We start from the raw sequence: 63,001 nt of genomic DNA, 5'->3' as shown, positions 1-63,001 counted from the left end.
TTTTTGGGGGGGGGGGGGGGGGGATCATCCTTCTTTTCTTTAGAATTCATTTGCTCTGCAAGTTCAATGTGCACATCTATTTTAAACTGGTAAAGAACAGCAGTTGTCATTGTACAAAGTAGTATTAAATTTTATAATTAAACCAACTCAGTATATGCAAAGGTCTATGATCTATAAAAATGTCACTGAGTATGTATTGGATTTGCCAAAACAAATAGCATTTGATAGGAACAATGCTATTTGCACGGTTTGATCTTTGAGGTTTGGACATTGAAGTAGTATTAGTCAATTGAAGACAACAGCGAGAAAAGACGAAGTAGGCATCTTAGCAATTATTTACACAAAATTGAATAGTCATTTATTACTACTACTCCTTTTTTGTTGCTATGTCACCAAACAAGTTAAAATGCAATGAACATGTCTTCCTCCATATATTGTAGTTGCTAACGTGTTCTTATCGAAAAGAAGATGCGCCTCCCCCTTATCTCCTCNGTTATAAGGTATAGATATTGAAATTAACAATATTAATTTTACTATTTATTTTTTATTCATTAAAATAAATCATAAAATAGAATGGTGTATTTTCTATCAAACCAGAAATATGTGAATCATGACTGTAAAATATGTCTATGAATTCATGATAGAAAAATAATAATAAATGTATCTAATGCCTTTAATGAAATAACAAAGGCGTGATACAAACTTATTAGAAATATAATTTTCAATTACACATTTTGCATTTTCTATAAAGAACATAAACATCGAAGATTAAGGACAATACAATAAGATTGTCTTGAGAATGCAATTACTTGTGATAAGTCCATGGGTCTATATATGAGTATATTATATTGTATTTACATGAAATATAGCACTAGTTGTGTTAGTTTTTGATGATATGATGTTTCAGTATTCATGAAAAAATCATCACTCTATTCAAATAGTAAAAATAATTAATATCTTTTAGTTTTCAAATTTAATTTTTAATATAAACAGAAAATAAATTAACAAAATAAAAAAAAACAGACGAACCAATAATAACAATATAAACATGCTTGTGATGAGTCATATATTATTTGAAGGAAAAAATATTACAAATTCAAACTGGAGAGAAAATAATATCTAAGACATACTAAGATTAAAATATGTTCTCTAACTAAGATCTTAATCTTCAATCACCTAAAAATTAAATAGGAAAAGGAAAGACTCTTGTAAGAGAAATGATGATGTATACTATCTAAAAGACTATATGTGAAAATAAGAGAATAAATATATTGCATAAAAAATTATAGCTGCGAAAAATGTCATGTGTGATTCTTAAAGGTAAAATTATTTTACTATTACGTGTAAATTATATACTTTCATCATATTTATTGTTGAAATTTCACCTTTTAAAAAATGAAAAATAATCTAAGAAAAAAAAGTAAAAAGGGTAAAAAGGAACAAATAAAGACTAATAAAATAGAGAAAGGAAAAAAGCCAATGAATATTCTGATTGAAACTGTGTTATAGAAATACTCGGATAAATCAATATACCTTGAATTTCAAGAACACTTCAAATTGCATCACATATAAATCTAAGAAGAGGCATATTCTACAATAAGAAGGGGGGGGGGGGTTAGAAGAAAACAACAACAAAGAAATAGTGTTAAAAATTTGAAACCTTCCAGTTTCAAAAAAGAAAAATGATCAAGGGCAGGGGATTCTGGAGGACTATGAGATTTCTAGGAACACAAAATTAGTTTCTCACCGTTGTCGCTGTCGAGATATCGCTGCAGACACCACACTTCATATGTTCTTCATGATTGTTGTAAAGTCTTCGATTTCTTAATTAAAATAGTGTTCCTATATCTTCCATACCTTTTGAAATGTATATGAAAATGAAATGATTTACTTAAAGATAAACATAGTTTCTTTATTTACCTGAAGAAAGTCATTATTCACTTGGAAAAAAGATTCATTACTTTCAATTGCCTCTTCGTTTACCCTATTCATGGTTATTTAAATGTAAGTTTAACTGTTGTCTTTTCAATTATCCTAATTATTGTAATTGAAGTGTGAATTTATTTTTCAAGTCATTAAAAATGAAAATATTATGCTTTAATTTTCATATAAAGTTATATATATTCAAATAATGTTCAAGCAAAGGACAAATTCGTAATTCAACTTTGAGCTAAAAGACTCCCCACTTATAATATAATATGAATAATAAATTCAATGTTTTGGAATTGTGAATCATTTTAAGCGAATTACATATAATACAAAATTGTAACACTCAGAATATTTCATATCTAAAATCTGAAACTGTTTAGATGTGATTCGAGTAGATCTACTTATCCAAGGGAAATTCCTACTCATAATAGTAACTTGATAGCAATGAATGCTACAATATATACAGGGAATAATGCTATCCCCTTATTTTGTAATGAAACTTTAGCTTACTTGCTAATAATATTATCCAGTTAACCAAAAAATAAATATTGTACATCAAATAACTCATGCAAACCAGAGAATAATGGAACTGGATCTCAGCATATATGTATTGAAATTTAAATGATAGAATCATCCAAATTCAATTATAGATCCAGTCTATGATGCAGCATTTTATGGGAAATAAAGGATCAAATTATTGATGTAAATCATTTTAAGGGAAATCTTCAAACGATGATTCGATTGAGAGAGTAGTGAACATCTTCATTATACTGGCATCAAAGTCTGTCAGGTAAATAGAGTTGAAGAAAATACTATCGACATCAATCTACTCATCTCAATAATGCTAGCAGGAAGCTCTGGCTTCTCTAGCTTTCTCTATAGATTTTGAATCCAAAGACATTGCAGGCAATATACAGAATCTGCAATTAAATCTGAAGTGCAGCTGCTATGGGAGCGGCAAGGCTCAGAACCTCAAATGGTTTTTTGTCTTTCACCTCCTTCACAGTTTGAGGGCATGAATCTGTGATCCAGAAGTAAGTCATTCCATTCTCAGGACTACCTGAACAAGTTAAAAGGTAGATAGGAATGAAATCACCTGATGAAATTCAAACAAAACCCAAAACAGACATTCACAAAGTGGAACTGTGCAATTCATTGAGAAACAAAACTTTCAGATATGAGATATGGTAGTATAGTTTTAATATTGGTTTTCGAAACAACGAAAATTTCAACCATACAGAAGAAAGATCATGCTGCAGAAACACTTGGTGCCTAAATCTGTTGTATTGCTTGCACCAATATCTACTCTTTAAGTTGCCAAATAGCAAAATTTGATTAGTGCAATATTTGTCCAGTCTAAAATTTTATGAGGGAACTTTTCATTAAAATGCATAGCGTTTAAAAAAAAAAGAGCACTGTTCTGTCAAAGGAATAGTAGAGAATTTTTTTAAAAAGAAGCACATTAAAGCATGATAGTTCATTATTTAGGGAAAAACTTGTTAGAAGATTTATGAAAGTCTTAACAAATCAAAATAGTTCTCAAACACGATGCCAGACTAAGGCCTCATTTGTTTTCATTATTGATTAAAACGTCTGAATCTGATTATTAAAATGTTGTATTAAGATTTGATTACCAAATAATCAAGACTGTTCATTTCAGTAAAAGTATCCTTATTTAAAAATTAATAAATATAAATTCAATAAAATATTATGTTAATGTAATATTATTTCCATAAATATGCTTAAATAGTTGTATGGCACTTGGTGGTGGTGTGGGTGACGATTGGGAATAATGTTAGGCTAATGGTGGTGTTTGTGAGTTTAGTAGTCTAGTAGATATGGTGATGATTTCTGAAAATAGTGGTTTATGATGCTGACGACTTATAATTGCGGTTAATGATAGTAATAGCTAATGGTGTTTGTGAATGATGACGGCAGATGATGATAATATATAGTGGTGACTGATGGTGATTGTCAATAATAATATTGTTATTATAATGATGGTTGATGGTGACTGTAAATGGTTGTTAGGAGTGTTGGCGACGGATTGTAGCGACTGACAACGATGATGGTCATGACTGAAAATAGTATATATGAGTGGTGGGAGGAGGTAGTTGATAATTGTGGGCAGCAACAATGGGCGAAAAACAGCAGTGAATTGCCAACTTTATACAGAACCTTAAAAAGACATCATCTTAATGATATTAAGACTTTGTTACAGATCTTAATCATTTAAATCTATCAGACCCATTAAGCGGTAACAACAACACTATACTCGATGTTGTCCCACAGATGGAATTGGAGAGGGTTGTGTATGCAGCCTTATTCCTACCTTGTGAAGGTAGATATGTTGTTTTTTGATAGACCCATTAAGTGGTTGTAACATTTTAAAATAACACACTAAATAGTTAAGATCTGAATAATTAAGATCTAGTTCTAAAAAATAACCAAACGTAATGACTGACATCTAAATGATTAAAAGGGATCTTCAGACAATATTGTTATTTGCCACGACGAATCTTAAACAAGGAAATTTTTGCTTACTAATACAAGAATCAGAGAACAAACGCCTACCTCCTTTGTCATGACTAAAACGCTGCCATGATCTGTTTGGAAATATTCCGTGGGTTACATAAGCACTTATCTTTTGAGCTCCATGTTTAGCCAACACTTTCTGCAAAAAGCAGAGGCTAGTTTTGTTACATCAAATAAGAAAAGAGGGAAGAAGTGAATCAATTTTCAAGCATTGTTAATTCAATACAACATGGCCACATTTTCATATTTCTTCCCTGCATTAAAGAAATATGCATGCTACTATGATCCTCTCCACATTTCACTTTCTCAATGAGAAGACAATCCTCCAACACAGGAAAAGAAATCTAAACTACTACCTTTATGATAGATACTTCCTACAGCTTTAGGGCACACATTACTAACAACTATGAAGCACATTACCTTAAACTCAGGGATCCAAGAAATAGTCTGCAATTTGTCAATTCTTCTTTTCTTCATTCACTACTATCAACCTATGTTGCTTGGACTTGGATGTAGGTACCCAACATGGTTGTGGATCTAGAGACCAGATTCCTCATCAAATAAATTTTAGGATGGGGTGGTATGGATCTGAGTTCCGACATAATGCTGGGATACGACCAACAAATGTTATATTGAATTAGGTAGGACACTCGTCCTACTTCATAGATTAGAAAAAAGAACTAGTAAGTTCATTATTTGTGGTACTACTTTCCTCCTTTTATTGTTACTTAAGCCATCTTTTTCTAAAAAGGATTGTAGAAATAGTAAAAGGTTCTCATATATATATATATGTGTGTGTGTGTGTGTGTGTGTGTGTGTGTGTGTGTGTGTATGTATGTATATATATACTAGATTCTGAGAACGTGCCTTGCACGTTTGTCCCTTATTATTATTATTAAATTTTTATATACTAAAAAGGTTAAGTAATTAAAAAGATGCTTAAATTAAAAATAGTAGTTTAACCATTTATCTTTTATTCGCTAAATAATGACAAATATAATATGAAGAACATTAAATAGATGATATATCTAGTTATTTTTTTGTTATCCTTCTCTCGTTCTCTTTTCTTCTCATTTTGAATAGTGTAATTTCCTTCCTATGATAATATCAATCTTAGTAATTGGTTTGTAAAAAGCATATTAAAAATTTAATTCTCAAAGTGTTTTTACATAAATAGTGGAGAATGACTCTTCACATTGAGCTTTTAATTTTAAAAAATTATGTGTATGAGAAATAATTAACATTCAATAATTTGGCAGAAGAATATCACATTATCATAAATAAAATAATATCTCTAAGTCAAAAGTAGACATTCTAGTTTGGAAAATAATTACTACTAACTATTTATGGGTCCAGCTCCAATCAATAATCTATAGATGGGAGTTTGACAATTTTCCAACTATAGTTAAAATTTTACATCAACAATAAATAGCTTATTATCACAGTAGATAGACGTTTGATACATAAAATTTATAAATGCTAAAAGATTTCGTCAATGTAGTACATATGCAAACTTATGATAAAAACACTTGGTATATTACGAAACACACTTGAAGCAATTACCATGATTAATATGTCAATTATTTTTATCATTATTACACATATACGTCTTCTTTTTAACCTTAAAAAGTACTGTACACATGATTTATGAAGAGAAAAGAATAATACTCCTTTTTTCATAACATTACTCTTTGAATAATTAATATAAATTGAGCAATATAAACTTTTCAAAATGACTTATTCTAGATATATGATCAATTTGAGGAATGAATGTTCCAACAAACATATAATAGACTAATAAGATCAATAAATTATACATATAAACGAAAAGTTTAAATAAAAATACAACCTCAAAATCACATATATACTATATAGAGTATGATCCATTCTTTATCTCCAATTAGGTGGGCCATTTTATTTTAGTTCATATATATATATAATTTCTCATTTAGTCATTATTCTCACTACTCATAAATAATAATTTCAAAAATATATTTATACTAAAGTAGAACACTCTATCGAGAGCCAAATAAGCATGTCAAATAAACTGATTAATCTTTCATAAATATGAATTTCATCAGTAATTAAGATACATAGTAGAACATGAATTGTATATTACTATTTTCTTCTTGTAGGATACAAAATATTCTAATAAAAAAACAAAATCATAAGAAAGTACATCAACATATATAAAAAGGAAATATATAATACTTAGGACGGATAAAAAGGAGCGGATAAAAACAAAATATAATTACTGCACATACAAAATGATTTGCAAAGTTCATTTTAGCATGATAATCTCTCATCCTCTTCTTGTCATTTACATGAAGATCATGCTAGGTAATTTATAGAAGTAGCTATGATGACCTTTGAGTAGATAATTAATTTGCATTAAATTAGTTCAATGGTTTTAGTCCATATCAAATTTGTTTAATGGAAATACTTTTCAAATATTCCTGATTTTCACAATAGAATAATTAATTATTAATGTGAATTTGATTCATGCACCAATCTAAATGAGTTATTTATTAAATTTTTAATTATAGTTTATAATATTTGTTTAATTATTTTAATATAAGGGTAAAATGGTAATTCAACTTTGAGCTTTGAATCTTCCCACTTATAATATAATATGATATGATATGATGCTATATATACATATATATAGAGAGAGAGAGAGAGATGGCAAACCCTCATATCGAATCAAATACCCAACAAACAATATTTCATGTCATAGAAATGCATCAAGGATTGACAGATTCATGTATTCATTTCCTTGGGATGAATCAGACAGAGTTCCTTGCCTAGTTTGGGTTCTGACCATAATCCAATTTTGTTGTATGTGGGGATGAGGTCTTCAAGGATCACATTTTGAAGTTTGAGAAATGGTGGCTGAATGTGGAGGGGTGCAAATCCAAAGTACAAGACTGGTGGAATTCTTTTAATGTGACAGGAAGAGCAGACTTTATGTTAGAAACAAAATTGAGTCTTTTGAAAGTAAAACTCAAAGAATGGGGCAAGGAGGATAAAGGTAACTGGAGGGCTTGAAAGGATCAACTTCTGGAGCAAATTGGAAGTTCGGAAATCATACAAGAGGACAGACCTCTTACTGATAATGAGTTAATGATGGAAGTATAATGGGCCATGAAGTATGAAGTAACGGCTAGAAATGAAGAAATCCATTGGATACAGAGACCCAGACTTCAGTGGATTCAAAGAGGGTGACAAGAACACAAAGTATTTCCCCAGAATGGCCACTGCCCATAAGAGAATCAACACTATAGATTCTTTGATGATCGATGGGGTAATGTCCTCTGATTCTATGGAGATTAAGAGGTTCATTACTGATTTCTATTAAAATCTTTACAAAGAATCTGAAAGTTGCGCCAGATTTGAATATTTTTGATGTTCAAACTATTACTGTGGAGGAGCAACAATGGCTTACAAGAAGGCTTGAAGAGGAAGAGGTGTTAGAAGGGATCAAAATGTGTGCAGCTGGTCCGGATGGTTACACAATGATTTATTTTCAAACTTTCTGGGAAACTAGAAAGGAGGACTTAATGTTAACCTTCCACAATTTGCACACTCACCAGAAATTTGAATAAAGTTATAATGATACATTTGTAGCTTTGATTCCAACGAAGGTGGGGGCAAATGATCTGGGAGATTTTAGACCAATTAGTTTGATCACAGGGTTGTACAAAATCATAGCCAAGGTTCTAGCAGAAAGATTAAAGAGAGTGATAAGCAAGATTCTGAACAAACACCGGATGGCCTTCATTAAAGGCAGACAGATAATGGATGCCGCTTTAATTGCTAGTGAGTGTATTGAAACTAGAATTAGAGATGTACCGGGGGTTATGTGCAAGTTGGATATTGAGAAAGCCTATGACCATTTAAATTGTAAGTTCCTGATCAACACTCAAAGACAAATGGGGTTTGGAAATAGATGGCTCGGTTGGATACACTTTTGTATTAAAACCACCAGGTTCTCCATCCTTGCTAATGGAGAACCCTTAGGTTTTTTTCCAGCAGAAAGAGGACTTAGACAGGGGGGCCCTCTATCTCCATTCCTCCTTTTTCTTTGACGCTAGTAATATTTGTATTTCAGTCAGTACTACCTACTGAAAACCCATATTTACAAAAAGAAGAAAAAGATTAAAGTCTTTCCAATGCTAAACCAAGAACTAGATGGACCCTAAACCTCTATGATTGACTCAGTCTCATTGGAGTAGACATTTGTACACCAAAACAGAACAACAAAATACATTAACCTTGACTTCCTGCAGGTTGTTGTCCCTATTTTCAAAACATCTATCATTTCTCTCACTCCATATAGTCCACCATATACAAGCAGGGAACATCCTCCATCTTTCTCTGTTTGTAGCCCCAACTCCTCCAAACTAAAAAGAGTCTCATCAATCCTACTAGGCATACTCCAGGAAATGCCTATGAGATTAAGGAAAATATGCCACAGTTGGTCAGTGAAATTGCAATGTAGAAAAAGGTGTTCTACTCAAAAAGGTGTTTTAATGTCTCTGTATCCTTACCACGTAAGGAGCATCTGTTACATAGAGATATACCTCTCTTCGCCACATTGTCCAATGTCAGAACTGCTTCATTGGTTAGCAGTCAGGTGAAGCATTACACTTTTTGTGGCACTTTAGCTCTCAAGATTCTCTTCCAAGGCCATTTGAAGTCTTGATCTCCCTAAGACTTGTTTGTTTACATCCGTCCTTCACCCTGTAGATTCCTTTGTTGTGTCCATGCCACCATAAATAGTCTTTACCTGGTTGGATTCCTTGGAAACTCTCCAGTAATTTGAAAAGTTCAATCATTATGGGAATTTCCCAGTCAAACAAGATTCTTCTAAAGATCATATTCCATCCTTGTGGAGACCATATTTCAGCAACAGTTTTCTCTTGGTGAGCCAAAACAAAGATGTCAGGAAAGAGATCTTTAAGGATCACACTACCCACCCATTATCAAAAACTCGTTTTTCTACCATTTCGAACATTGACAGTTAATATTACTGAGAAACTGCCAGAATATTCTAATGATTTTCCAGAGGCTAATACCATAGGGGGTGTTGACCTCTGTAGTTACCCATGTATTCAGTTGCTCATACTTGCTCATGATTACCCTGTACCAAAGGGCTTGGTCGTCCTGATGGTACCTCCATAGCCACTTGACCTTGAGTGCTTTGCTTTGGTACTTGAGGTTCTTCATACCTAGTCCACCTTGTTCTTTACTTCCCATTATGTTCTTCCATTTGACCAAATGAAAACCCTTCCTTTCTTTATTGCCTTGCCACAAAAAGTTTCTCTTGATTTTATCCAACCTTTAAACTACTGACTAGGGTATATGGAAGAGAGATAACATATACGTAGGGAGGGCATCTAACACTGAGTTAATCAAAGTTAGTCTACCTCCCAATGATAGATATTGTGGTCTCCATCTGGTTAATTTATTTTCCCATTTCTCCAGAATTCAAATCCAAATATCTATGGACCTATACTGAGCCGCCAGAGTCATGCCCAAGTATATTGATGGCAAAGTGCCTATAGCATCTCCTAGGATTTGAGAAAAGTGATCCATTTCTAGAACTACATTAATTGGATACAAGTGGCTTTTGTTCCAATTTATATGGAGTCCAGAAATGGCTTCAAAGTACACAAATGTAAGACTTATTATCAAGAGTTGCTCCTCCTCAGCCCCACAAAGAATTATTGTATCATCAGTATACTGCAAATGTGTGATCACTAAAATGTTTCTTACCATCAACCTTACTAACTTCAAATCCCTGAATTCTTCTTGTTAACTTAGCTAGGGTGGCAATTTCAGCTCATATAAGTAAAATGAAACCATTTTATCCACATTAAATTAAATGGATCACTCATATTTTCTTTCCTTTTCTTAAATGGGTTAATATGGTCAACCTATTTAAGCTCATAAAATATGAACAAAATGGGTTAACATGAGAATCCATATTCATCCCATATAAGTGAGAAATGAAACAGTTTTTGTTCTGTTTTTGGAAAACTAAAAAATTAGGTGAGGGAGGGGGGGGTGCCCGGGGAGGAGGTAAATTTTTTTTTTTTTTTGAAAAACAAAAAAAAAAGGCGTAGGTTTGTGGAAGGTGGGAGAGGAGTAAATTTTATTTTATTTTTGAAAGCTTCTTTTTTTTGTTGGAAAACAAAAAAAAATTTAGGGGTTGGTTGGTGGAAGGGGGGAGCAGGGGGTTCCGAGGGGAGAGAGTAATATTTTTTTGAAAAAACATATTGGGTAGGTTGGTGGAAGGTGGGGGGTCGCTCTGGGTAGTGGGGGTGCCTGTGGGGAGGGGTAAATTTTTTTAAAAGAAAAAACAATTTTTTTAAAATGGGCTGGAACCATATTTGACCAAATCCATATTTTGCCCATATTATAATTGGATGTATTGTAATTCAAACCATCTTTTCTCAATCATATCCAATCCATCCAAATCCGATCCAATCCAATCATTTGTCCCCCTAATCATAGCTATATTCAGCATGTTGTTGAATCGCTCCATGGCTATGATGAACAGGAAAGGGAATCCCCCTGCTCGATCCCTCTATGTGCATTGAAGAATCCTTCAAGTGACCCATTAATGAGTATTGAGAACTTCACAGTTGCGATGCAGAACTTGATCCAGCTGGTCCACCTCCCACCAAAACCCATTTGACTCAACATACATAAATGAAATCCCAATTCGCATGCTCATATGCTTTCTCAATACTAAGTTTGCATAATGTTGTTTCTGGGTCACTCTGGAGTCAATTGCATCATTAGCTATGAGCACTGCTCTTTTATCTGTCTGCCTTTGATAAAAGCCATTTGTTACTTGTCCACCAATTTATACACAATTTTCTTGAGTCTCTCTGTCAGTACCTTGGAAATCATCTTGTAAAAGCTTACAAGTAAGTTGATGGGTCTGAATTCTTTAAGTTCCTTTGCCCCTGTTTTTTTAGGAAACAGTTCTATGTAAGTTGCATTATAGCTTTTTCCAGACATCCCAGTTGAGTGGAAATTATGGAATGCCCCCATAATGTCTTGTTTAATCCTATCATTTTAGATAAAACCCCATTGTGTAACCATTAGAGCCAGGGGCTTTGTCTACAGCACACATCTTTAGACACTCAAAAACTTCCTGCTCCTCAAAAGCAGCCTGTAATACTTCATTCTCATTCGTTGTAATGGTGTGGTGATTGCCAATATTTCCAGAAGGACTCCACTCTTTTGGTTCTGTATATAACTTCTTGTAGAAGGAAATGATTTCTTCCTTGGTTTTAGTTGGCTCAGATATGGTCTCTCCTGCACTATGAGCTGATCAATGTGGTTATATCTCTTGTGGGCATTCACAGTTTGATGAGAAAAACTTTGTATTCCTATCCCCTTACTTGAGCAATAGAGCTCTTGATCTCTGCCTCCATCCCTCCAGACCACTTCATCATTCTTTAAGCACCCCTCATTGTCCATGAAAAGTGTTGCTTTTTTTGCCTATTTCCTCCACTGCTCTACTGTTTTGATGTGAATCCAGCTCAGCCATCTGAATGAGAAGGTTGTTCTTTTGCAAATTCGGATTTCGGAATTCATTTCTGCTATATTCTTTCAATTTCCCTTTGAGAGTTGTGAGTTTACATGCTAAGATGTAATGCTTCCATAGAATTCAAAAGCATTCCACCAGTCTTTGATTCTTTCAACAAACCCTTCTTGGTTTAGCCACCAATTTTCAAACTTAAAATAGGATTTGGATGGCTCCGAGTGTCCACAGAATAGTGCTATAGGAACATGATCCGAAATCACACTTTGCAAAGTAGTCTACTTTAGGCTATTGAAAAGATTATTCCATTCTATGGAGACCAGAATGCTGTCAATTCTTGAATCAGTGGTATGGTTATCACCTTTGTACCAAGTATATCTTCCACCACCTAGTTGAGGATTAACGAGGTCCATGTCTTCAATGTAATCTGAGAACTCTCTCATTGCTGAATTTCTCTTGCTACAATCCCCTTTTTCGGAGGGAAATCTACAAATATTGAAGTCACCACAGATGCCCATGGTCCATCCATCAATCCTCTTACATCAGCCAATTCCTCACATACTAGCCTCCTCTCCATTTGACTGTTGGGAGCATATAAACTAGTAATATGACATTCAAAATTACTTAAACGAGCCCAGAACTTGCAAGACATAGTATATGCTCCAACTTGTAAAGTTACCCCTTCCCAAATTCTAGAGTCCCATAGTATTAGGATTCCACCTCTGGTTCCACTGGCCTCCAGACATGCATATTTAATCCATCACCCTGTCCAAATTTGTTTGATTAATTCTTGTACAGCGTCTTCATGTTTTTTCTCCTGGAGGCAGACATAGTCTGCTTTCCAATCCTGGATAATAGTTTGTACCACCATTCTCTTACCCTGATCCTTCAACCCCTTAACAATCCATGAGATTAATTTGATCTTCATGGAGTATTCTCTGAGCTCCCCTTCCCCTTCCCTCTGTCTCCATTGGTTTTGAATTTAACATCAAAGTATATCAGACTCTTTGATTCTTGTGCTCCTTTCTGTTTTGTTCTCTTAACTTCTATTGACCTCTCCATTTTTCTTACTTGCCTGCTTGCATCCACCTGCTTTAGGAGTTCAAGTGCTTCCTCTTCCATCCCCCTGGAAATCCACTCCAAACATCTTATGGAGTTTCAGTAAGTTTTGATGAATCCAGGTTGTGGCCTTCCTCTCCGTTTCAATAAGAGCTCCTTGATGTTGTGTACAAAAGGGTTCGATCTCCTGCACATCCCATAATTCCCCAGAATTTTACAACCCTTTTATCTCCTAACTTGTTTTAAAATCACCTGTAACAATTTTCCCATGTTCTTTATCTTCAGCTACTTCCTTGCGTGCTACGCACAGTCCATTTCTAGTTGTTCTTCAATGGTGAAAGTGCAGCTTCTTGTATTTCCTGTCTTCTCTGCATGTGGTGATTTGAAGAACAAGTCACCGTGGTTTCATCCACTATGACCTTCTGGAAGAGATTGTCCTTGGATTGTTGGTTAAAATTGTTAGCAATAATATTTGCATGGTCCAGCGCATTAGGTTTCAGGCCCATTAATTTTTTAAATTGTTCACATGCCCATCACGTGCTCTTTCAGTCAATTCAAAAAATTCTCCAGTTGTCCCCACGTGTTTCTCCCCTGTTCCATCACCATCATGTTCTGGATTCGCAGATATAGAGGATGAAGGCTCTATTATCCGCTGGATCTTCATTTGACACCCGTCATCTTCTCTGGCAATTGTTCCAATTCTCTCCGGCGGCAACTCAAATCGAGTTCTCCTTTCCACCCATATCGGGATGATGAAGTTAATTCCTTCTCTGGTAATGGTGACTTCCATCGTCATGCTTCGATCATCCCCTTGTGTCTCGATCCTATCCCATTTGAGGTGGTTTCTTAGCTTTGTTTCCTCCTCCGTCCCCAGCCACCCTCCACAGAGTTCTCCGATTTCGTGGAAAGTCTCTTCCGTCCAAAGATGCATTGGAATACCCATAGCCCTAATCCAAGTGGATTTGAGTTTGTAAGAGATAGGTACACATCCTGCAGTAGGGTTCCACCACTCTAACTAGAGTATGCTTCTCTTCTACATCATTCTCCCTGGAGAACTTGTTCTGACATGTATCTGTTTGGGAACTCGAAGAGATAACAATTGTCCAGCATCTCATAAATATTGATCCCAAAAGTCTTTTTCCATACCGTCGAAGACCAACGTCTAACCTCAGACAGGGTGGGATTTTCAGCTTTCTCCTTGTCAAAATACCCAAAGATACATCTTCCCAGTACTCCTTGATCGTTGATTTTGGCTTCAGTTGGTTCCAGTCGGCCTTTGGTTGTGACCATATCAGGGCTGTTACTTTGCCATTTACTGTTTGTAACTGCTTTGCATATGGCATCTTAGAGTCATGTGTCCTGCTTTGTGTCTTCTCCTTTTGTGGTGAGCATTTAATGAAACTTCGAATCTTAAATGCCACACTTTTCCATCCAGCATTTATGTCTGACTCAGGTACAATAATAACTGTTTTGCCCTCTCCTTGCAGTGAGAGAATACTCATATATCTCCCATGACAGTTATGGTTCCTCGTACCAAAGAATTCTGCCACCCGATCTTTGAATCTCCACCTTCTCACCTGGTTTTTTTGGTGTGATGATGCTTCTCTGAGAATGAAACAAATCCATTCTAGCACCTTTTCACTAAGCGTAACTCTCCTCATCATTTTTCTGCTTCTATCCACTCAGTCATACCATGCAACATTGTTTGAACTCCATCTGGTGATGTCATATGATTTAAAACCTTGGTTGAAATATATTGTATTATCCCCCATAATTTCTAAAGACGGGAGATGATTTTTGTAAAACAGTAATCACGGGATGTAAGAACTGAGTTGTTTGAATGGAAGGGGTCAATTTCCGGCTAGTCTACCGGAAAAGGGAGGTTCTGCAATCCTAGAAAGTAGGAGAGATAGTGTCATTGGTAAATGTGCCTGGGAGCATTTTTAAAAAATAGTTTTAATATTCAAAGATCTTTCTTTCCATTTCTTTTTATTATTATAGCTGTGGAGGAATTTGACATTTTAATGAGAAAAGCGTTGCAAAAATAATTGGATCAGAGGCTTCAATATAACAAACAGGGCAAATGAAAGTATGGAGTTGACACATTTATTGTACGCTGATGATACAATAGTGTTTTGTGAAACAAACCAGGAACAATTATGCTATTTAAGAGTGATCCTGGTAGTTTCTGGACTCAAGGTTAACTGGAGAAAAAACAGTATCCTTCCTGTAAAAGAAGTTCAATAGATTCAAACACTAGCAACATTTTGAGCTGCAAGGTAGAGGAGCTACCAACAGTTTATCTAGGCATGCCATTAGGAGCAAACCATAAAGCTATTACTATTTGCGATGGAATTATTGAGAAGACTGAGAGGAAGTTGGCACTTTGGAAGTCTCAATACCTTTCATTGGCAGGTAGAGTCGTGCTATATTCCTGACCAACTAATGTGATATCCCTTTTCCCTATACCTGGTGAGGTGGTCAAAATTCTAGATGCTTTGAGAACGAATTTCCTCCGGCAAGAAAATAAAATTGAGAACAGTTTCAATTTAGTAAAATGGGCAGAAGTTCAACTAGGGAGGAATTATGGGGTCTAGGAGTAAGGAAGCTCATGTTACATAACAAAAGTCTGCTAAGCAAGTAGCTATGGAGGTACAAGAAAGAGGAACATGAACTATGGAAAGAGGTTATACAACACAAATTCGGCCAAGAAGGGGAATTGTGTTCGGATGAAGTAACAACCACTTGTGGAGGGGGAGTTTGGAGGACTATCAGAAGCTTTTGGCCGACTCTAGAAGTTAATACAAAAGTTAAAGTTGGGAGGGGGATAAGGTTTTATTCTGTAAAGAAGACTGGTTTGGTCAAGGATCTCTTCAAAGTTTGTTTCCTGGACTTTATTCTATCAGTATGCATCCGGATAGCAAAATCAGTGAGATGTGGTCTCAACAAGGGTGGAAATTGGTATTTAGAAGGTTGTTAAATACTGGGAGATAGAAGGGGTAATTGAACTACCGAATATGATTAAAGGCTTTCCAGGCACATATTTGGAAACACGGTCTATATGGGGACAACACCCAAATGGAAGATTCTCTGTCAACAGATTGTACAAATGGGGTCTATCAGTAACTGTAGGAAGAAAACCAGGGCCATGGAGTGCTGTTTGGAAGAGTGTGGCTCCCGCTAAAGTGAAGTGTTTTGTCTGGATGGCAGCTAGGAGAGCCTGTTTGACGCATGAAGCATTAAAAAAAAGGGGCATCAACATAGCCTCTATGTAACACCCCGTAGCCAAAACAAACCAAAAATTAGTTTTTCAGAAAAATTTGCAGGTGCTACCAACGGTGGCATCGACAGACCGTAGCCTGAACAACGGTCAGTCCTGCACAAACGTCGATGGGATCAGAAACTTCCAAAAATTCAGCCGGGAAAAAATTGGCTAAGTCTTGATCGACGGACGGACCGACGGTCCATAGGCTATACGACGGTCCGTAGTCCGTGACAGTCGATCGAGACCCCCATTCACCCACACTCTGACAAGAGCTACGGATGACCAGCACGGTCCGTAGGTGGACCTACGGTCCGTAGATCTGACCGTAGGTGGAAAATTTGCAGACAGTTAAGGGGAAATGCAGTTGGGTCAACTTCAAATGGTCATAACTATTAGTCACTCCGTTTAAACCCTAAGTTACGTCGTTTTGACCCTAAATCATCATATTTTAGTCAGTTTAAGCCTAGAAACATAATTAGAACATATCTAAGTCAAATTATTAAATCAGAAGTTAGAAAACTAGAAGCAAGAAAAGAGAAAAAGCTCAAAAAAAACTAGTTCAAGAACGAAACAAGTGTCCAGCAGTTCCATCCACAAAACTTAAGTATTTTTCCGTGGATTTCATCATCATGTATGTGGGATTTCACTAGTGGGTTCCTTTCACCCATTGGGTCCCTAGTTTTCAGTCAGATTCTTAATTTTCTGATCATGATTAAACCTAGGGTTTCTAGAACTTTGATAGAACTTCATGATTTAGTTAAATATATGTTCCAAATCAAATTATTATGTTATTACTCAGATTATCGCATGAATTTCAGAACCCTACTATGTATTTCATTAAGTTCTTGAATTATACATGCTAGGTCAGATATTTCAGACACTTCAGGTATACATGCCTCAGTTATCTATGCATAATTACCAGATTAATTGTTGCATTCTCAGTTTGCATGTCCAATTTCGAGCTATCAATTATTTACAGAAACTCAGACATAACCAGTTAATTTACAAAGTTCTTTGGGAATACCATAATATCGAGTTGGACTAGGGTTTAGCGTACCCAATAGTCGCAGAACTACTAGCCAAGTAGGTTGTAAGTCTCCTCTGTGGGAAATCAGTTTAGTGATCACGACAACATGTCTTTATACCTTTGGCAGGGTATATTGGGTCCTTCGATGGGACGTATACATCGGATTCCACATTAGCTCATGTGGTTTTATTATCGGTTATTAGTAGCTCCCATAGATCAGTCAGACTCTCTGCATTGACCATTATCAGTATACTCAGTATTCAGTTTCAGCATGTTATAAATTAGTCATTGCATTCAGTTAGTTCAGAAATTCAGTATATCATGTGTCAGATTATTATTCTTGCTTTTATGCTTGTTCAGTTATGTTTTGTTTCAGTTTTACTCTATCCTACATGCTCAGTACCTTTCAAGTACTGACGCATACATGCGCTACATCTTCTCGTGATGTAGGTTCAGGTTCTCAGCATCCAGATCACGCATAGATCGATTTTCCGATCTCCAGTTAAGTAGATTCAGTGGTGAGTCCTCATTCTCCGAGGACAACAATTATGAGTTTCATTTCAGTCTTTAGTCACTTTAGTTTCAGTTTTTGCTAGATTTAGCTGGGGCTTGTCCCAGTATTTCTAGTCCAATTTAGAAGCTTATTTCAGACATAGTTAGATTCAACTTTGTATTGAGTTAATATTTCCTTTGTATTAAACTCATTGTTTCAAATATCTCAGTAATAAAATATGGGTATTCCCCATCTTTTCAGATTTAATTATGATTTAGCTTCCGCATCAGCTTATTATCTTTAGTATGCTCATGATCATGCCAGCAGGGTTAGCCTTGATCACTTGTGGTTCTAAGTTCCATGTCCCCGTCTCGGGGGTAGCTCGGGGCGTGACAAAACATGGTATCAGAGCACTAGATTTATGTGTCCGAGGATGTCTGAAAAGCCGCACTAAGTAGTCTTTTTCATGGGTTTGAAGTGCACCACATCTAATGAGAGGGAGGCTATGAAGTTTTCTAGGAAAAACTTCACCTTCTTGTTACTCTTATCGTGCGTAAGATATGATCTAATTCCATTCTAACTCGACGTTGAGTGCTTAAGATCATGCTTTCTTGTAGAGCTTAGGCATGGAATGCTAATGCACGCTATGCTTACGCAGTTCCTCGAATACCAAATTAGGAAGTTCAAATGCCGAGTTTCAGAACGCCAATTCAGCTTTTGGCTCAAAGTATGAGAACATGGAACAATCAGAAGGTTATAGTTCCTACTAATATGACTGATTAGTGGCAGCCAGAGTTTGTGATTTTGTTAGGATGAATCCGCATAAGTTTTTAGGGTCGCAAGTTGGTAAGGACCCACAGAAATTCATTGATGAGGTCAAATACATATTTGGTGTGATGTCAGTAACTGGTAGTGATAGGTGAGATTAGCATCCTACCAACTCAAGGATGTGACTCACATATGGTTCACTCGGTGGAAAGACAACAGACATGACTTTGTCTTTTGTAACTCTTTACCAGTGTTTTGGGAAGCGAGAAGCGGAAAAAAGCGACAAGGGGTTGCTTCATAGAAGCGTGAAGCGAAGCGGGCGCTTTTTTAAAAAAAACGACATTTAGTATAAAAATAAACAAAAATATTAAATAACCAAATAGAGGTAATATAGTCTTAGATTGAAAGAAATTACATAGTCAATGATACTCATAAGTCATAACATATAAAGCAAAAAATCAAAAACATAATTAAATCACAAAGATTCAAACTCCTATTCTTCAACAAGATCCTCAAACTCTTCAAGTGCCATAACCAAGGGTTCTACTTGGTCATCATCTTCTTCATTATCAGAAGGCTCATCAACAAGGTTTCGACTTGAAGTAGAACCTCCAACTTCTCTTTCCTTGCCCCTTACTGTACTCCCCCTAAAACTATAAATATTCTCCTCAATACCACTTGCCACAGAAACATCACCATAAGTGAGACTTTCTCCTTCGTACACTTCTTCATCTTGGTGATCTTGTGGTGCTCTAGTTAACCATTCATTTGCCTCATCAATACTATCCAACAAAATTGGATCAATGGTATTACGAGCCTTGTAACGACGCGCCAATGTTCTATTAGATGATTGAGGCGTGTCAACTCCAGCCTATTTCTCTTTTTACTATGAATCTGCACATAGTAGAAAGTAATTTATAGGAGGACTTGGGATGATTAAGATATCAATTAAATTAGTAATAATGTATTAATGTAATGTAGTTTCTCACATGTTCATACACGCTCCAATTTCTCTCACAACCGGATGCGCTACAAGTTAAACTCTGTACTCTTATAGCATATTGTTGCAAGTTTGGGACATTATGACCATATTGCATCCATCATTCAACTGTAGAAGAGTTATTTTAAAAGATGTGTAATAACTTAAAAGTTGAAGTTGTAAACAATTAAAAGATGAAATTCTCACCTGGTGATCTCAAGGTTCTAGCTCTAATGGCTGATTCAATTCTAAGTAGGCCATCTGCTTTCATGTACACACCAAGATCCTCCCCTATTTTGTCTTGCAAAGTTTTATCTGGGATCATCCTCTCAACACATTTATGATATCCCTGTCACACTTCTTCAGTTAAAGTTTTCATGTCATTATTTTTATAATAGAGCACTAGGTTCAAAATGTGTCCCGCTGCATGCTAAGGCTGATGAAGTTGATTTGTCCACCTTGCAACAATGATTTCAAAAACACTTTGGTGTATCCTAATTGAATGCCTTTTCAATACTTTCTTTGGCCCTATCCATGGCTTCATAAATGTAACCCGTTGGTGGTTTTTTCTCCCCATCTACCATACGAAGTACATGAATTAAAGGACCACCAACTCTGAGTGCTTGAACAACATCATTCCAAAAAAATGGACTAATGATATGTCTCGCAACTTCTTTACCAAGAGGTTCCTTTGAATAAATACTCTCATTCCATTCAGTTGACATAAACAAATTTCTCAAATTTTTTCTTTTGATTATAAAAACTATACAAAGTCAAAAAAGTTGTTGCGAATCTTGTCTTGCCAAATTTTACCAAATTTCTTTGCCCTTTGATTGATATAAGCATGTATCCTAACAGCCTTGCCAAAAACTGTCAAAAAAATGATAGTTAAAATGTAAAGAAATCTAACATGAAGTTTAAAAAGCAAATTAAATATCAAGACTCAAGTTCACTTGTAGAATACCGGGCTTGTTTGAAAATATCACCAAACATCAAGTTAATACAGTGAGCAGCACAAGGAGTCCAGAAAATATGTGGGAACTTTTCCCTTTAACATGTTACCTGCTTTTTTGTTCTCACTTGCACTATCAGTCACAACTTGCACCACATTTTCCTGCCCTACCTTCATGATAGTCTTCTCGGACAAATTAAACATCTTATTAGAGTCGGTAGAAGAGTTACTAGCATCATAAGATTCAAGAAATACACTCCCTCTTGGAGAATTCACCAAAACATTAATGACCATTTTTCCATTCCTTGTTGTCCATTTATCCATCATAATGGAACAACCATACGTTTCCCATTAAACCTTATGTTCTTCTACTATCTTGTTTGTCCTCTCCACCTCCTTTTTTAGAAAAGGAACTCTTACCTCATGATAGGTGGGAGGCTTCATTCCAGGGCCATATTGGCCGACTGTCTCAATGAATTCACCAAAACTATCTGTGTAGTTAACACAATTGAAAGGAAGTCCTACATCATACATCCACCTAGCAAAAGCAGATACAACACGATCCATCAAAATCTTTCTAGAAGATTAAGTCAAAAGGTTCAACTTTTCTCTTTTCGTTTGATTTTTGTGAGAAATAGAGATTAAAAGGACCCTTGACGGTGCTATTGATGGAAGACCCACTCCCACTACTGAAGGCATCCTTTGTTGCTTTGAGGGAGGCCTCATTGGCATTGGCATATTCACTTCAAATTCATCATCATCCATTTCATCATCATCAACAAGATTAACCATGGATGCTTCATGGTTTATCTGAGTTTTAAACTCATTTTTCTTCAACATATATTCTTTGATCTCTTCCCTCACTTTATTCAGGACTTCCGGACATACTTTTACATCTCTATAGCCACCCATGAGATGCCTTTTGTGATGAAAGATTCCGTCATTGTATGTCACATCACAAAAGATACATTTGACTTTTGTGTTACCCATAGGAGTTCCATATGCCCAAGCCGGATCCCTCTTTTGTGACATCTTGAATGAGAAATACAAGTTCACTAAATACAACAAACAAAAAGGAAGTGTCAAAAAATATTAAAAAAAAGTTGCTAGCATATATACTGATCACAAAATATAAACGAAAAAAACAAAAGAATTGAAAAAAAAAAACAGAGGAGGCAGCAGTCAGTAATCAGAAACTAAGCAGATTGCAGTAGATGAAGAAAAGAAGAGAAGAAGAAGAAAAAACTAGAGTAGTCGAAACTCAGAGAGAAGAAGAGATGAAGCACAGGCGAAGATTGTATATTTAAGGAGAAAAGAAACTCACAGAGATGAACTAATAAACATTGGCTAAAAAAGAAATGAACAAAAGGTTACCTACAGTCGCGGTCGAGGTTGAAGAGAGAGGCAGCCTCAATCGCGATCGTGAGGAGAGAAAGAAGGGAAAGAAGAGTCGTGAGGAGAGAAAGAAGGTTATACTGTATATTTCAGATTATTTTTTTAAAAAAAACCTAATTTTTTTTATAAAAAACTAATTTTTTATAAAAAAAAAAAAACTAATTGTCGCTTTTTTATAAAAAGCGCGTTTTATTGCGTTTTTGCCTTAGGGTCGCTTCTCGCTTCTTCATCTGAAGCGAGAGCTTTTTTCAGATGCCTCGCCTCAAGATAAAGAAACGCACAAGGGCCGCCTCGCTTTGAAGCGCGCTTTAAGCACGCTTTTCACAACAGTGCTCTTTACATAATAGTCCAATTCAATGTCAATCCAAAAACTCTCTCAGTACCTTTCTCAGTCTCTACTCGAGTCGGTGACCAAATAATAGCTTAGACGGGTATATAGAAAATTGCCCCGTCGCAGTCTCTCAGAAAGTCACCTCAGCAGATTTAGTAGAGTTAGAAATGGTAGACTACGATGTCATTCTAAGCATGGATTGGTTACACTCACGTTATACCTTAGTTGAATGCAGAATTAGGATTGTTTGTTTTCAGTTTCCAAACGAACCAATCTTAGAATGGAAGGGTAGTAGCTTAACGCTTATGGGTCGATTTTTCTTACCTTAAGGCCAGAAAGATGATATCTAAGGGTTATCTCTATCATCTAGTTCGGGTTAAGGATTTTAGCCTTGAAACCCCAATTCTTAAGTCAGTTTCAGTAGTATGTGAATTTCCAGAAGTATTTTCAGAAGATCTTCCCGAAGTCCCTCCCGAAAGGGCAATCAACTTTGGAATTGATCTTTTTCCAGATATCCAGCCTACTTCTATTCCTCCTTACAAATGACTCCAGCAGAGCTTAAGGAATTGAAAGAGCAGTTGAAAGACCTTCTAAATAAGGGTTTCATCAGACCTAGTATTTCACCATGGGGTGCACCAGTATTGTTCGTAAAGAAGAAAGATGGTTCTCTCAGAATGTGCATTGACTATAGACAGTTGAACAAGACAATCAAGAATAAATATCCCATCTGCAGAATTGATGACTAGTTTGACCAACTTCAGGGTGCTAGTCATTTCTCAAAGATAGACCTCAGATCGGGTTATCATCATCTAAGAGTCAGAGATAGTGACATTCAGAAAACAGCCTTCAGAACACGGTATGGTCATTATGAATTAGTAGTTATGTCATTTGGACTAACCAATGCTGCTGCAGCTTTCATGGATTTGATGAACAGAGTGTTCAAACAGTACTTGGACTTGTTCGTTATCGTCTTTATTGATGATATCCTCATTTACTCTAGAAGTGAGGAAGAACATGCATGTCATTTGAGAGTTGTTCTGCAGACTCTCAAGGATCGCCAGTTATTCTCTAAGTTCAGCAAATATGAGTTTTGGTTGCAATCCGTTGTTTTCCTTGGTCACATTGTATCTAGCGAAGGGATCCGAGTAGATTCACAGAAGATAGAAGCAGTGAAAAAATGCCCCAGACCTACCTCTGCTATAGATATCAGAAGTTTCTTAGGTCTAGCAGGTTATTACAGAAAGTTTATGGAAGGATTTTCATCCATAGCACCATTGACTAGGTTGACTCAGAAGATGGTCATGTTTCAATGGTCAGATGATTGTGAGAAAAACTTTGCAGAATTGAAAACATGATTGACTACAGCTCCTGTCTTGTGTCTACCAGAGGGTTCAAATAGTTATGTGATCTATTGTGATGCATCCAGAGTTGGCCTAGGTTGTGTGTTGATGCAGCAATGTAAGGTGATAGTTTTATGCCTATAGACAACTTAAGGTTCATGAGAAGAACTATCCAACTCATAACCTCGAGCTTGTAACAATGGTGTTTGCACTTAATATTTTAGACACTACTTGTATGGTGTTTACGTAGATGTGTTCACTAACCATAAGAGCCTTCTGTATGTGTTCACCCAGAAAGAGTTGAATCTTCGCCAGAAAAGATGGCTTGAATTCCTTAAGGATTATAATATGAGTGTGCATTATCATTCGGGTAAGGCGAATGTAGTAGAAGATGCTCTTAGTAGATTATATATGGGTAGTGTAGCCCATGTTGAGGAAGAAAGGAAGGAGCTAGTGAAGGATGTTCACAGGCTTGCTCTCTTGGGAGTTCGCCTTATGAGCATATTAGATAGTGGTGTAATAGTTCAGAATGGGGAAGAATCTTCTTTGGTAGTGGAGGTTAAGGAAAAGCAACACAGTGACCCAATTTTGCTTGAACTTAAGAATGCAGTCCATAATCAGAGAGTGGAGGTTTTCTCTCAAGGGGGAGATGGTGTACTTCGCTACCAGGGTAGATTGTGTGTTCCTGATGTGGGCAAGTTGAGACAGCATATTCTTGCAGAAGACCATAACTCTCAGTACTCTATTCATCCAGGTTCCACTAAGATGTACCGCGATCTGCGGGAAGTCTATTGGTGGAATGACATGAAGAGGGGGATATAGCATACTTTGTGAGTAAGTGCCCCAAATACTAGAAAGTCAAGGTAGAACATCAAAAACAAGGGGGTATGACTCAAGAGATCGATATTCCTACTTGGAAGTGGGATGTGATCAATATGGACTTCATCACAGGATTACCGCGTACTCGCAGACAGAATGACTCCATTTGCGTGATAGTTGATAGATGACTAAGTCTTCTAGCTTCTTGGCGGTCAAGAATACATATTCGACAGAAGACTATGCAAGGATTTACATTAATGAGATTGTGAGGTTACATGGGGTTCCTTTGTCTATCATCTCATATAGAAGTCCTCAGTTTACCTCCCATTTCTGGAAGTCATTTCAGAAAGGTCTTGGTAATCAATTTAACCTTAGTACAACATTTCATCCACATACGGATGGGCAGGCAGAGCGTACAATTCAGACCATAGAGGATATTTTGAGAGCTTGTGTGATCAATTTCAAAGGTAGTTGGGTTATCACCTTCTTCTTGTTGAGTTTGCCTACATAATAGCTACCATTCCAGCATTCAGATGGCCCCTTATGAGGCTTTATATGGGCGTAGATGTAGATCTCCTGTTTGTTAGTTTGAAGTAGGTGAAACAACTTTAATAGGGCCAGATTCAGTCCTTTATGCTATGGAGAGAGTGAGACTCATTAGAGATAGACTTAAGACGGCCCAAAGTCATCATAAATCTTATGCAGATGTAAGAAGAAGGAAACTAGAGTTCCAAGTTGATGATTGGGTTTTTCTGAAGGTCTCACCTATGAAAGGGGTGATGAGATTTGGAAAGAAAGGGAAGCTCAGTCCTAGATACGTAGGCCCTTACAAGATCTTAAAAAGGGTTGGCAAGGTGACATATGAGTTAGAGTTTCCACCAGAATTAGCAGCAGTGCATCCGGTCTTCCACATTTCACTCTTGAAGGAGTGTATGGGTGACCAAGCCTCTATAGTGCCATTAGAGAGTGTGGCGGTGAAGGATAGTCTTTCTTATGAGGATGTACCAGTTGAGATTCTTGACCGTCAGGTTAGAAGATTGAGAAATAAAGAAGTTACTTCAGTCAAGGTTTTGTGGAGGAGTCAGTCCGTAGAGGGAGCTACTTGGGAAGCAAAAGCAGCCATGAAAGCCAAGTATCCTAGCCTCTTTCCTTCCGATTCCACTCCAGCTTTAGGTAATAGTTCCTCTTCAGTTTTATAGTAATTCATGCGTAAATTAAGTTTTAGAATCATGTTCCCTCAGTTTGTACTTGCATTTTCAGCGTAATTGCATGTACTCAGAACTCAATTTAGTCAGAAACTCAGTTCTCAGTGCTTAGTAGTGGGGTTTGCAGCTCTCTCTCTCTCTATTTCAGCTAGTTTAGTCTTCATTCGAGGACGAATGTTCCCAAGGGGGAGATAATGTAACACCCCGTAGCCAAAACAGACCAAAAATTCGTTTATCAGAAAAATCTGTAGGTGCTACCAACGGTGGCATCTACGGACCGTATTCTGAACCACGATCCGTCCTGCACAAACATCGATGGGATCAGAAACTTCCAAAAATTCAGCCGGGAAAAAATTGGCTAAGTATTCATCGATGGACGGACCGACGCTCCATATTTTAGACGACGGTCCGTAGTCCGTGACCGTCGATCGAGACCCCCATTCACCCACTCTCTGACAAGAGCTACGGATGACCAGCACGGTCCGTAGACCGTAGGTGGAAAATTTGCAGACAGCTAAGGGGAAATGCAGTTGGGTCAACTTCAAATGGTCTAAACTCTTAGCACAAGATGCATTAGATGTCTCATGACCTACCCACATATAGATAATTGAATTAGCCTTCCATAGTTACAAACCTTGCTAAAATCAGACCTTCGAGTAAAAAGTTATGCCCATTTTAGTAAAGGCTTGTCGAAAAGGCCCCAACGACGGACCCAACGACGGGGCGTCGGGCAAACAACGGACCGTCAGGCCTGGCCTTCGTTTGGTCAGACAGCAACCTTCCCAGGGGTCTTTTGGACCTTTCCCACTCCGTTTAAACCCTAAGTTACGTCGTTTTGACCCTAAATCATCATATTTTAGTTAGTTTAAGCCTAGAAACATAATTAAAACATATCTAAGTATAAAATCAAAAGTTAGAAAACTAGAAGCAAGAAAGGAGAAAAAATTCGGGAACCCTACTTCAAGAACGAAACAAGTGTCCAGCAGTTCCAGCCACAAAACTTAAGTATTTTTCCATGGATTTCATCACCAGATATGTGAGATTTCACTAGTGGGTTCCTTTCACCCATTGGGTCCCTAGTTTTCAGTCAGATTCTTGATTCTCTTATTATTATTAAACCTAGGGTTTCTACAACTTTGATAGAACTTCATGATTTAGTTAAATATATGTTCCAAATCAGATTATCATGTTATTACTCGGATTATCGCATGAATTTCAGAACCCTAGCTATGTATTTCTATAAGTTCTTGAATTACACATGCTAGATCAGATATTTCAGAATTCAGACACTTCAGATATACATGCCTCAGTTATAAATGCATAATTACCGGATTAATTATGGCATTCTCAGTTTGCATGTTCAGTTTCGAGCTATCAAGTATTTACAGAAACTCAGACATAATCAGTTAATTTACAAAATTCATTGGGAATAGCATAATACCGAGTTGGACTAGGGTTTAGCGTACCCAATAGTCGCAGAACTACTAGCCAAGTAGGTTGTAAGTCCCCTCTGTGGGCAATCAGTTTAGTGATCACCCGCCAGCATGCCTTTATACCTTTGGCAGGGTATATTGGGTCCTCTCGATGGGGCGTATACATCGGACTCCACATTTAGCTCATGTGGTTTTATTATCGGTTATTAGCACATATCAGTCAGACTCTCTCCATTGACCATTTATCAGTATACTCAATATTCAGTTTCAGCATGTTATAAATTGGTCATTGCATTCAGTTAGCTCAGAAATTCAGTATATGAGGGTCAGATTATTATACTTACTTTTATGCTTGTTCAATTATGTTTTATTTCAGCTTTACTCTATCCTACATGCTTAGTACCTTTCAACTAGTGACGCATACGTGCGCTACATCATCTCGTGATGTAAGTTCAGGGTCTCAGCATCCAGATCACGCATAGATCGATTTTCCTTTCTCCAGTTCAGCAGATTCAGTGGTGAGTCCTCATTCTCCGAGGACAACAATTATGAGTTTCATTTCAGTCTTTAGTCACTTTAGTTTCAGTTTTTGCTAGATTTAGCTGGGGCTTGTCCCAGTATTTCTAATCCAATTTAGAGGTTTATTTTAAACATAGTTAGATTCAGCTTAGTATTGAGTTAATATTTCCTTTGTATTAAACTCATTGTTTCAAATATCTCAGTTATAGAATATGGGTATTCCCCATCTTTTTAGATTTAATTATGATTTAGCTTCTGCATCAGCTTATTATCTTTAGTATGCTCATGATCATGCCAGCAAGGTTAGCTTGGGATCACCTGTGGTTCTAAGTTTCGTGTCCGCGTCTCGGGGGTAGCTCGGGGCGTGATACTCTAGATGGTTACTATGCAAAGAGGCACTGGCATTGCAAAGTAACAACACAAGTATGGGCTTTATTCCTCAATTTAGCTAGCCTAAACTGGTGTATGCCTGAACACACAGCAGATTTATTGAGTTGTTGGATCAGCAAGAGTCAAAAGAAGTGGTGGAGGACACCTGCTTGTATCTAGTGGAATATTTGGAAGGAAAGGAATGAGAGGATTTTTGATGGAAAAGAATGCTCAATGCAGAAGATTAAATGGGAAGAATTACTTCCTTAGGTTTTTGGTATAAAGAACAAAATATAGAAGAGGAAATCCAATGAGTTGATTTCGTAGGTTCTTTGTAAGTATTGGTGTTTCTTTTTTCTTCTTTTTTTCCTCTCTACTTTGTTAACACTTTCAGGAGATGGCCAGCATAGCCCTTAATGTTGAGGAATACAAGTTACCCGTTTCAAAAAAATACATATATAGTCAAAGCACCCAAGGTAAGTCCACTAAATCATGCAAGGGAATCAGGAAGAATTTCCAGGAGTTACGAAGGAGGCTTCAAGCTCATATTGATTATGGGTTGAGAAGGGGGATTAAACCCTGTATGATTGGATCTCCTGGTTTTCCTTGGTATCTCAGTGGTAGAGTGGTTGGCTATTACGCGGTTATGCGTAGATTTGATTGATTCTAAATTCCTGAATTCAAAAAAGGGAGGCTCACTTTGCCCGTTAAGACAAGTAACCTATTTCTTGACTTAATTTCTCTTGCATTTTATCACGTCGTATCGCCATCAATACATTGGTCTAGTCTGAGATAAAATCCTTTGTTCCATAATCCTAGGGCTAGTTGATAAACTATTCAAAAGCAAGTTTACCAGATTGGGTGTTAATCCCACATCCAAATCGTATCAGAACGATTGACATGATTTTGAAGGGTCCAAAACAATATAGTTATCAACTTCCTAAATGAGGCAAGCTTTTCACTTATCAGAGATTATGTGCAAAACGAAATATCATACATAATAGTTTCTTCACCAATTTCTGACAAGTAATTCAAATTAGTCACAATGGATATGAGTTGCAAGAGTACCAGAACTTCTATTTTGGAGTATTAGACTATATGGAAAGTTAACACTTTTCCTTTTCTTTTTCCAGGACAGACTAGGTCATCAATTTATAGCTAAATGAGCAAATAATACTAATGTGAGATAAGTAGATTTGTCCAGATGTAGACTGTAGAGTAGCAGACAACGCTACTAGGGGCCTGTTTGGTTATAAATTGCGTCAGTTTTTCACTCCAAACTTGAGAAAAAGTTTTTCATGTAAAAAATTTCCCTTACAAAACTTCCACATTTTTCAAATAAATACATGTCCAAACATAACTTCAACTTTCAAAAACCTTTTTTTCAACTGAACTTCAAATATCACTTCTTCTTTTATCAGATATCACTCAGTTTATGTCCAAATGCTTTCTCACCTGGCATTCTGTTAGGGTGCCACCTGATTGTACAAGATCATCCACTATCACAACATGACGTCCTGCAGGGTCTCCCTCCTTAATCCGTACAATTCGTTGATCACCTTCCCTAACTTTAGCACAGACAATCTGATAATCAATATAAGCCATGTCAATGAGCATCACTAACATGGTTCCAGATATAAAGCAAATTGAAAAACAAGATGTAGACTTTTAATGAAATGATAAAAAAAATTCAGCAGTTTGATTATTTAAGGACTTAATTGTAAGGAAATAGACTTAATTCAACAAACAAGAAGATGACGGTGTCTCCCAGATCTGCCAAGTCTAGAAAACAAACACCCAAAATAGCATGGTGTTGTCGTCACTATCAATACAGACATGCACACCTCATGTGATGACATCTTAAATTAAGAAATGAACAGTTGCAACAATCATGTTCAAATTCTTTTGACGGTTTTAGATTGTGGTGCTTTGTAATCAAGAGAAAGAAGGAAGTATACTTCGTAAGCTCGGGCACTTTCAGAAGTTCATAACTTAGCATGATCCACTTCTCTCTTCTCTAAATCCTCACCAAACATAAAGCATTAAGCAATCATGCCTTAATCTCAGGATCAATAGCATGGTGTTGTTGCCAAAATCAATACAGACATGCCGTAATCAACTTGCCTCTCTACCTCCCAAGGTAGGGGTATGGTCTCCTTACATACTACTTGGGCCGTCTCAACGCGATTGGGGGCCAAAAGCCAAACTTTATAAAGAGCCGTTGATTTTTTTTCTTTCTAGACATGTATAAATTGGATAACAATAACATACATAGTGTAATCGATATAATCCTACAAGTGAGGTTTGCAGATGATAGGATGTACATAGACCTTATGAAGTAAGAATGTAAACAATGCAAATTAAAAGTAATAAGAATAATAAAACCTGACCAAAAATTTGATAAGTTGACATAAATATATCAAAATAGTATTATGCCGAATTTAATAAGTACATTTAATGATATCAAAATAGTGTTGTGTTGCTTCAGTAAAATGATACTTGTTGCAATGTTTGAATTTGAAGAAGACAACAAAAAACAAATTTGATCTTTTTGAAATGTTGCAACAATAGATTTTGCATTATGCAGAAGATTTAATCGTTTGGGAGACTTCTAAATATTCAGTAATTAGGTTGGGTGAGGAATGCAAATTCTGAAAGCCCTATAGTTAAGTCGGTCCCCGTTGTAAATGAGTTTACGGAAGTGTATCCAGATGACTTACCCGGTATTCCTCCCTAAAGGGAAATAAAGTTCGGTATTGACCTTCTCCCAGATACGCAACCTATTTGTATTCCTCCTTATAGAATAGCTCCAGCAGAATTGGCATTGGTCATGAGTTTGAGTCGCCAAGGGAACAAATATGGGTTCATGTGGCATCAGAATATAAATGAGGGAATAAAATAGGTAGCCACGTACGAAAGGATACTACAATTACCTAAGACTATTTCATTCCTCAATTATTACAACGACCCCTACGTTATATTTTCTACCCAATATATTCTTTTCAAATTTAATAGTACATTAGAAAAATATCCATGTACTATTCAATTTGAAAAGAATCTTTTCAATAGAAAATATAATTTCTCTCTCTCTCTCTCTCTCTCTCTCTATATATATATATATATATATATATATATATATATATATACACACAAATATATGCATATGTATATGTACACACACACACACACAGATATATATATATATATATATGTCTGTGTGTGTGTGTATACATATACATATATTTGTGTATATATATATACATATATATATATATGGGAAAAATCGGGGCCCCAAGTCATTGCTTTAGTGGTCTAATGGTTGAGTTGACCCTGCACACTAACCTCCCTAGACCCCTCTTGTGGGATTACATTGGGTATGTTGTAGTTGTTGCATCTTCTATTTATTTTGCTTTGTGAGGGGAAAGTGAGGGACCATTTTATAATGTTAGTCACTATGCACTTATTTATGTGGTTTATGGACTCCAACTTTAGGCACAGGTACTCCAGCACATATTTAAAAGACAATACTCCTATTTTCAATTTGTCCAATACAATTTGAACTTATTTTAAGTAGTTTAGGGCTTCCAGTTTTGGACATTAGTACCCCATTGCAATATAATGGTCAATAGTGCTACTTGCAATCAGTAAATTACAAGTGCAGCAGGAAAAAACTTAAAATATGAGATCATGGAAAGGTAAATATTATTTGATCCCTCATTAGAATGTGTAAGCGCATAAAAGCATGAATGCAAATGTCTAATAATCATGCTGACGGAGTTTTTTAGAGCACCAAATTAGTTTTGAAGGAATACCATAGGAAAATGCTGAAGCTGCTTGTGAAAACGTTTCCATGCACCATCATCAGGAAAAGCTATAGATATCTACAGAGAGAGAAAATACATTTCAATTTTTTTGATGAAGAGAAACAATAGAGGTTAATTATCAGCACAAAAATTATTTCACTATTGACCACTTCCATTAGTTCATCCATATAACCAGTAAGTGAAAGCACAGCTTCCTCCAATGTCATAAGCACATCTGTTATGTGTGAGAAAAAGAATATTGTTGAATTGTTGTTGGTACATTATTACATTTGAGATCCTATTTATAGACACTAGAATACAATCATTTACCAAGTAGGATACTATTTACTATTCCTATTCCTATTTGTATTCCTATTCCTATTCTAAATAGGAATGTATACAGCTATTTCTATTCTAATAGCATTGTATAAACTTATTCATATTCTAACGCTCCCCCTCAACCTAGTGCACACAATTCATGTACCTAGCTTGTTACATATTTAATCAATACGAGTACCAATGAGTGCCTTGGTGAGATATTTGCAATTTGATCAGTCGACTTCACAAAATTGACAATCAATCTCAATGTGCTTGTCTTCTTATTAAATACTGGATTCGATGCATAATGTCGGTAAACACAGAGATAAAATTCTAGTGCTGAACTTCCCAAACCAAACTTTCAAAGACTACTTCAGACCATAGAGTAACTCAAATAATCGACGTAAAAGGCTACTAAATTCCCTCGAGCAACAAGGTGCTCAAAATCTAATATAATGTATGTGGATCATGTTGGAATCAATAGATGAGTCGATATTAAACAAGTCACCGAAAAACTGGTTGGAACATGCTCATATATCGGAGTATTAGATTTAATGGCTAAAAGTGATCATAATCAAAGAAATAAATTTATATAGGTAGAGTCGGAATGATATCACCTCCCAACTAGAGAATAGAAATTATATAAGATAGTTCAAATTGATGGAACGATCCCATTGAAAAAGAGAAATGATATGGGTAGGGTCGGAATGATGGCACAACCTTAATAAAAAGGAGAAATTATATAGGTAGGATTGGAATGATGGCACACCCTACGCAAATCAAATTTGAAAAGTCACTGAAAGACGAATGGAACTACGCAAATCAAATCTAAGGAGTCACTAAAAAGACACACGGTGCTATGCAACTCAGATATGAGAAAGTAGTTCGGAAAAACAACCCATGGTACTACGCAAATTAAAGAGAAAATTGTCAAATGAGACCTACCTATTACCGAATTTCCAACTATACACTTTTACTTTACGGGAGTCCTATTACCCCTAAATTATTTAAAATTGAAATTATTACCTCCCTAAATGCTTATGTAGCAAAGTAAGTGTATTTCACTCCCTTTGAGAGAGTGAAGATCAAATATAAATATTAAAACTTTATTTTTAATATTCCTTTCATTTTTATTTTTTTCTTTATTTGTTTTATCTCATCTCTTTTCTTCTTTTTCTTAAGAACTTATTACAGCATCCATGGTAGCCATCAAATTTCACCATCATGATCAGGAAACATCATCAATTACAATATCTATTAACATATTATAATTCTAGATAGAAATCTCTTACCTACTCTCCACACAATAAAAAATTGTTAAGTAAATTTTTTTTGACGACAAGGGAAACCCGCAGCCGCTACCCTTTTGGGTGCGCACAGGGTAAAACCCCGCTCCAATGCAATAACTCGCAAACCACATAGGAGAGGTAACCCGCACTAGGCAAGCCTGGTGCGACGAGCTCGACCCAGAACGCAAACCCCTTGCTTTCGCTGGCAAGGGATTTCGAATTTGAGACCTCCAACATGGAAGTCCCAAGCTTAAACCACTGGGCCACCCCGAAGGGTAATTATTAAGTAAATTACTTTACCCCCATTTTCAAAATCAACTATTAGCCATTAAAACACCATTGAAATATCATTTTGAAGCTATTGTAACAGTTTTTTTCAGTTAACAAAATTCATTCAAACAACTTAATAATGTTAGGGATCTTCTTAAAAAATTCTCAAAACATTCACTTCCAAAAAGATTTTGACCAATAATTTTTTTTAGGTCATTCCTTTTATTGAACCCTTGCTCTTGCAAGGTTTGTCATTCATCTAATTACCACCATAATTTTTTTCACTTCTCAAGCTTTCTGCTTGTGGCTTTATGGTAAGATGGAATTGAAGGATGGAAGAGGAAGAACAAGAAGAGGAAGTGAAAGAAATAAAAGGAAAAAGAAAAAAGAATTAAATAATCAGTTAAAAAGGACAAAAAGATTTAAAAAAAAAAAAGTTACACGTGTCAAACGCGTGGATTGCACTTATCAACACAAATGTGGTTGTGACTTTTTAGGGAGGTAATAATTTATTTTTTAAATCAGTCAGGGTAATAGAACCCTCGTAAAGTATAAGTGTGTAATTGAAAATCCGGTAATAGATTAGGGGCTCATTTCATCATTTTATCCAAATTAAATAAGAAAAAGTAGTCCGGAGAGATGCACGGTGCTACGCAAATAAGATATGAAAAAAAAAAAATTAGTCACCAAAAGGATGGCATGGTGCTACACAAATTAAATATGAAAAAGTAGTCACCATAATGATGGCACGGTGACCCAACTTTTGCTAACATAATTGTTGGCCAGCCGGGTGGCATATATGAGTAAAAGCCGCCCGCCGGCAGCGGAAGCTCTTTTATTTTGTACGGAGAACGTTAAAATATAGGAAAAGAATATTGTTGAATTGTTGTTGGTGTCTATGTTATTACATTGAGATCCTATTTATAGACACTAGAATATAATCTTTTACCAAGTAGGATACTATTTACTATTCCTATTCCTATTTGTATTCCTATTCCTTTTCTAAATAGGATTGTATAAACCTATTCCTATTCTAATAGGATTGTATAAACCTATTCATATTCTAACATTATGTGAACTAAGAGCTTTAGGACCAAGATCATTATATTTCTTTTTGCGTCTTCATGAAAAAGGAAAAGCCTCGCAAAGGAATTTGTTACATTAACATCATATGATGGACTCATACTTCAAAAAAATTCATGCTTGAATACTGAACTGTTGAATCATAACATGATATCTGATTGAGAGCTAACAGTTTGAGAAATCTGAACTGGAAACCGAAACTAGAACAGTTCTTAAGAAGCCTAAAAAACCAATAGGTGTGTCCCAAAGGCAATCAAGCTCAAATGACAATGGGAGAGCAAGGTTGAAATCCCAAAAAAGGAACAACAGTAGGTATCATTCCATATGTCCTAAGATTTGATGGACAAAGATACCAGTATCTACACTAGAAGGAGGTAGTAGCAGGTTTCCGGTGGATTAGTTGAGTTGTGGCCAAACCGGCCCATACACCATCATTATCAAAAAGGAAAATAAACAGTTTTAAGCTTGAGCCTTGAGGTAGCCAACTCTGCCAGATTAGATGCTTTGATTCTAGTAACAATCATCTTTATCAAAGAATGCCGAGTTAAATCTACCCAGATTACCCATCAGAGTTTGAACTGAAGGGATAGAAGCATTTAGCTTAATGAGATGAGAAGGATATTTGTTTCAATATCCTCATGATCCCTTCAGCTTTTATATGTTATAATATTCATCAACATGTTAGTTTATTGGAGTTCCTCAATAGCAGATTATGTAAAGAAAACATGTTAGTTTATTGGAGTTCCTCAATAGCAGATTATATAAAGAAAACAAAGAAATCAAAATGCAAAAATGTCAAACATAAGATTAATCGTTTATGTTCTGCTTCATACCAGGATAAAAAGAGAGGAGAATAAATTCAGTGTTGTCAGAAGTGAAAAACTCAAAAGAGCGCTCCAGGTCTATTCTAGCTTTAAGCGCAAAGCACAATTTCAGTGTGGGATTTCCGAAAAAATAGGTGTAATGAAGGAAATACATATATATTTATATAATTCAAGAAAAACATAACAAATTCATTCATAGTAGTTTCCTAACAACTAATGCACTGATTTGCCGATTATATTTGTTGTTTAGCACTGCTCAATCAATATCCTCATGATCCCTTCAGCTTTTATATGTTATAATTTTTTATCAACATGTTAGTTTATTGGAGTTCCTCAATAGCAGATTATGTAAAGAAAACAAGGAAATTAAAATGCAAAATAATGTTATTCCCACAACAGACGTCAAACATAAGATTAATTCATTTATGTTCTGCTTCATACCAGGATAAAAAGAGAGGAGAAGAAATTCAGTGTTGTCAGAAGTGAAAAACTCAAAAAGCGCTCCAGGTCTATTCTAGCTTTAAGCGCAAAGCACAATTTAAGTGTGGGATTTCCAAAAAAATAGGTGTAATGAAGGAAATATATATATTTATATAATTCAAGAAAAACATAACAAATTCATTCATAGTAGTTTCCTAACAACTAATGCACTGATTTGCCAATTATATTTGTTGTTTAGCACTGCTCAATCAAGATAGAATTCATAGCAATGAGTGTGCATGCTTTAGTTCTTTGACCACATTGAAGCATAACTTAAGCAAGTCGAAGAGCCTCCCTGGTCATTTCTAAGCTTCAGGGATTAAGTGCGCCTTCAATTAGCCTTTGAGAACACAGAAGAAACTTACATTGTCAGAGTCAGGGAGTTGTTGTAGCCTATTTAGAAGCAATGGGATCCCGCTCTCAAAGCATGGTAGTATATTGTCTCCGAAGTAGAATCTCTCCTGTAATCAGAGAAGTCATATAAACAAGTGTCATCAGCTTAACAACAGGATGACATATAAGCTAGAAGATGACCAGCACGAAAAAACATCACTTTTTTTGCGGAGACTCGAATTTGGTGTACACCTGCAATGCATGGATATCAAATATAACTAAACTAGTTGGTCCTCCTCGAGGAACTGGGGTGTTCGACAAAATCCTGGCAAGTGTAAAAGCTGTGGCAACATCACCTTCATCCTCCATACGCTCAGATGTGCCCGTCGGGAAAAATGGAAGGACAAGTGTGAATGAGGAAACAAAGAGCTTTGGCAATGCATAAATGACGGATAATTGCTCAAAAATTACTCCAGGAGAATTAAAAGAAGCAAGGAAAGCTACATGCTGTCCACGGATGCCATGAGCGTTAGATATGAATAAGTTGGGGAATCCATCTTCAAAAGTCCTGAATTTTATTTTGGGATAAGGTAAAGATCAGAAGTCCTGAATTATTGAATACCAAATCAACTTTGCAGAAAAAACTCTACAACAGACAGTACTTGAGCTACTGCTACTGAAATAGTTTGTCTCCCCAACAATGCAGCGATAGAGATCAGAAAATCCAATTAATTCTACCCTCATTTTGATCTGTATCCATATATCCAATAGAACTTTTAGTTCAAAACTATGTTGACAAGCATATTAGTAAATTGCTAAGACTGAAACTCTAATATCATAATAAGCAGGCAAAATTCCATTTATCAAAAACTATCCTCACAGACATAGTAATCAGGACAAATTTTGTACTTCCTTTGCCCCCATTTAATGTGACACTAAAATTGACGCAATTGTATACTTTGTATTTGTATAGCATGCATTGGAACAACAAATTAGCCAAACAGTTAAAAGTTCTGGTCAAGTATAGATCCCTTAATAAATGCTGGTGAGATACCCCACCCACCACCACTTTTTATTTGATAATTGTGGCGTCTGGGCCAGCTTACACGCATCTCAACTAATTCAACGAGATTGTTTCCCTTTATTTATTCTAGGTCTTCAAGTGTTAGTCTCTCCATCCTAAACACTTTCTATTGTGAAACATCACATATGATCAATGCCATTAAATTTTATATTTTGATATGGTGTTCTATTTATGAAACTTTCATACATGGATCATTTTTATTTCTCAGCAAACGAATTGCATATTCAATGTATCTTCCACAATCACTAATTAATTATACAAGTCCAAATGTATGCTAAACTCAGCACTCAATCAAAATTGAATGAAAAAAACATGATATTACTACAAAAATTTGCTAAATGAAACTATATTTTAAATTCTACAAATTTGTAACATTATATAAAATAAGAATGTCAGATATTTGATAGGAAGGACAAATAATTGATTTCCAACAATTTCAAGCCTAAACATACTAAATTAAATTCCAAAGGAAAGTAGTTAGGGGAAAATCATACCTCCAAGTGATGTTACGAAGCTCAATGGCGTCGGATTGGGAAGCGATTCTCTCCGCAAGGTCCTTCATTTCATTGCAATAGAATAAGCAAACTCTCTTAGAATTCTTCCCAGATGAACCTAAAACAGCAGCTGAAGTCATTGGAATGGAAGGAGGTTTTAGAATAATATGAATTGGATCAGTGCCCGAAACACAACCAACCGTCCACCTTTGACTATTCTCGAATTCACATCGAATGGAAAAATCCTTACGGTTGAAGGATTGGATGGGTGTATAATTACGCAATTTGTTTGAGGTATGGCAAGGAAGTGCAGCCAGACGCTGTGGCGGTGACGGCGGTGTTGTGGTTGACATGTGTGCCACTCTTTTGGATGTGTAATGAGTAAGATGAGAAAATTAAGCCAAAGGTGTCAAATAAGCTCGTTTATGTTTTTGGCGAAAGATTGATCAATAAACGGTCAAATTCTATTTAAAATGTAATTAACTAATTTTTAATACCTTTTAATTTTTTATAAAATATAAAAAAATATATTTTTATAATTCAAATCAAATCATTTAAAAAGAAAAAAAATTTCATCTTCCCTCCTCTCTTTTTTCTCTTCTTTTCTTCATCTTCTTCTTTAGAAATTTAGAAATCCGTCGTTACTCTTCCTCTGCAGTCGTTACTCTTCCTCTCCAACCTCCATTACTCTCTCATCTTTCTGATTTATAATCGTGTTTGACTAGAAATGGATAAGTTATTTTTTGAAATACTTTATAATTTTTGAAGTATTTTTCTTGGATTAATGAACAACAAAATGTTTTGTAGGTGTAAAAACTGAATAATCGACATAATGGTGTAATATTTATCATTTTTGAAAGAAAATCAGTCAACTCAAAAAATCCTTATTTTGAGGAAATGTATCTGTAATGTTGTCATTCAGTGAAAAGTCATTTTCTTTTGTTGTTGTTATTCTTTTGTTTGGCCATTTTGTTGATATGATTTTAGAAATATAGTGTTGTTCAGGCGTCCAAGATATATATAGCGTATGTTGCCACATTTTTAGTGATATGTTGGTCATCTGTTGCCACATATGATTCAAATGTTGCAATAATCTGTACATATGTGTCAACATATGATGCATCAGTCGCTACATAAGATGTATATATTGCGCAACAGCAGGTACATATGTGCAACATAATGTTAATTTATTGCAACAGACTATCTATCGATTGCAACATACAACTATTATTATTTTATAATGAATTGTAAAATCTCAATATTTTTTTATTTACCTTGTAGATGAAATGATACAAGAATCTCATGAAATCCTCTTTTTGTCTATGCGAAGAATATGAGCAGCAACATGATTATTTTATTAGTCGTGTTAAAAAAACTCTCTGATATTTTTCAGGAAATGTCTCATAATATTGATGTGCAAAGATCCAAGAAGACTTCACAACCTTTGAGATGTAGAAGGTTGAAAAAATCTATTTCTCAAACAATTTTGATGATTATTGAGAAGAAAGAAAAGGAGAAGAAGGCAAAGGAGGAGAAGGAGGAGAAGGAAAAGAAGGCAAAGGAGGAGAAGGAGAGGGAGAAGAAGGCAAATGAAGAGAAGGAGAAGGAGAAGAAGGCAAAACAAGAGAAGGAGAAGGAGAAGGAGAAGAAGAAGAGAAGGAGAAGGAGAAGAAGGCAAAACAGGAGAAGGAGAAGAAAAAGAAGGCAAAGGATATGGAGAAGCAGAAAGAGAAGGAGAAGGAGAAGGTGAAGCAGAAAGAAAAAGTGAAAGGGAAAAAGAAAGGGAAGAAAGTCGAAGTTGTCAGTTGTGATGTGAAGCGACAATATCCATTTAAAGGTTTTAACATTGACAGCGAGGGTCCAACTGAACAAATGCCATCTTTCTCGCAATGGATAAACGAGGGTCTTTACAAGCATCATGCAAAAAAATAAGTAAAGTAAGGTCGTTCAACTATTATTAGAATTTCTTCTTGTTGTCCAATAGATAATGATTTATAATGATTACACAATTGCAAAGGAAACAAGGAGGATCACTACTTAACCAACTGCTCAAAACTTGAATTTGGCCAACTTGATTTAGTAGTTGCATTTCCAATGAATAAGGACTGGTTCTACGTAATGTCTCAACCCAATAGGTGCTGGAATGATGAGGTAAATTCATGTCCACTTTTATATGTATTGTTTAGTACATTAATATATACAATTAAATTGATACACTTATTTCATCTAAGTATGCAGTATGTTGATGTCATATTTTACTATTTGCGTAAGAAGTCGAAGCAACAGATTCATTCTAAATATCAATATACCACCACTAGTTGTTTGTTCAAAACAGACATTGACAATTCTAGTGAATATGAGGATAAAATCATTGGCATAATGAAAGGGTATGTTATACCTTCTGGAATGCCTTGGCACTTGACGGATGATGTTTATGTCCCTATAGATAATAATGCGAAATTCCATTGGATTTTGGCAGTCGTTGCATTGAAGGAACGGTGCATAAAAGTGTATGATTCCATGTACTCAAATAGGTCTAATAGAAAACTGTCCTCCGAGATTCAAAAGATGGCTACAATGTTGCCAAAGTACCTTGAGTTGAGTGAATTTTTTGAGGAAAATGAGCGAATCAACTGGTCTGTTCTTAAATGTTACCAAGAAAAGAACAAATCTCACTCATTCGAAGTCATTCATGTTACTGGTATTGCCCAACAAGAATGAAGTAGTCTTTAAGTATCACAATATTATTTTACATTCCGACTATCGAAATGTGATGTTATTATATTTTCTGATTGATGATATACCATGCAGAGATTGTGAAATTTTTGTTGCAGCATACACTGAGTATTTGAGTGATGGATTACAAGTACCATCATGTGGAATTAGTGCTGTCACCCTTCGCTTGAGATATTCTTCACTCCTATAGAATTATGGAATTGTAAAGGCTCAAAATGGTTATGTTAGTGACAATGAAGACGCAGAGATGCGTAGAACTAAAAAAAAGCTAAGATCGATGAAAATGCTGTGTTTACAACCATTGATTAGATAGGTGGTTATATATTAAAATATTTTTAATGATTATTTCGATTTTGTTTAAACAAATGTCAATTATGATGGAAAGGATCAAAATTATATGTGGCAACAGAGCGAATCATCTGTAGCAACAGATAGTATATGCGTCGCAACATATGTAATTCCTGTAGTAATAAACGCGACAAGATTATATGTGGCAACAGATCGTATATATGTAGCAACATATAATATGTATGTGGCAACATAAATCACAGTTTGAATTGTCCTAATTAAAAAAAAATAAACGACTTTAATTTTCATTTTCCTCTCCCCTCTCTCCTCCTCTCTCCTCTCTTCTATAAATGTGTCATTTCATATTCCAAGATTTATTTATTTATTATACTAATAATTAATTTCAGGTTTCTTCTCTCCTCTCCCTTTGCCAGTACAGTACACTTCTCGTTCTCTTACTTCTCTCACAGATTATTTTCTACAACAAAGTTGGTGTTGTGTTGTCCTCATAATTTCTACTTTATCCTTGATATATAACTTATCAGGTAATATTTAATTAGGGTTTGAAATACATTTCCTTGCTTATATCCTTATTACCCTGCTCTGACTTGTGGTTGCAGATACAAATATAATGACTCTTGTCAAAAGAAAACTTGATACTGATACATCTGACCAAACAAAGATCCAGAAGAAGGCTAGGTATAAAATTGGTAGGAAGAGGAATGAAAATACTACACTTTTAGAAAATCTTGAAACTAAAGTTGTTTCTTCTTCTCAAGCAGAAGTAGAATTTTGTCAAAAGGAATATGAACAAAGACAAGTAGTGGAGGAAGAAGATGGAAAACAAGAAGAGGTTGAGAAACAAGGGAAAATAAATAAAGCTCAGGAAGAAGAAGGGGAAAATACAGAAGTAGTAGTTGTGGCACAACAAGAAAAAATAAATGAAGTTCATGAAGAAGAACAAGAACTTCATGAAGAGTTCAATGCTAGTGGTGATGATGGGATTAAAATCATCAATGCAGACACTTTCCCTGTGCATCTGCAGCCTGATACTAATGGTGACAACATTATTAAGTCAGTCCTGGGAAGACCTTTCATCAAATTAAGAGATATCCTCAAGAGAAATCAATTGGAAGATTTTTTTCAGAAATAACTATTTTGGTCATTTTTTTGGTTTACCCATTGATCCACTTCCGCGTTTTCAAATGACCATCGTGTATGAACTTTTGAAAAGAAGGTTCATTTTTGAAAATCCCAATAAGAAGGATGAGATTCTAATTAATTATTGTGGCATGCCAGTTTTCTTTGGCATAAGAGAGTTTGCCGTAGTTACAGGGCTAAAATGTCATCCTCCTGTTGAGCCCATCCCTAAATACATTGTTAAAATAGAACCACAACGAAAGAAAGTAGTTTAAGAAGTAAAAGAAGCAGGACAATAGTCACTCCCAACTGAGGAACAGGACTTGATGTCCCTTGTTGGCAAAAGCTTTAAAAATTCTTACTTATTAAGTTCGTTGGAACGGGAGGATACACCAAGGAAGCACAAGGAGTCATTGTGCTTACTTTGATTTACACATAATATACTTTTTGCCGAAGAATCCGGGCAACAACATACTTTTAAAGTGTGTCAACTTCTGTCAGGATATTGAAACTTTCAAGAACTACCCATGGGGTCATGAGAGCTTTCATCTAACTGTCGACTACGTGTTGAGTCCTTTAGGAGAAAAGACCAGTAACTTGTTTGGGTTTCCATAGGCGTTCATGGTAAAGCTAAATGTTTTTAATCTTTTTATATTATATTAAGTAATAATTCAACATTTGATTATTGACAAGTTATACTTTTTTACAGGCCTGACATTTGAAGTCATTCCTTATTTGACCCATTAAGTAATTGCAGAAAAAGAGAGATTATCCCCAAGGATGATGAAATGGTTGATGGAAAGAACAAAAAATACCAAAGAAGGGCATATTCCAGAATCTTTTTAACCCTCCTTTTGATGCAGTAAGTTATCATTAGTATATAGGCATATGTTGCTATATTTGTGTCACGTGTTGCTACAGATGATTCATCTGTTGCTACATGTTACACAAATGTTGCTACAGACGAATCATGTGTTGCGACATGTGCCACAAATGTTGCTACAGATGACTCGCATGTTGCAACATGTGACACAAATGTTGCTACAGATGACTCGCATGTTGCGACATGTGACACAAATATTGCTACAAACGAGTGATGTGTTGCAACATGTGACACATGTTGCTATAGATGTATCATCTTTAGGAATATTTGTGACACATGTTGCGACAAACAATTCATCTGTAGCAACAGATATTTCTTACTGATGACTTATTTTTAGAATTTTAGGTTGTCTATCCATGGATTACCCCATTAAAAGAGAAATTGCAAATGTCATATCTAATAACTCTAGGGTTGGTTGAAACCAATTTTGTTCCTGTTGTGCATAGAGTTAAAATGGTGTTGGATGGAGCAACAACCATCAAAAGAGAGAGAGTTCTTAATAAAGTCATTAATGAATTAGTTGTTTTTTATGGTACTGTTGCTGATGATGGTGCTGGTGTTGGTGTTGATGATGGTGCTGGTGTTGGTGTTGCTGCTGCTACTGCTGCTGGTGCAGGACAACACGAAGGGTCTACCTCTTGTAGACGATGTTGTGGCTTTCTCTGTGAGAAGTGTAAGAAACATGATGAAGAATCTATCATGTATCTACCAAAATTGAGTGAAACTGTTAATGAATTAAAAAATAAGAGGGGTGTGAAGGGCATTGTATCAAAGAATGTGCGACGTGCATACACTGCAAAGGCCAAGCGGAGAAAAGAATCATTTGTCAAGGAAATGCAAAATTTGAAGAGGAAGATGTTTGGAGAAATTCCAAGGGCCGTAATGGAGGAAGTGGTGACGGAGTATAAAAAGTTGAATATCTATAGGCGTTTATCTGTAGCTGAAAAAGAATCAGTAATTAAGGTGACCGGTGTAAAGGATATCCACATGGAATACGACATGCATGTTTTTACCTGTCAAGATTTCAGAAACATGACAAGCCTAACAGTTTGGTGGGAAGACTGGGTAATCCTACTTTTTATATTTATTAACTTTTTTTTATGTCTTTTCAGTGACTACTCTTCCTAACTATTTAGTATTATTTTTTATTTTAGTATATTGACGAAATCCTTAACCTCATGCGTCAGAGGCATTGGAAATACCCGGACTACTATGATCCAAGAGATAGAATCTTTGATCTCAACTTCTATACAAACTTCCTACATAGATATAATCAAATGAGCGATGAGGCAACAATGTCAGGTGGCAAAAGCAAGAGTCAGTTACTAGATGACTTTGTATGGGATGATGATATGATTGACTATGTCAGGGGTATTAGGCCAACTCCTGGAGGCATGGATTGGATTGATGCAAAAAGGATTTTGACAGTCATGAACACGTCGGGTAACCATTTCATGACTCTCGAGATTCTCTTGCACGAGGGATTGATCAATGTTTATGACTGCAACCTGGTGGTTACGGAACATGACAAGTTTTTCACACTCATACAAGCTGTCTTCAAATTGCTGCCTAAATTGCTGAAGTAAAGATGAATAATGAATCATTTGCCAAAGAAGTTGCTCACTCAACCATGGTAATTTAACGGTCGAATAGAACCAATGGTACAAAATGCAAGTGGATCGGCGTGCGGGTCATATTCCATTGCATTCATTGAGCATTTGATTAGTCGAACAGAATTGCATCCACCCAGTTCACTGTTATGTGACAATCTAATTGAACTGATGCAATATATTTGGGCTTATGCGATAATATCTCAGAGCTTAAAGCCTTGGAATTATGCTTGTAATTAAAGACAATATTTAATTTATCAATCTTATTTTATTTTATCTTAAAGACAATGTTATTAAAGACAATGTTTATTTTATCAATTTGTCTGTCACAACATTTGGCATATGTCGCTACAGATGATTCGCCTGTAGCAACATTGGTTACATATGTTGGTATAGTTGATGCGTATATCGCAACATTCATCCGTTACAACATGTGGCATATGTTGCTACATATGATTATCTGTAGCAACATTTGACTCATATGTTTCTACAGATGATTTTCTGTAGCAACATTTGAGTTATATGTTGCTACAACTGATTATATTTAGCAACATATGAGTCACATGTTTCTACAGCTGATTATATGTAGCAACATTCATCCGTCAAAACATGTGGCATATGTTGCTACATATGATTATCTGTAGCAACATTTGACTCATATGTTTCTACAGATAATTTTATGTAGCAACAGTTGAGTCATATGTTGCTACAGATGATTATATATAGCAACATTTGTGTCATATGTTTCTACATATGATTTTATGTAGCAACATTTGTGTCATATGTTTCTACAGATGATTTTATGTACCAATATTTGAGTCATATGTTGCTACAACTGATTATATGTAGCAACATTCGTCCGTCACAACATGTGACACGTGTTGCTACATATGATTATATGTAGCAACATTTGACTCATATGTTTCTACAGATGATTTTATGTAGCAACATTTGAGTCATATGTTTCTATAGATGATTTTATGTAGCAACATTTGAGTCATATGTTGCTATAGCTGATTATATGTAGCAACATTTGAATCATATAAAACTATTTATAATACCTAATATACCCCTAGGAAACCTCCTAACATCTATTTGGATGTGGAGTGAATTAGTACACTTTACAGTGAAGCTGGCAAAATTGCAGAGTCACCTACGCTTGCCTATCGACGGGGTGTCACCCAACCAACGGACCGTCTTGCTGGTCCGTGGTTTGGGTCAGAGGCTGGACTTTGGAAGGCCAAGATCCCACACCTAAGTCCCCATCGACGCCCTCCAACTACAGGGCGTCGATTGCCTTTGTAGGTGGGACTGCCTTAGGTAGTTTTAGCCACCAAGATGGGTCCTTTCTCAAGGACCCATGGTTGGTCCTTGGGAATTTTGTCCGGAAGTTTCCTAATTGAATATGCTCGTATGAGAGTTTAGGACCTCTCAAATCAATTTCATCCAAAACAAACACGTAAGACTCAAAGAAACATACTAAGACACACAAGGTCGTCCCAAGGCAAACCTTTCGAACGTCATGGACGTTCTTGGACGTTTGACTTCCAAACTTCATGAAACTTTACCCACTGCCTCCTAACCTCATTATAACCCATTTTAGGACTTCAAAACATTAATACACAAGTTTTAGGATCTAGTTTCACCTATGTTTTTTCATAGGTGTTACAATCTCCCCCACTAGGACACCATTCGTCCTCGAATGCCATTTGCTTCTTTTAACACTTTCAAGAGATAACAAACTGAAGACTAGCACGATATAACCATAATGCACCCTACACAACACAAAATAATGAAGAACACCAATTTTTCACATACTTTTAGAGACTCAAAACACATAATGAGGATAGAAACAAATCTATGACTCATTATGCAATAAGACTCACATTCTTCATTTCAAATAGCAAGAAATCCTTATTTATTCATTATAATGCTCATATACATCAATTATATACATAATACAACAATTTTGAACAAAAGAACAATTTAGTCAAATTTTCAAAAATCTTACAGTAAGCAGTCAAGCATTAGGGTGAACATCCTTCAAAATTTTTAAACTGCAACTCTTAAACAATTAATGATGAAAGAATGATAATATAAGGGATATAACCATAAAAAATAATTGTACCACATTATAATAACTTCATGAAATTCACAATGCAAGAAATCAATGAAATTGAATTCCAATAAGACTCCTAAACACAATGCAACAATGTAACATGCAACTATGACTTTTTATCTCTAAAGCTTGAGTTGAATAGAAGAAATGAGAAAATCAATCAATACTCACCTACTTAAAAGAAACTCATAAATACTAAAATAAAAATGCTATATCTTTTTAACATCATCTTCATCGTCCGGCTTTGATCCTCTAGCCCGGAGTGCATAAAAGTGATTCTTCCTTGGGACATCATCATGCGGAACAGTTGGAGGAACTTGTTTGCCCTTCTTTCCACTAGACGCAATCATAGGACTATCTCTCACCATATGTACATCCTCACCACAACCAAAGCAATTCCTGGTACCAACTAGACATTTATCATAGTGCTTCTTCCCACAAGTAGCACAAGTAGGCTTACCATTTTGAGAACCACTACCCTTCTCAAGTTTGGCCTTAGGATCTATAGGTTAATATTGAATTTCATCCCTCTTCTTGAACCTAGGTTTTTTTTTGCTCACTTGGTTCACTTCTCTTCAAGTTTATAGCAATCCTGCTAAGTGTCGACTCCTCCATGGGTTGAGCATACACCATGAGTCTAGCCAAGTTCATGTCACCATGGATAGGCCGTACGACACTCTTCTTCCACAAGGTCGGCAACACCGGTCACAAATCTACTCATCTCATCCCAAGGGTTAGACACCAAGGATGAAGCATACCTAGACAATATAGTGAACTTCAAGTAATACTTATCAACACTCATATTACCTTGCTTGAGATTAATGAACTCTTTAACCTTCACCTCCCTCCTCTCATGGGAAAAGTACTTTCCTAATAAAGACTCCGCAAACTCTTTTCAGTCTATAGGACCCGACTAACCTGACCTATTATCTTTTGATTGAGTGTACCACATTTCAGCAACCTCCCCAATTGGTACGAAGCTAACTCTTCCTTCTCCCTGTAAGTCACCCCCATGACACTCAACACCTTATACACACCATCTAGAAATTATTTGGGATCCTCTCCCACATTAGAGCCAAGAAAAATAGGAGGATTCATCCTTACAAAATCTTTCAATATAGATGTCATAGTACTCTCTACAACATTCACTCTAGGTTCAATACCCCTATTCACATGAGTAGTCATGGCTTGGGTTAAATCAAGTAAAGCCTCTCTAACCTCCCCATTAGTCATTTTCGGATGAACCACCGGAACCTAATTACATTGACCTCCAATAGGGACTTGAACACCATTAGAACCTTGATCCCCTTGAGCACCTTGAAGAACTTGGTAAACATGAGAAGGAATTTCCTCATTCACCCGTCCTTCTTCCAACCTTTTAGAGGCCATCCTTCTGGTATTTATCTTCTTAAAAACACAAGAGAAGAGAAACTTACAACCTCAACTCTATAGGCACAACACAATATTGATGAAGAAAGTGAAACTCTATCGTCCTATAGCCTTTCGCTCATAAATGTGTTGCGACACACATTGATGATCAACACTCTACTAGACGTGGCTTTATGAGACTTTTTGATTCCTATGACTACTTTCTAACATATTCTCTAATACCAACTTTTTCACACCCCGAGAGCACACCCTAGAAGATATGGCACTCCCGGAGTGTGAAATGGCGTTCTATATCTAGTTCACAACCTAACAAGAGCTACTTCCAATGTTACGGAACATGAAGGGTTTCTTTGTACTCTAGCCTCATCCTTAACAAGAGATACTTCCAAACCATATTCACTGGGTGCTAGCCTTTGTTGTCATAGAATATTTCAATAAAGGAGAATATGAAGAGGTTCCATATCTAGTTCACAACCCAATCACATTACACCTTACCAAAGAGGGTAAACTAAGGTTACCTAAAATGGTCTAGAGGATAGCTCAATGACTTTAAAGGATGATTTCATACCGTTCCAACCAATCAACCCTAAGTCCGCCATTCACACAAGTAAGATACCATTACGACTTTCAACTTCAAGGATATCATAACCTTCTAACTAGGTTGAAGGTTCCACATAAGGACCATGTTAACAATGTTCAAGGTCACATGTCAATCACACATATAAGAATAAGGAGGAGCTTTAGCATACCAATTCAATAGCTCATATTTACATCGTACATATATCAAGTAAGGGACACAAGTCTACCAAAACAAGACACACACATATTTCACATATAACATATCATTCTACGAGCACATAGGCATAACCAACATCATCTATAGGCCACCCTACTATTCACTACTATAATATTATCAATTTAATTATTACAAGTATCATATAGTCTATCAAGAAACATCATACTTCAGCATTAAGCAATCCACATAATGACTACACCATAATCTACTAGATACATACATCATCAACTATAAGAAATCATGCATTGACTCCACATAAACACATAAGTTATCATGCCATTAATAATATCCACATAATCAAGTCATAACATGATAAGGACATAATACTTGAAGTAATATTGACGAGGTCACATTAGTCACAAGTATATTACATAAGCACCGCCACCATAAGTGGACTATACCAACCATCATCACTATCTAAAGCCTATACTACATAATTTAGATATAGTTATATAAACATACCATAAATCCAACATCACAACTTCAATCCGTAGCCAATTCATCCAACAAATTATACCAAGGCCCTTATCAGTGGCCATAGTTGACAACTCCACCCAATAATCAAAAAACATAATTAATCAAGGATAATACAACCTGAATTTATGAAATTAGGTCATCAAACTAAAAATTCTAGCATGATTCTATCATAATACAATAGGCCTAATCAAACTACATAAGAATTCAATAGCATTAAGACATAATCAATTCACTCACAAAGTAGTCAAATCTAGTGTTTCATGAATTACATGGGTTCATAGAGTTTTTAGGTCAAAATAATCTAATTAACAACAATTCAATCAATATACATGATTGAAAACATTTTATGTAAGAACCCATGGATAAATTACAAAATTGGACAAGTTCATCTTTGAAAGACTTTGAAGTTTGGATCCTTGAGGAAAAGAGATTCAAGGATGTAGGTCATACCTCAATTGATGCTAGAGTACGAATTTGATGAAGAATTGATGAATAATCACTAACCAATCTTCAATTCAAGCTCTATCTTGAGTTGTGACTCCAATAGTGTTCTAGAGAATTTCTTAGAGAATTTTGATTTTGATTTGGAATAATGAATTCATCTATCTGTTTAAGACATACAAAACTATTTTTAATACCCAAAATACCCCTAGGAAACCTCCTAAACATTTATTTGGACGTGGGGTTCCTTTACTTTACAGTGAAGCAGGCGAAATTGCAGACTCACCTATACTTGCCCATCGACGGGGCGTCACCCAACCAACAGACCATCCTGCTGGTCCGTGGTTTGGGTCAGATGCTGGCCTTTGGAAGGACAAGCTACCATGCCGAATTCCCCATAGACGCCCTCCACCTACGGGGTGTCGACCAACCTACTGGGCGTCGATTGCCTCCGTAGGTGGACTGCCTTAGGCAGTTTTGGCAACAAAGATGGGTCCTTTCTCAAGGACCCTTGGTTGGTCCTTGGGGAATTTTACCTGGACGTTTCCAACTTGAATATGCTCGTATACGAGTTTAGGGCATCTCACATCAATATCATCGAAAATGAACAAGTAAGACTCGACAAAACATACTAAGACACACAAGGTCATTTCAAGGCAAACGTTTCGAACGTCAGGGACGCTTGACCTCCAAACACATAGAACATTTACCATTACCTCCTAAACTCGTTATAACCCATTTTAGAACTTCAAAACATTATGACAGAAGCGTTAGACTCTAGTTTCACCTAAGTTGTTTTGGAGGTGTTACAAACGGTACTGGCGAGGCAGAATCTGAGTTTACAAGAAATTCTTATTTTTTCATATTTCTAAAATAACCTAATAAGTCGTAAATTACCGTAGAAACTCCAAACAAGTTATTTCAATTTTTTAAAGAAAGAGAGGGAGCTTTCTAGCATGGGTATGATAGAAACTTGCAAAATCATGACAAGATTCACCATAGCAAATCCGTAAAGCTGGAAACAACATCAATACTCCGTACAAATTATTTGGCGCCCAAGTAGGTTAGGTTTTTATGTTGTGTAGATATAAATCCATACTTACCATGTAATATTTGAATTTAATAGTATGAGGTATGAATTTAATAGTATGAGGTATGTTTAAACCTTTGTGCGCCGTGTAATTCCACTGAAATTTGCTGTAATTAAATGCTTATGTGGTTAGTGTTGTGTTGAGATAGTGATTGGTCGAGGTTCTTATTCGTGTTCTTCAATGGTTTTTTGATTAAGATATGGTATAATTGTGATTGTCACATTTGAGTAGAACCTCCTAGATGTAACCAGCTTTATCGTCCTTGAAGAGAGCTTAGACTAGCCCTTAGCATTCATCATTACATGTCATAGGTAAAAAATGCGGAAAAATTAAAACATTTACATATACATAGTGAGGTTTACATAGACCTCTCACATACTACTTATATGAAGTTTAGATAGGCTCCTCAGATAGGAAGTTCACTTAGGATTCTCTTTGACACAACATAACCAATACACATAAGATAGTCTAATAATATCGTGTCAAATAAACCTATCTAAAGGAGTACAATATCTGGACTTAGCCAATACACCTTCAATGTGCCATATAGGCTTACAACAATGTATGAAACAATAAAGGAAAGAACAATGTCACTAGACAATACAACTACAACGCTAGAAAAGGCATAATCCTAGAACATGAGGACCTACCAACATTTGGAAGAAAAAGATTCCAAGTCTTCTTCAATCGGCCTCCTAGAATTCAACGGTTTGAACATACATATTTGTAAAAAAAATAGAAATATGGGTTAGTACAACCACTTGTACTAAGTATGGGTAAATGCACATAAAAATTTGAAAGCATGCATAAAATGGACTATTACTTTAGAAAACATGCTAAGTCATTAGAAAGCATTAAATGCACAAACAAGATAGCAAATACAATATAAGGACCACAATAACATAAGACATGTTCAAACCCAAAGACAACATCAATATTTCATGTTCAATAGTTCATATCAACATAACATACAAAACCCTTACCAACAAACCCATCCCAATCCTACAAGTGCAATGCTCATGTGAAGCCCTATAACCTCACATAAAAAAGTAAACAAGCTAGGATATCATATGTAATGCTTTGCTTCATATAACATATATCATCGTAGGTAGTCATAACTACATATAACAATTTAGACCCACATCATGTTCATCAATATAGCCAACATCATATAAGTGTATCATCATATAAAGTCAACATCATACATTTCATGATATCATAATGCATAAGATCATCTCCTAGGACTCCCTTTAGAGTAAACTTGTGCAATGTCTAGGTAGAGTGCCATACCCCTACTATCCTAAGTAAACCCCTCAAGTCATCCTAATAAATGTCTATCGTCATTTACCTAAGTCATTCATTTTACTTTCGGGAATAATTTCCTTAACCGACATAGACGACATGAGCTAAAGGTGGAATCCGGTGTCATGAAACCCTACACCGAAAGAAGGTGGTCTAGTTGCAAAGGTAGAACCAAAACATAAACATAGCTTTCTAGGTGTATCCACTAGCTAGTATTCCTATGGGGAAATATAGTTCAACAACTAGGATAATTATTAGAGACCCTCTTTATGCTATTGGCATTGCAATCTCTATCTTATGAGAACATAGTGAACTCACCTTCCCTACTTGGGAAGGGTCACATATTGCTAGTAGTTCACTTGGTGCTAAGCTAAAGTCCCTTTTGAAATATCTTTGAGTCATCCATTAAGATCATAACTTAGTATAGGCCATTGGAGACTAACCCCTTGTATATTCATAGTCATTAGGTCATTAGGGATTACATGAGAATGTCCTTTCATAACAACCGTTCATTTGTGAGATCAACATAGAATAGTCATATCATGGTAAGACACATAAGTTATTCACAATCAATCATATATCATCATACCTTAATTATCATCTCACAATTCATATAGTCAAGACATTTTAATAATATTCATCATACCATCACCTACTTAATCTAATCAAATCTAATATTTCAGTTGAACTTCATCATCAAGTATAATCCATCACAATAGAAGTAAAGGATTCAAGATCACAATGTATTAAAAATTCACCTTCATAGGCCTTATTCAATGGTCTTACTATCAACAAACCATATTGACCCATCAATAGGCTTAATAACATCATATAATAGAAATCTATACAAGAACTAAGTCAATTGTATCATGACTATTCAAATAAACTTCAATTCATAACTAGGGTTAGGGAGAAGGGTTCGTCATGAATTATTCAAGAAATAGATCCAATACGAACAATACATGACCCTAGGGAGTCCATGAATGAATTAGAATAGTTATGAAAAGTCTAACAATCAATACATTCTTCAATTTTCATTAGTTCACATGCAAAATCCAAGATTTTGTGGAATTTGGGAGAGGACATGAATCAAACAAATTTACCATTAATCAACATAAATTACTCAACAATATATACTTAATTAGATATAGGTAATCACAATTTTTCATAATCAATCATTAATTTCAATTTTAGAAGAGAACCCATTTGTATAGAAAATCCCTATTGGTGACTTAGAAATCAACTTTGAAAGGACTTCTTGAAGAATGGAATTCCAATAGTGAAGAACCCATACCTTAATGAAACTTTATCCACAAAAATTGAGTATGAAACTTGAAGACTTTGTCTTCTTCTTCAAGCATCATTGTTCTTCAAAGAAGGATGAGTAAAGAGAGAAAGTAGAGAGAGGTGAGAGCTTTTGGGTTTTGATTTGGGGATTTGATTTGAGTGGGTAAATGTTAGGTAAAACTGATTGAAAATCAATATATAATCCTCCCATAAAATACCCATAAGACCCCTCACTTATATTGACCTTTTAATGAAGTCAAACTTGAATTTCAAATTTCAAATTTTCATCGGGAAACAAGTATGCATCGCGGAGCTGTTCCTGCAAGATTTTATAAATCAAATTTCTAGAGGAGTCTTCTACGTGTTCGCGACGCGGACCAAGAATTTTGGTCCTTAGGGGACCATGTCCGCAACGCGGACCTATTTCTAAGGCCAATTGGCTGCTCCTTGGGCAGCTTGCTTGGCCAAAGGTGGGGTCTCTTCGTTGACCCCTAATGCGATTCTAGAGGGGTTAGACCTGGACGTTTCGATCATATATAAATAATTTTACCTTTTTAAAGTCTTTTACAAGTTTTAGACTTCATATAACACTCCCAAACCTTCACAAGACCTAAGGACGTTTACCAAATCAACTTGCACCAGTTTCCGAACTTCATGGCTGTCCCTTGACGTTTATGCTCTAATACTCCCAAATAACCTTTATTACATTAGTATACTTATGGATATGTCATTTTAACCATTATCGAATAGGGGAGGCTCTAGTCTAAGTCATGGAACTTCCGAAGTGTTACATTATCCCCCCCTTAGGACATTAGCCCCCAAATGACATTACAATCTTTTTGAGAGGAAAAGGATAGACTCAATACTAGAAGACCAACCATTAACAACATATAATCATCATGAGTCACATCTCATAGGAGTATTTCACAACTCCATTTAACACATAAACATAACATTACATATAGCAACTTAATTCACAATTGCAATATATAAGAGACCAACATTTCATGACACGCAATGAGAAACTACCTTCTCATTATTAACATGAGATCAAAATACATAAAAGATTTACCATTCTATCATTCTTCACAACACAACAACAAAACAATTAAATCTCAAGAGGCAAAATATACTCACATTTCACATATAAGTGCAAGTTAACACAAAAAACTTTTTCATGAAAAGTCATTTTTGGTACAAACCTTTACCAAAACATGCACCTATTTAGAAGACAAGTCAAATGCACATTATTCTTTATTTTTATTATTAAGAGGAAATACTGACCTTATGTAGGAAAAAGATGAGGATAGTGGGACTTCATGTCGGCCTCGGCCTCCCATGTTGCACCCTCAACTCGGTGGTTCCTCCATAGAACTTTTAGGGAGGCCACCTCTTTGTTCCTCAACTTCATAACTTGACGATCAATGATTTCCACTGGTACCTCTTTATAGGAGAGACCCTCATCCAAACCTAGTCCTTCAATAGTAAGAATGGACTCGGGGTGTCATAGTCCTTCAGTACACTTTTGAAGCATGGATACATGAAATACTAAGTGAACCGAAGCTAGTTTAATAGGTAATTTCAACTCATATGCAACCTTGACAACCCGTTGCAATATTTCATAGGGATTCACATACCGGGACTAAGTTTTCTCTTCTTGCCGAATCTCATCACCCCTTTCATAGGTGATATCTTCAAATACACCTTATCACCCACTTCTATTTCAAGGTCTCTCCTCCTATTGTCGACATAAGATTTTTTCCAACTATGGGACATTTTCAATCTATTCCTTATCATATTAACTTTATCCAAAGATTCATAGATTAGTTCGGAACCAAGGAGTGAGGACTCACCGACCTCAAACCACCCTACCAGATATCTACATTTTCTACCATAGAGTTCCTTGAAATATCACAACCCACATGTATACCCTAGGAGTTAGGGTATTCTTAGGTCGTGGCACGGCGTACTTGACCTCTCGGAGGTCTTATACAAGCCCTTTGACATCATTCATTACATACATGTATTGAAAAGTAGTGCGGAATTAAAACTTTTCGCATGAAACATCTTAAAACGTCTTTCATATTAAAATCATGGAAAATATTAAGTTTCAACATATGCCAATATTAAATTCAAGAATACTTGGTACACGGCCCATACAATACAAATATATAAATACTTAGTCTATTACAATACTTTTTAAATAAAAGAAATCTGAAGATGATTATACCCTCGAGTCAAGTGAGGACATACTTCAACTTTGCTTGAACCATAATTATATTCCAAGCTTGCTTCACGATACCTCTCACCTTTCACCTACACCTTAAGATATAACAAGATGTATGGAATTAGTACAAACACATGTAACAAGTATGACTTAATGCATAAATCATGAGAATGAACATTTATGAGAAATATGCTCTTGTTGGTTAAAACATCACGGTACAAGCATAAGAGCAACATATAGCACCTTAGAAACATATAAGATATCACATAAGCATTTTATCAAACATTAAGAAATATTACAGTGAACTAAGCCCAACATTATAGTGAACCCATTTAGCATACAACCCTCTCACTAAAAGCTATCCTAAGACTCACTTAAGTAAGACAAAGAGAGACCGCCCATACACCCTATATAGGCACACCTAAATGATCCTTAAGACCACCTATAATTACATAAATACACTTACAATACACCAAACACATAAATATGAGATCCTATTACGAAAGGTGACTCTAAGGTTCACTTGAGTGAGTTTTGAAGCGACCACCCATACAATCCATTCACACACGCTTAAGAGATCCTCTAGAGTACCTAGGATAATATCATTGTCACTTTATACAATAACATACATACAATATTACATTCTTCTTCCCAAAGGTTATCAAAAGACTTACTTAAGTAACTCAAGAAGAGAACGCCCATACACCCTCTCCAAGATTACCTAAATAATGCTTAAGACTTCCTAAGTTTAGATCATGTCTAATTTACCAATTTACTTTCCCTATCTGGAGTCACTCTTAAGACATAGATAGGTAATATATGAAGTGACCATTCCTATGCCCCCTTCACACCTTAACTAGACAACCCTTAAACTACTCTAGGTAAGTACTTATTCATTTAACATGCTTTCTTACTAAATCATTATCTTCATTAGTTCATTCAAGAGACATTCAACATATAAGGACATTCAAGTAATAGTCTTCTCACTTAAGAGACAGTCAACATATAAGGATATTCAAGTAATGGTCTTAGAGAATACCTAGGGACTCACTCACTAACATCTTCAAAGCCTAATCGTGCAATGTCTAGATAGTGTCCCATACCACCACCTAAGCTTCATATAACTTCTCTAACACTAGTGGGTATACATATGATGAGAATAGTCAATAAACGACATAGACCATGGTAGCTAGGCTTGGAATCCAAAGTTATAACCTACGCCAAATGAGGGTGTTCCACTTGCCAATGCTAGAACTTGGACACATCCCATGTAGGCATATGGTTCGAGAATATCAAGGGTTTCTTTGTACTCTAGTCTCATCCTTAACTAGAACTACTCCCCAAACCATAGTCACTCGATGCTAGCCCTTTTTCTCATAGAGTAATTCACATAAATGAGTACAGGAAGAGGTCCATATAAAGTTCACAACCCAATCACATTACACCTTACAAAAGAGGTCCGTTAGGGTTTCCTTACAATGGTCAAGAGGATAGCTCAATGACTTTCCTAAGGATGATTTCATGTCGTTCCAGCCAGTCAATCCTTAAGTCCACCATTCATGCATGATGGATACCATTATGACTTTCAACTTCATATCTTAACCTTTTATCTAGGATGAAGGTTCCACGTAAAGGACCTTCTTAGAAATGTTCAAGGTCACATGTCAATCATACATACAAGAATAAGAATCTTTAGCATCCTAAGTCAAGTACTCATATTAACAATATACATATATCGAGTAAGGGACACAAGTCAACCAAAACAAGACACATGCATATTTCACATATAGCATACCATTCAAGAAACACATAGGTATAACCAACATCATCTATAGGTCACTATATTCGCTACTATAATATCATCAATATAACCATAAAAAAACACACATAACCAAGTACGAAGAATCATGCATCAACCCTAAGACTACACACATACGGACACAATCATAATCTAACATGATCACCTAATGTTAATGGAAGAATACATACTTTCTTATTACTCAGAAATAGATAGATATGATCATACTTCACATAAATCAAATAAAAAAATCATCATAATACATCAAGTAATGCCGACAAGTCTATGATCATCATAATTCATAAATTAACGCCGACGAGGCCACATAATTCACAAGTAAAGCACATAACACCGCCTGCATAAGTGGAACATACCAATAACAACATAATTCTAGACTTAAACTACAAAATATAAATAGAATTAGGGTAGCGTTCCACCAATCCACTCTCACAACTTCAATCCATAGATAAATCACCGAACAGATACTCAAAGGCCCTTACCCATAGCCATAATCACCAATTCAATCCATACTTACAATAGACAATGAACCAAAGATAATTCAACATAGATTTATGAATTTAGGGCATAATATTAACAATTATAACATGATTCTATCACAAGTAAATAGCCCTAATCAAAGTACATAAGAATTCAATAACATTAAGACATAATCAAGTCACCAACAAAGTAGTCAAAAACTAGGGTTCATGAATAACATGGTTCATAGAGAATTTAGGTTAAAACCATTAAATTAACATCTCAATCAATACATAATGATTAAAAATATTTTATGCAAGAACCCAAGGATAGATATAAAAATTGGACAAGTTTATCATTGAAAGACTGTAGAAATCACATTGAAGTTGTGCTCCATGAAGAAAAGAGTTTCAAAAATGAAGAACCATACCTTGATTGATGCTAGACCACAAATTTGATGAAGAGTCACCAACAAATCTTCAATCCAAGATCTATCTTGAGTTTTGGATCCAATGGAGTTCTAGAGATTTTCTGTAATAATTTGGGTTTTGATTTAGAATAATGAATTCATCTAGGTGTTTAGAACTTATAAACCCTCTTAAAATACATAGTATACCCTTAGGAAACTTCCTACAGAATTATTTGTACTAGGAAACTTCCTACACAATTATTTATATGTGGGGGTGAATTTGTGAATTCACCCTTACATTTAATAGTAAGTTGCACAGGTTTACCGACCCAATCAACGCTTGACCATCGACGACTTGTTCAACCATTGACGGGCAATCCTGACTGTCTGGCGTTTGTTTCAGAGACATGCTTTTGGGAGATCAATATACCTTGGCTAAGTATTGACCCACTCCCTCTATAGACGGGGCATCGACCATCCTACTGGCCGTCGATTGCCTCCGTCGTTAGGGCTGGTCTAGACAGCCTTTTGCTCCATGCTGGGTCCTTCCTCAAGGACCCTTGGTTGGTCCTTGGTGACTTTTTCCCGCACTTTTCTAACTTGAATATGATCATATACGAGTTTAGGACCTCCCACATCAATTTAATCTAAAACGAACACATAAAACTTGACGAAACATACTAAGACACACAAGGTAATTTCAAGGCAATTCTTTCGAATATCATGGACGTATGCCCTCCAAACTTCATGAAACTTAACAAACTTCTTATACACACTATTATAACTCATATATGACCCCATAAGATCATGATTCACACACATAAGACATAAACACACATAAGGCGTATAGGTGACTAGTCGCCGAATGTCTTGTTCGTCCCTCGATGTTTGACTTCCAATTCACCTAAATCTCTAGATACTGCCTCATTACCACATTATAAACTATTTTTGGACCTTATACCCTCATGAAAAACATGTTAGGCTCTAGTTTTACCTAATTCATTTTAGAGGTATTACATGAAAGGTGCCATAATAATACTCGAATGGTAGCTATTTTTATAAGACAATTCAATCGAAGGCAAGTGTTCATCCCAACTTTCCTTGAAGTCAATAACACAAGATCTAAGTATATATTCAAGAGTTTTGTTGGTACTCCCCGTTTGACCATACATTTGGGGATGAAAAGCGGTGCTCAGCTTCACTTGAGTACATAAACCCTTTTGAAAAGACCTCCAAAAATAGAAGTGAATTGAGCACCTCTATCTGAAATGATGGACAAAGGGATCCAATGAAGACTCACAATCTCATTAATGTAGATTGTTGCATACTCTTAGTGGCACCCGGATGAATAGAGTAACGGGATCCATGGGCTTTTCAAGAATTGGATTTCTCAAATCATCAACATTGGGCACACACAAGCTACCTTGGTACTTAAGAACACGGAGAATGAATCATTCATTTTACCAAGAACCAATTCCCTCAACTCCATCAACAAATGATCGAGGTGTTGCTTAGACTTCACCTGAACCACAAGAGACGATTCAGAGTTATGATGGACCATAAAGACACCATTAAGAAAATCTTCCAACCGAACACCCAATCAAGCCAACCTATGAACATCCTTCACTAGGTCTTTCTTGGCTTCATCCATATGAGACACACTACCCATGGTCATACGACTTAGAGCATCCACAACCACATTGGCCTTGATGGGGTGGTATAGAACACTCATGTCGTAATCTTTCAAAAATTCCAACCATCTTCTTTGTCGGAGATTCAACTCTTTTTGAGTAAATACATAATAAAGACTCTTGTGGTCGGTATAGACATTAACATGAACACTATAAAGGTAATGCCTTCATATTTTAAAAGCAAACACTACGACCGCTAATCTAAGGTCATGTGTTGGATAGTTCTTCTCATGCACCTTGAGTTTCTTAGAAGCATAAGCTATCACCTTGCCTTGTTGCATAAGGACATACCCCAAACTTACTCGAGAAGCATCACAATACACCACAAAACCTTTAGTACCTTCCATTAAGGTCAACACCATAGTGGAGGTAAGATTATATTTCAAATCTTGGAAACCTTTCTCACAAGCCTCCGACCACTCAAACTTAACTTTATTTTGGGTCAAAGTTGTCAAAGGAGAAGCAATGGATGCAAACCTGTCCACAAACCTTCTGTAGTACCCGGCTAGACCCAAGAAACTTCTTATGTCGGTGGGAGTAAGAGGTCTCGAACAATTTCTAACCGCTTCCGTCTTCTTCGAATCGTCCTATATACCCTCACTTGAGAATAATATGGACAAGAAATGCAACCAATTAAAAAAAAAATAACACTTACTATGCTTAACATAGAGTTGTTGTTCCTTGAGGAGTTGAAATACAACCCTCAAATGGCCCATATGTTCATCCTCACTCTTAGAATATACGAAGATATCATTAATGAAGACAATTACATAAGCATCAAGGTAATCTCGAAACACTCTATTCATTGTCCATAAATGCTGTCGGGGCATTAGTCAACCCAAGAGACATGACTCGGAACTCATAGTGACCATACCTAGTTTGGAAATCCATTTTAGGAATGTCTTTACCAATCACCCTAAGTTGGTTATACCCCGACCTTAAATTCATTTTTGAAAAGTAACTTGTACCTTAAAGTTGATCAAACAAATCATCAATCCTACGGAGAGGATACTTGTTATTTATGGTGACTTTGTTGAGTTAACGGTAATCAATGCACATCTTAAGTGAACCATCCTCCTTTTTCACAAATAACACCGACGCACCCCAAGGAGAAATACTAGGTTGAATAAAGCCTTTGTCTAGTAAATGTTTGAGTTGAACCTTCTACTCTTTCCATTTGGCCGGAGACATCTGATAAGGAAGAATTGAAATGGGATTTGTATCAGGTAATAAGTCAATACGGAAGTCAATTTCCCGTTTGGGAGGAATCATGGGAAGATCATTAGGATAGACCTTTGGAAATTCTCTCACTACGAGGACCAACTCAATAGGAGAAAGCTCGGATTCTAAATCTTTGACCCTCATAACATGGTATAGACAACCCTTGACTATCATCTTACAAGCCTTAAGACACAAAATGATTCGACTTTTAGGAATAGAATTTCCCTCATTCCACTCTACGAAGGGCTCCTTTGGAAAATTGAACTTGCTTACCCTTATTTTACAATCTATGGAAGCAAAACAAGAATGCAACAAATCCATTCCCAAAATAGCATCGAAATCAAACATCTCAAGTTCTACCAAATCAAAAAGAGTAACTCTATTGGACAAAATGTAGGACATTTCCTATATACCCTTTTTGCAACTACCAAATCACCCATTGGGGTATACACCATATAAGGTTCATTTAAGATATCAGGAAATACATCAAACTTTCTAGCTACCAAAGGAGTAACAAATGACAAAGTAGCACCGAGATCAAGTAAAGCATATACATCAATAGAGAAGACTTGTAATATACCGGTCATCACATCAGGAGAACTCTCTTGTTCACTCCTTGACTTGAGTACATAAAAGTCGCTCCATTTTGGAGCTTCAGAGCTAAAACCTCTTGATTGAGCTTGACGACTAACCTTCTCTTGAACCTTCACATTAGGACAATCTCTTACTTTGTGGTCATTGTTGCCACAAATAGAGCAATTATCCGATCCCACAAGACATGCACCTCTATGCTTCTTACCACACTTTCCAGAAGTTGGTTTCTCACTTGGTGAATCAGTACCTCTTACTTTTTAGGGCCTTGGGTTAGGCACCCTATCACTGCAAGCCTTGGGGAACTTATAGGGAACTTGGTTAGAAAACATATTTTTGAACTTAGAAGAATCACCTTCAAAAGACTTTTCCTTCTTAGCATTTAGATTTTTCTTTCTTAGCTGACTCTCTTCGACTTGTTGAACATGAACCATAAATTTAGAAAGATATATATTGTCATGAAGCATATCCACACGACATTCCTCTTCAACCTCTTTGGATACGCCCATTACAAAACGTCTCATTTCATCCCTAGCATTGGAAACCAAAGAGGAAGCATACTTGGATAGCTTGATGAACTTCAAGGAGTATTCTTTAACACTCATACCTCCTTGACGAAGGTTGATGAACTCCTCTACCTTAGCTTCCCTTTGCTCCCTAGGAAAGAAACTATCAAGAAAATCCCTCTTGAAGATCTCTCAAGTCACCTGACCACCTAGCAAAGCCCTAATATCCTTCCATTGTGTTTACCAAGTTTGAGCTACATGAGTTGATATGGGACTAGCTCGGCCTTCTCTATAGAACTTAACCCCATAGTAAATAAGATCTTATAAACTTCATCAAGGAAGTTTTGTGGGTATTCATCAACCTTATAGCCAAAGAACATAGGAGGATTCATCCTAGTGACGTCTGTCAAACGTGAAGACATGGTGCTAGCATGTTGGGGCAGACAGGGTCCAACTTCCTGATTGACTTGTGACATCATAGTTTGGACTTGAGAAGTTACAACATTATCTTGAGAAGTCATAGCTTGGTATAAATGGAGAAAATATGACCTTATCCCTCCATCCG

General features: G+C 36.0%; 1 protein-coding gene across 6 annotated transcripts; it reads right to left on the bottom strand.

Annotated features, from left to right (window-relative positions):
• Positions 1 to 2,599: 2,599 nt before the first annotated feature.
• Positions 2,600 to 38,385, bottom strand: LOC107018338 (ribose-phosphate pyrophosphokinase 4-like). Of its 6 annotated transcripts, none has more exons than XM_027916550.1 (8): positions 37,958 to 38,385; positions 36,736 to 36,947; positions 36,600 to 36,631; positions 36,412 to 36,507; positions 31,792 to 31,860; positions 29,435 to 29,563; positions 4,504 to 4,603; positions 2,600 to 2,989 (listed from the first exon to the last, which is right to left on the bottom strand). In XM_027916550.1, the coding sequence occupies exons 1-8, from the start codon at positions 38,308 to 38,310 to the stop codon at positions 2,856 to 2,858; spliced, it is 1,125 nt and encodes a 374-aa protein (XP_027772351.1). In that variant the 5' UTR covers positions 38,311 to 38,385; the 3' UTR covers positions 2,600 to 2,855. The 6 variants fall into 6 exon arrangements, 4 of the variants coding, with proteins under 4 accessions (XP_027772351.1, XP_015074285.1, XP_027772350.1 ...); XR_003577937.1 differs by lacking the exons at positions 2,600 to 2,989; positions 4,504 to 4,603; positions 36,600 to 36,631 and adding exons at positions 19,005 to 19,531; positions 19,627 to 19,745; positions 19,824 to 20,486 and having other exon boundaries at positions 36,632 to 36,947; XM_015218799.2 differs by lacking the exon at positions 36,600 to 36,631 and having other exon boundaries at positions 36,632 to 36,947; positions 37,958 to 38,383.
• Positions 38,386 to 63,001: the final 24,616 nt, after the last annotated feature.

Source organism: Solanum pennellii, chromosome 4, assembly GCF_001406875.1.
Source record: "Solanum pennellii chromosome 4, SPENNV200".
Taxonomy (NCBI): domain Eukaryota; kingdom Viridiplantae; phylum Streptophyta; class Magnoliopsida; order Solanales; family Solanaceae; genus Solanum; species Solanum pennellii.
The sequence above is the reverse complement of the archived record's forward strand: the minus strand, read 5'-3'. Positions and strand labels throughout refer to the sequence as shown.

Excerpts from the sequence above, each read along its gene's own strand:
- LOC107018338 (XM_015218799.2), bottom strand. The coding sequence starts at position 38,310 with ATGTCAACCACAACACCGCCGTCACCGCCACAGCGTCTGGCTGCACTT. Across the intron at positions 31,861-36,411 it reads AACTCCCTGACTCTGACAAT|ATATCTATAGCTTTTCCTGA; the intron begins GTAAGTTTCTTC and ends CTCTCTCTGTAG. Across the intron at positions 4,604-29,434 it reads GCACCCTAACAGAATGCCAG|AAAGTGTTGGCTAAACATGG; the intron begins GTGAGAAAGCAT and ends TGCTTTTTGCAG.